The sequence below is a fragment of the Lactuca serriola genome, chromosome 3 (genome assembly GCF_051521515.1).
Source record: "Lactuca serriola cultivar US96UC23 chromosome 3, Lser_US96UC23_V15, whole genome shotgun sequence".
Lineage (NCBI taxonomy): Eukaryota > Viridiplantae > Streptophyta > Magnoliopsida > Asterales > Asteraceae > Lactuca > Lactuca serriola.
In genome coordinates this window covers 266,975,032-267,047,120 of record NC_136410.1, presented here as the reverse complement: position 1 = coordinate 267,047,120, position 72,089 = coordinate 266,975,032, and the positions used below count along the sequence as shown (strand labels likewise).

Genomic DNA, 72,089 nt, shown 5'->3' with positions numbered 1-72,089 from the left:
TGATTCGAGACCGAATCAATTTGATTTGTACCGATATTTATTGTTGAAGGTGTAATTGTTTTCTATTTTGTCGATAGTTGCAGGTTTGTATTTTGTATTATTGATTTACTTTGTTCGAAAATGTAGTTTGGCCCTTTTCATTTCCTTCCTTTTTTAAAAATAACGCCTTTGGTCCTTTTATATAAAAGTATTTCATTTTTGGTCCTTAAAACACCTTTATTGACACTTTGGTATACTTTATTTGGTGAACACACATTTTTAACCCAAAGTTTTTTTAGTGGCAGCTTCAGCCCCTCTAGAGTAGTGTTTCTCGGTTTAGGACTCATTTTTCACAACTTTTACAGTTTTAGCCCAAAATCTAAAAAGTTTGCATTTTTAGTCCTTTTTGATAATGAAAAACACTTTTGAACCTTAAAAACATTTTATTATGCTGATTACCCCCTGTTTTACAGAAAGTTGCAATTTCAGCCCCTCAAACTTATAAAATTCGCATTTTGAGGCTTATTGGGTCGAAAAGCCCAAATCTAGCCCATTAGGTTCAAAATTTACATTTTAAGTCCCTTAAAAATGTTGTTGTCCGGAAAAAATACTATAGAAACTGTTTGGAACCTTTTGACCCTCCAGAAACTATAAATTTGTCGGTTTGTACCCTAAGTTTTGCATTTTTGACATTTTAAGCCCTAAAATGTATTTTATGTTAGGATATGTTCATCCTAACTTCATAAACTATTTTTGTTGACTTGATTAGTGTATAATCACTTAAGTTATGTTTATTTACTTTCTCATGCCTTAGATCTCAGTTTTTTACACACTTTTTGATAACAAAATCATCACAAAACACATGATATCACACACATACATGCATCAAATCACACATAGCATACATTTACATATAGATCTACACATTTTCTTGTATTCTCCCCCATAAAACTCTTAAAAACCGAAAAGGAAGGGGTATGAAACTCACCTTGAGTTGTGATTTCGGTTTTGAAGAAGATTGGGAGAAGTTTGATGTTACTTTCGGCCCTAGCAAGCGTTCCTTTGTTGATTTCAAACTTAGAGGGTTTCTGAGAGAGTGATCATGATTTTGCATGGGTTAGGAAGAGATTTTTGATAAAACAAAGAATCTAGATCATAGATCCAAGCATGATCTTACCTTAGATGAAGAATTTGTGGGATAATTTCCTTGAAAAGCTTCCTAATCTCGAAAACTTGGTGAAGAAATGAGAGAGTTTCTTGAGAGGATTTTTGAGTGAAGTGAGGGTGTGTGTGTTTGGGTTCGGCCGAGAGGAAGAAGGAGAGGAGAGAAGAGAGAGTGTGTAAGGTGATGGTTGTATAGAAGCATGAGATATTGCATGGAAGACCTCCATGTAAAAATGAGGTGGCAAATCTTAAAAGTCAACTCTCCCTTTTATTTGGGCTTGGGCTGAGAATGGAGAGGGAAGAAAGAGTATTTGGGATTAAATGCTTAAGCCCAAATCTTATAGTTATGTTGAGTGATTTTTTTGGCCCAAATAAATATGACTACAATTTTTATGACCTATTAGGGCTAAATCAGGTTAGTTATGGCCCAATAAGGTCCATTTAAATATTTTGTTTCATTCTAGACCCAATATGGCCCAAAATATTAAAATAAATGAAAGTGGGTCCAATTAGAGCCCATTCAAGAGTTCTAAGCCCAAGATAGTCCAATTGGAAGCTTATTGGTCCATTGGGCCCAATAAGGAAATCCTAACCCAAAATGGACTTAAACAAGGATTTCTAAGGTTTCCAATTGTTTGTTGACTATTTGCAGTGCTTGTATGAAGTGTTTGATTGAAATTATGTTGTCATAGAGTAAGCATCATGCATGCTTTCATGTTTTTGATTCATTGTTGTCATAAGTGTTGTAGTTACAAGGCACCAAAATTTCTAGTTGTGACATCATCCCCCCGTTAGAGGGAATTTCGTCCCGAAATTCTTTTGAAAGCTAGATTTGAGAATGCTAGAATAGATGAGGGTACTTTTGCTTCATTTGATCTTCGCGTTCCCACGTGAATTCTGGTCCACGCTTTGCGTTCCACCGTACCTTCACAATCGGGATGCGACTTTGCTTGGTACGCTTCACCTCCCTGTCCATGATTTCGACTGGTTCTTCGACGAACAGGAGATTCTCGTTGATTTCAATTTCATCAAGGGGAATGACGAGAGTTTCATCGGATAAACACTTCTTTAGGTTGGATACATGGAACACGGGATGTACGTTGTTGAGCTCAGCGGGTAGCTGCAGTCTGTACGCCATTGGACCTATTCGGGCAAGGATCTCGAAAGGTCCAATGTATCGTGGGTTCATTTTTCCCCGTTTTCCAAAATGAATGACCCCTTTCCAGGGTGAAACTTTTAACAGTACTCGATCCCCGACCTGAAACTCCAATGGATTTCGCCGTCTATTAGCATAGCTCTTTTGTCGGTCGCGCGATGCTTGTAGTCGAGCTCTGATTTGAACTATCTTTTTCGTGGTTTCACGTATGATCTCCGGTCCCGTTAATGTCTTGTCTGATGCTAGTTCCTTTGCTAGCTGGGTGTCGCCCACCTCAGCCCAACACAACGGTGATCTACACTTACGTCCATATAGCGCTTCGAAAGGAGCGACTTTGATGCTCGAATGGTAGCTGTTGTTATACGAGAATTCAACTAAGGGTAAGTGGGTATCCCAGGACTTCCCAAAGTCTATCACACATGATCGAAGCATGTCTTCGAGCTTCTGGATGGTTCGTTCGCTTTGACCATCCGTTTGTGGGTGATAAGCAGTGCTCATGTCGAGATGGGTTCCCAGTGCTTTTTGAAGTGACTTCCAAAAACATGAAGTGAATCTACTATCTCTATCTGAGATGATAGATACTGGCACTCCGTGAAGCCTCACGATTTCTCGAATGTATATTCTTGTCAGTCTCTCCATCTTGTAGGATTCTTTTATTGCCAAGAAATGGGCGGATTTCGTCAGTCGGTCAACTATTACCCATATAGCGTCTAATCCATCTGACGTCTTGGGTAGCTTGGTCACAAAGTCCTTAGAAATCCCTTCCCATTTCCACTCGGGGATTACTGGTTGCTGTAATAACCCCGAGGGCTTCTGGTATTCCACCTTTACTTTGGCGTAAGTAAGGCATTTGCTGACATAGGTGGCAATTCCTGCCTTCATGTTAGGCCACCAATAATGTTGTTTAATATCCAAGTACATTTTGTCCGAACCTGGATGGATGGAGTATCGCGTCTTGTGAGCTTCATTCATGACTACCTTCCTAAATCCTCCAAGTTTAGGGACCCAAATACGGTTCATGAAATAGTATACTCCGTCCTCTTTCACCTCGAGATTCTTCTCCATTCCGCGTAATGCTTCGCTTGCTCTGTTTTCTGCCTTCATGGCATCTGACTGGGCTGCCCTGATCTGAGTGGTTAGGTGAGATTGGATGGTTATTGAGAGAGTTTTCACGCGACGGTTAGAGTACTTGATGCCTAAACCCTGGTGACTATGCAGACTTAGTGCCTAAACCCTGGCGATCATGCAGACTTGATGCCTAAACCCTGGTGACCATGCAAACTTGGTGCGTAAGCCCTGGCGACTATGCAGACTTAGTGCCTATTGTGTAAACCGTGGCAACGATGGACTTTGTGCCAATTCATTAGGATGATCCTTAGGAATAAATGAACGAGGAATAGCTGATTCTTAGGGTAGATCCTTAAGAGTAAAGAAGGTAATGGGGATGGGTAATTGGGTTGATTAATTGTTTGAAGATTAAACATAATAATTATATTACTGTGGGTTGAAAACCCTATGTACTCACCAGGTTTCCCAACCTGACCCACTCAGTTGATTTATATCACAGGTGTTGATATGAAGTCACATTACACTGAGTGATTAAGGAGATATAAATCACTAGTGATGATGAATGTAAGTTCTGTTTATGCTTATGTTTCTATACTGACGATGACATCCCAAATGTTTTAAAATGAATAAAAATACTTTTCTTCGGAAATTCCTTGATAACGTATTTATCATGTTTTATTGGGAACAAATTCTGCAACAATTTTATTAAAAGAGGTATTCTGATTTTTATAAAGCATAAACAAAAATCGGTCTTTTTTGGCCGTGAAAATGGGGATGTCACAAATATGTTCTAGCATTAGATTGATATAGTGTGCAACACAAGGTGTCTAGTATAAATGTGGTCTTGCTGGCTCTAGCATCATTCCTAAAAGAGTTTTGACAAAAAAAAGTAAAGATATTGGAAAACATATTCAAAGCTCAAAACAGGTGAGGTAACCATATAATATTAAGACTTACCCGCTTTAACATAATTAGAAGCATTGTATGTCACAACTTGCACTACATTCTCTTCTCCTATATCTTCCACCATATCATCAAGAATTTTAAGCAATGTGTTTGCGTCTTTTTTGATTTCCAAAACATCCAAAGACTTTAAAAAGAATGAACCTATAGGAGAGTTCACTAAAAAGTTCACAATATCTTTCTGATTAGTTGAATCACACCATCCATCTGATAAAATCAAGCAACCTTTTACTATCCATTCTTTTTTGTATTCTTTCAATGCATTTTGGGTGGATTCCACTTCTTTTTTAAGCAAAGTAACTCTAAGCTCATGTATTCTTAGTGGTTTGAATCCCGAGCCAAATTATGCAACAGATTCCATTGCAATGTGAAAGTTATCATAACAAGATGCGTTAAAAGCTAGCCCCATATCGTAAAATCGCCGAGCTATATCCTTACATGCTTAGTGGTTTGAATCTCGAGCCAAATTTTGCAATAGATTCCATTGCAATATTAAATATAGCGTAAATAGTTGCGTTAAAAGCTAGCCTTAAATCGTAAAACCAACAAGCTATATCCATATAAGCCTTGTCCCTTAACTCTTTTCGACACACTTTGTTTATTGTTTGTTGTTTTCCACCCTTTACACCTTTGAGTATGTCTTCTGGTTTATTGGCGTAAAACTTGTCTTAAGGACCCTTTTTTCATGGTTTCTTAGGTGCGGGCAAGCTATTTCCTTGTGTTGTGCCATCATTATCTTCATCGTAGTCATCAAGTTCCACTACATTCAAATAGTCGGTAATTCTTGCACTTTTTCCACTTCTTTTTTGGATCATGTACTTTTTTACTTCTCACACATACTCGGGACACTTAGGGTACTTTTTAATACTCGAGACACTTGGGTTACTTTTTACAAATTTTGAAACCTCTGACTAAATGTTGTTTTAGTCGATATACTCCTCTAGAAGTTTTTTAGTGTCTTTGCATAAAATTTGCAAATAAATTTGTGCCTAATTGTTAGGCCAGGTCTACCATATTTCCTGCCAGGATTAGTTGCATCATCATGGAGCCAACAATAGCATTGTTGGTGTCCATAGTATCAGTGGAGTTAGGAGGGAAAAAATAAAGACTTTAGAAGAATGGAAGCATAAGAAAATAAAAGGAGGGAAACCCCATTAACTATAGAGAATAAGGGAAGAAACTGCCTGGATTTATAGTAATTATCCAAAACTCTTGGAATACTAGAAGACATACATACACATACAGAGCCGATCTTGGGTATCTTAGAAGAAATATAGAGTTGAAATTGATGCATGTGAAGCATGAATTGAGTAAAATGGTGCATATAATTACAGTTGAAAAGTAATAAAATAATTAATACGGTGGAATTAAATGCAAAACCCAAATCCAAACACCGGTACATGAATCCCTAAAGGTGAAGGCTTGGCGCCTAACAAAATCAGCGAATCAAAGAAAATGCAACATCCGTTCCAGGTATGAATCAAATTTTTTATGTATTAACTTTAAATTTGGTGGCCACGACATGGTGGAGCGTCACCATGACGTGACAAAATGTTCTAGACTACGAGTGTAACGACGTGAATTTTTAAAACGATTTTTCATTTTTCAACATAACATATTTCATAAAATATTCTCAAAACCCAATGTAACAAATAGTATCTCAAATACAACATCTCCCAGAATCTCAAATACTCAATACTCTCTCAGTGTGTACAGATCACGTCGGTGCCTTCCTGCGATCCTCGCTAGTACCTGAAACACATAACGCACAACACGGTAAGCATAAATGCTTAATGAGTTCCTCAAAATACCACATACAGCGCATAAGCCACTTGAGGCTATAACTCGGTATGACCCTCCGGTCAATGTGTCTCAGTGGGAACCTCCAGTCCCATAACTCGTTGGACCCTCCGGTCTGCTCTAGCTTGTTGGACCCTCCGGTCTGGACTAGCTTATTGGACCCTCCGGTCCGGTCTGATCGAGGACCCTCTGGCCTCATGAGTCGTTGGACCCTCTGGTCCGGTATATATATCACATAGCATACATATAACACATTGCACATAATCACAAACATACACATACACATAAGACCCTCCGGTCTGCACATAGATACCACTCTAGGTAATGTAGAGTGAGAAGACTCACCTCGTAAGATGTCTAGTAACTCTCATGCCCGATAACCTCGGTCTAGCCTCCGCCTATCAAATGATAACATCTCAAATCCATACTCTCTTTATGTTCTCATCTCTAAAGGATGGGTAGAAGACCATTCTACCCCTCCATGGCCTCTCTTGAATCAGTTGACCAAAACCCTAAGGTCCTCGGAAGTCAACCCCAGTCAATGATCAAATTTGACCAGACTCGTTGAGTGCACTCGCTGACTCGGCTAGTTCGTGCATATACTTAGAATCCTCCTAAGGCCTCACTCGACTCGTTGGACTAACCTCCCAACTCGACGGGTTACCACTGGTCACGAATCGCGGGGCAACCTGATCCGACTCATCGAGTTCTCTCATGGACTCGGCGAGTTTCCTCCATGGAATTACTCATTTGACCTTCTGAGGTCAGATATGTTCCTCTAATCCATAGATCTGGACTTTTAGCACTCAAAAGTCACGTAAAGGTGCGAACTTGAAGTCCATGAATGGCACATAAAGCTCTATTTGATGAAATAACCACCTTAATGGTGTTTTAGGCTGAACACACTCATGGAACTACATAAAGCTAAGCTCAAGGGACTCTCTGGACCTATCAAGGTCCATATCTAATGTCTAAATCAAAAGGGACCTCTCATCTTCATAACCTAGCTCCAAAAGAAGGTAAAGAACCTAAAATCCATGAGATCCACCCAATACAAGAGATTAGATGCAGATCTGTACCTAATACAGAAGTCTGGAGTGAAATAGCAGCCAATCCCACGACCTCCTTGCTTCCAAACCTTGAAACTCTTCTCCTTCCTTTCAAAGAACACACCAAGAAGCTCACAAAGATGCTACTTCTCACTCTAAGATCTCAAGGGCGATTAGGGTTTCACAGGGGTTTGTGTGCCCGCAAATGAAGGCCATAAGGGCCTTTAAATAGGTGCCAAACCCGGGCAATTAGTGTTTTTCCTCATCAGCACCGACTCGCTGAGTTCATTTATTAAACTCCTCATTTAATCGCGACCCTACTCAACGGGTTGAGGCACCAACTCGTTGAGTCCCTCCAATTAATTCAAAATGAATAATTAAAATTGCGTACCCGAAAATTCGGATGCTACAATTCTCCCCCACTAGAATCAGACTTCGCCCTCGAAGTCTTCGACCGTAAATAACTCCGGATGCTGCTTCCGTATCTCTGACTCCGGCTCCCAGGTCGAATCGGACCCTCTTCGATGTTGCCACTGGACCTAAACTAGAGGCACCTCCTTGCTTCTTAGAACATTGTCCTTCCGATCCAAGATAACGATCAGTCTCTCAATATAGTTTAGGCTTGCATCCACCTGAATATCCTCTAGTGGCACTACAGCCGTTTTATCAGCGATACACTTCCTCAACAGAGATACGTGAAAAGTATCATGGATCTGGCTCAACTCTGCGGGTAGCTCTAAACGGTAAGCTACCTTGCCTACCCTGGCGATCACCCATAAAGGACCAATATATCGAGGATCCAACTTGCCCCGTTTCCTAAACCGGATTAATCCTTTCCATGGGGAAACTTTCAGAAGTACAAAATCTCCAACCTGGAACTTGAGCTCGGATCGTTGCCTGTCCGCAAAACTCTTCTGGCAGCTCTGGGCTGTCAGCAAGCTTTGCCTGACCTGTTGTATCTGCTCAGTCGTTGTCACACCCCGAACCGGACGGCGGAAACGTCTGAGGGCTCTTGTGACTCAAATTGAATACCATTACAATGAATATACATGAATCATAACATAATTCATCACCATGCATTGAAATATTACAACTAATATCATTTACATTCAGTACATTGTTTTAGACATTACAATTTCATAACATAAACCATTTGATAGGAAATCTAAGAAAAACACCATGACATAACTTGGTACTTATTCTTTGGCTTACCTGTTACCTGAGAATACAAGTTATTTTGAAAAACGTCAACATATGAAATGTTGGTGAGTTCATAAGTAATGTTATGGAAAAATGATTTTTGTGGAGTTTGAAAACCCAGAAAATCCGATATTTTCTGAAAAGAGTATTTGTTTATAAAAAGTGTGAAGATCCGTAAATATGCTTGTCGATTTTGTAAACATGTATAGTTGTTGAACTTGTATGCATCACATAGGTAAAATGTTGAACTCCCCGGGAAAACCCGATGTTTTCCCAATACGTAAATTACATGACTTGTTTATTGTTATACCGATACGACGATTGTTTTTTATTACCCAGGCGACATTGGATTAATTTAAGGTTTGTGAGTTGTTACAATCACGCATTACTGAAAATGACTAGTTTATAACTACAAATTACGAACGATCCTTAAGGCGTCGTCCGTACTAATCACTTAATCCAACCACCCTGACTTCTCTTGATTTACGCCACGAATCTATTTACTCGATTTCTCATAAGCCCAACAACCGAGGATAAAGGAGGGTACGAAGCCCCCTTTATTTCCATAAGTTATTCAAGGCTATCGGGAATGCGAAAGGCACTTGGCCCGACTCGCATTTGACTTCTCGACTTCACTAGCAGTACTAATGGACCATTGGGGCCCAATAGCACAATAGAGCTATTGAAAGTCCTTTTACATGAAATTGGGTCATAGAAGGCCCATTAACATGTAAGTGCGTTCCCTTCGGGCCCAAAGATCATGTTATTGGGCTAGCAAGGCCCAACAAGCACGATTTGAAACTTCCAAGCCCAAAGTTTGTATATTGACTTATCATAGTTAGCACGTGTTTAACGAATTGTTTTGGTTTGACGATTTTGTTTTGTTGTTGATTCGAGACCGAATCAATTTGATTTGTACCGATATTTATTGTTGAAGGTGTAATTGTTTTCTATTTTGTCGATAGTTGCAGGTTTGTATTTTGTATTATTGATTTACTTTGTTCGAAAATGTAGTTTGGCCCTTTTCATTTCCTTCCTTTTTTAAAAATAACGCCTTTGGTCCTTTTATATAAAAGTATTTCATTTTTGGTCCTTAAAACACCTTTATTGACACTTTGGTATACTTTATTTGGTGAACACACATTTTTAACCCAAAGTTTTTTTAGTGGCAGCTTCAGCCCCTCTAGAGTAGTGTTTCTCGGTTTAGGACTCATTTTTCACAACTTTTACAGTTTTAGCCCAAAATCTAAAAAGTTTGCATTTTTAGTCCTTTTTGATAATGAAAAACACTTTTGAACCTTAAAAACATTTTATTATGCTGATTACCCCCTGTTTTACAGAAAGTTGCAATTTCAGCCCCTCAAACTTATAAAATTCGCATTTTGAGGCTTATTGGGTCGAAAAGCCCAAATCTAGCCCATTAGGTTCAAAATTTACATTTTAAGTCCCTTAAAAATGTTGTTGTCCGGAAAAAATACTATAGAAACTGTTTGGAACCTTTTGACCCTCCAGAAACTATAAATTTGTCGGTTTGTACCCTAAGTTTTGCATTTTTGACATTTTAAGCCCTAAAATGTATTTTATGTTAGGATATGTTCATCCTAACTTCATAAACTATTTTTGTTGACTTGATTAGTGTATAATCACTTAAGTTATGTTTATTTACTTTCTCATGCCTTAGATCTCAGTTTTTTACACACTTTTTGATAACAAAATCATCACAAAACACATGATATCACACACATACATGCATCAAATCACACATAGCATACATTTACATATAGATCTACACATTTTCTTGTATTCTCCCCCATAAAACTCTTAAAAACCGAAAAGGAAGGGGTATGAAACTCACCTTGAGTTGTGATTTCGGTTTTGAAGAAGATTGGGAGAAGTTTGATGTTACTTTCGGCCCTAGCAAGCGTTCCTTTGTTGATTTCAAACTTAGAGGGTTTCTGAGAGAGTGATCATGATTTTGCATGGGTTAGGAAGAGATTTTTGATAAAACAAAGAATCTAGATCATAGATCCAAGCATGATCTTACCTTAGATGAAGAATTTGTGGGATAATTTCCTTGAAAAGCTTCCTAATCTCGAAAACTTGGTGAAGAAATGAGAGAGTTTCTTGAGAGGATTTTTGAGTGAAGTGAGGGTGTGTGTGTTTGGGTTCGGCCGAGAGGAAGAAGGAGAGGAGAGAAGAGAGAGTGTGTAAGGTGATGGTTGTATAGAAGCATGAGATATTGCATGGAAGACCTCCATGTAAAAATGAGGTGGCAAATCTTAAAAGTCAACTCTCCCTTTTATTTGGGCTTGGGCTGAGAATGGAGAGGGAAGAAAGAGTATTTGGGATTAAATGCTTAAGCCCAAATCTTATAGTTATGTTGAGTGATTTTTTTGGCCCAAATAAATATGACTACAATTTTTATGACCTATTAGGGCTAAATCAGGTTAGTTATGGCCCAATAAGGTCCATTTAAATATTTTGTTTCATTCTAGACCCAATATGGCCCAAAATATTAAAATAAATGAAAGTGGGTCCAATTAGAGCCCATTCAAGAGTTCTAAGCCCAAGATAGTCCAATTGGAAGCTTATTGGTCCATTGGGCCCAATAAGGAAATCCTAACCCAAAATGGACTTAAACAAGGATTTCTAAGGTTTCCAATTGTTTGTTGACTATTTGCAGTGCTTGTATGAAGTGTTTGATTGAAATTATGTTGTCATAGAGTAAGCATCATGCATGCTTTCATGTTTTTGATTCATTGTTGTCATAAGTGTTGTAGTTACAAGGCACCAAAATTTCTAGTTGTGACATCATCCCCCCGTTAGAGGGAATTTCGTCCCGAAATTCTTTTGAAAGCTAGATTTGAGAATGCTAGAATAGATGAGGGTACTTTTGCTTCATTTGATCTTCGCGTTCCCACGTGAATTCTGGTCCACGCTTTGCGTTCCACCGTACCTTCACAATCGGGATGCGACTTTGCTTGGTACGCTTCACCTCCCTGTCCATGATTTCGACTGGTTCTTCGACGAACAGGAGATTCTCGTTGATTTCAATTTCATCAAGGGGAATGACGAGAGTTTCATCGGATAAACACTTCTTTAGGTTGGATACATGGAACACGGGATGTACGTTGTTGAGCTCAGCGGGTAGCTGCAGTCTGTACGCCATTGGACCTATTCGGGCAAGGATCTCGAAAGGTCCAATGTATCGTGGGTTCATTTTTCCCCGTTTTCCAAAATGAATGACCCCTTTCCAGGGTGAAACTTTTAACAGTACTCGATCCCCGACCTGAAACTCCAATGGATTTCGCCGTCTATTAGCATAGCTCTTTTGTCGGTCGCGCGATGCTTGTAGTCGAGCTCTGATTTGAACTATCTTTTTCGTGGTTTCACGTATGATCTCCGGTCCCGTTAATGTCTTGTCTGATGCTAGTTCCTTTGCTAGCTGGGTGTCGCCCACCTCAGCCCAACACAACGGTGATCTACACTTACGTCCATATAGCGCTTCGAAAGGAGCGACTTTGATGCTCGAATGGTAGCTGTTGTTATACGAGAATTCAACTAAGGGTAAGTGGGTATCCCAGGACTTCCCAAAGTCTATCACACATGATCGAAGCATGTCTTCGAGCTTCTGGATGGTTCGTTCGCTTTGACCATCCGTTTGTGGGTGATAAGCAGTGCTCATGTCGAGATGGGTTCCCAGTGCTTTTTGAAGTGACTTCCAAAAACATGAAGTGAATCTACTATCTCTATCTGAGATGATAGATACTGGCACTCCGTGAAGCCTCACGATTTCTCGAATGTATATTCTTGTCAGTCTCTCCATCTTGTAGGATTCTTTTATTGCCAAGAAATGGGCGGATTTCGTCAGTCGGTCAACTATTACCCATATAGCGTCTAATCCATCTGACGTCTTGGGTAGCTTGGTCACAAAGTCCTTAGAAATCCCTTCCCATTTCCACTCGGGGATTACTGGTTGCTGTAATAACCCCGAGGGCTTCTGGTATTCCACCTTTACTTTGGCGTAAGTAAGGCATTTGCTGACATAGGTGGCAATTCCTGCCTTCATGTTAGGCCACCAATAATGTTGTTTAATATCCAAGTACATTTTGTCCGAACCTGGATGGATGGAGTATCGCGTCTTGTGAGCTTCATTCATGACTACCTTCCTAAATCCTCCAAGTTTAGGGACCCAAATACGGTTCATGAAATAGTATACTCCGTCCTCTTTCACCTCGAGATTCTTCTCCATTCCGCGTAATGCTTCGCTTGCTCTGTTTTCTGCCTTCATGGCATCTGACTGGGCTGCCCTGATCTGAGTGGTTAGGTGAGATTGGATGGTTATTGAGAGAGTTTTCACGCGACGGTTAGAGTACTTTTTACGGCTCAAGGCATCAGCTACCACGTTGGCCTTGCCTGGGTGATACTTGATTTCACACCCGTAATCGTTTAATAGTTCAACCCATCTTCGTTGCCTCATATTCAGCTCTTTTTGATTCAAGATGTGCTAGAGACTCTTGTGGTCCGTGAAGATGGTGCACTTCGTACCATAGAGGTAATGCCTCCAAATCTTCAGAGCGAAGACCACTGCTCCCAATTCCAGATCATGGGTTGTATAATTCACTTCGTGTGTCTTTAGTTGGCGGGATGCGTAAGCTATCACTTTTCCACGCTCCATGAGAACACAACCTAAACCATGATTTGACGCGTCAAAGTAGACCACGAAATCTTCCGTTCCCTCTGGTAGAGATAGTATCGGGGCACTGGAGAGTGCTTGCTTTAGAGTTCGGAATGCAACTTCTTGTTTGTCCGTCCATTTGAATGGTATGCCATTTTGTGTAAGCAAGGTAAGTGGCTTGGCGATCTTAGAGAAATTCTGAATGAACCTCCTGTATTAACCTGCTAGGCCTAAGAATTGGCGAATTTTTGTGGCTGTTGTCGGAACTGCCCATCCTTCGATGGCTTTGACCTTAGAAGGATCCACATGTATTCCTTCCTGACTAACAATATGACCCAAAAAGTTCACGCTACGGAGCCAGAATTCACACTTGGAGAGTTTTGCGTATAGCTTCTCCGTTCACAGGGTTTCCAGGATTTGTCGGAGATGTTGCCATGCTCTTCTTCACTTCGGGAATAGACTAGAATGTCGTCAATGAAAACAATAACAAAGTTGTCGAGGAATGGTCGGCATATTCGATTCATTAGGTCCATGAATGCGGCAGGGGCATTCGTTAGACCGAAAGGCATTACGAAAAATTCATAATGTTCGTAACGAGTTCGGAAAGCGGTTTTGGAATATCCTCTTCCCGGACCTTGAGTTGATGGTACCCAGATCGTAGATCTATCTTAGAAAAGTAACTGGCTCCTTGGAGCTGGTCAAATAGATCATCGATTCGTGGGAGCGGATAACGATTTTTGACAGTGAGCTTGTTTAGCTCCCTGTAATCGATGCACATCCTAAAAGATCCGTCCTTCTTTTTGACAAAAAGAACCGGAGCTCCCCATGGCGAGTAGCTGGGTCGGATGAATCCTTTGCCCAGGAGTTCGTTGAGTTGGCTGGACAATTCCTGCATCTCAGCAGGAGCTAGTCGGTAAGGCGATTTAGCGAGTGGAGTTGCTCCTGGAACAAGATCAATTCGAAACTCAACTTGTCTCTCTGGGGGTACTCCAGGAAGATCTTCAGGAAATACGTCTGGGAATTCACGCGCTACTGGAATGTCTCGAATGTTAACCTATTCCTTGGTTTTATCCACTATATGCGTCAGGAACGTCAAATCGTTCTTTCGCAGATGCTTTTGTGTCTGGACGCATGAGATGAGGCGAAGGTTCGTGCTAGGTTTGTCTCCGTAAATAACTAGGGTTTTGTGATCGGGAAGGTGAAGGCGAACGGCCTTCTCGTGACACATAATTTCAGCATGGTGGGGGCTTAACCAGTCCATGCCAACAATCACATCGAAACTCCTGATGGAAACGGGCATTAAGTCTATTGTAAAGATGTGTTGATTTAGAGTAAGGGTACATCCAATGTAGATTTCCCCAGTGGATTCGGTTTTCCCATTGGCCATTTCCACCGTAAAGGTTTCATTGAGCTTCTGGGGTTGTTGTTTTAATATATGTTTAAACTTATTGCTCACAAAACTTCGTTCTGCTCCGGTATCAAATAGGATGCATGCATAAGTGTGGTTTAGGAGGAATGTACCGGTAACAACAGCGGGATCCTGAACCGCTTCTCCCTGACCCATGGTCAGCATCCTTCCTGTTCCTCCATTTCCAGGATTGTTGTTGTTGGGGCAATTTCGACAGAAATGCCCAATCCATCCACATCCATAGCAAGTGTGAGTTGGTCCTGCATTGTTGCCTCCATTGTCGGTGTTGTTGTTGTTGCGGTTATTGTTGTTGTTGTTTCCCTGTTGTTGGTTCTGAGGAGGGTAAGTCCTGCAGTACTTTGTCGTGTGCCCCTTCCGATTGCAACTGGTGCACTGCATCTCTATGCATTCTCCATTGTGATGGAGACCGCACTTGTTGCACTTGCGAAGATTACCAGAATAAGGTCTAGGAGCACTTGGAGCAGCTGAGGCTGGAGCATGTGGTGTGGATGGAACTTGAGTGGTCGCAACATTAATTGCCACTGTTTGCTGCTTCTTGGACGATTCGGAGCCTTGACGCCCCTTTATCTTGTTGTTCTTCCCCTTCTTGCTATCATTTTCCTTCTTAACTTCAGTATCCACTGGCTTCTCACCCTTCTTGTTGTTGTGGTCATATAGCTTCTTGGCCAATCTCTTGGCACTGTCAAACGTTTCGGGATTTGCAGTTATCACGTTTCCTTGGATCGGGGAGGTTAGTCCCCAGATGAATCGCTCGATCTTCTTTCCTTCTGAGGTGATCATACCAGGGCATAGCAGAGACAGTTCACTGAACCTTGATATGTATGCATCTATGTCCGAGTTTCGGACGGTGAGGTTCCACAGCTCTTGTTCCATTTTCTGAATTTCACCACGAGGGCAGTATTCGGCCATCAACATTTCTTTCATTTCTGCCCATGGCATGGAATTGGCTATGGGGGGTGTCATGACTTCCACATGTCTGTTCCACCAAGTGAGCGCTTGGTCAACAAGAGTGCATGCGGCAAATTTGACTTTCATCTCCTCGGGGCATTCACATATCTCGAATACCGATTCCACCTTCTCGATCCATCGTTTCAGGGTAATTATTCCTCCAGTGCCGTTGAAGGTTCGTGGTTTGACGTTCGTGAAGTCCTTGTAGGAGCATGTTTTGGTAGGTCCTTGATTCACCCCGTTGTTTGAACTTCCAGCGCCTGGTCTGTTGACTCCTCCATTGTTCCCTTGGTGAATTTGGGCCATAGCCGCGGTGACCGCAGCCGACACCGCTGCCTGAAAAGCAACAGAGTTGAACTCGGGAGGGTTTGGCTCAGGGTTTCCGCGGGTTGGTCGTCGAGGCATCTTTCTGCCAAGGAACAGAAAGATGTTGAGTATCTGTGCTTTTTGTGAGAGTGTGATCCTATGAGTTAGGTGTGTTCCACGAACTTAGGTACTTTTGCAATTTGGCACACAATCATGAATTTGTACACATAGCAGATTACATCATCAAAGTAAAACATATAAATTTTTTACTAATATTATCCGCATTTGATACATGAAAATTTTGCTCGAAAGAGCATACATAAGTGATATTAGTTCGACAGCATAACGGCTCTATGAGTAGTGTAGTCACTTAAACATAAAGCCGGGGTACATAGCATAGATCCTAATGATATAGTACTAAAAATTGATACGGATATCCCTAGTCGCGGTGAGACGTGCTCGGGGGTGGTGCTGAGGAGGTGGATGCTCCCTGAAGGAGGGCCACCTGACGTTCTGCGTCCTGGAGTCGGGACTCCCACCTCACTTGTCTCATATGGAACTGCCGAAGGACGTCTCGTGTCTCCTGCTCTGCACGCTCGATCCTAGTCCTCAACTGACGTACCTCGTCGGCGGTACTCTGAGCTAGGTCGTCTGTGTTTCGCAACCGTCTCACCATGACCGGAAGGGCTCGATCGGCCGGTCCTCCATCCCTCAGGTAAAAGAATTTGCGTGACATGCCGAATGGGGGTCGCTGTCCCTGCTGCCTGCTCCATCTCCAAAGATCAATACCCCAGGGGGGTGTAGGACCAGTGGGGCCCACCCGGTAAGCGGGCACCCTGATCGGATAAGGGAGGGTTGATGACTTCGGACTCTGCCTCCGAATCTCCCCCTTCGTTATCATTGGGTTCCTCCTTGAGGCTTCCTTCATCTTCTTCCTCCTCCTGATCTTCTACTGGTTCGGCAGGTTTGCCTTCGGCTTCTGCCTCCGGTTCACCGTCAGATTCTTCCTCGGGGTCTTCCTCGGGCTCTTCTTCAGGCTCTTCGTCCAACCATCTGTTATTTCCATGGTCTGGGAAATAAGGATCCTCGGGGTGTTGGAAACCAACCATGTTGTCTGCGAGAGTGTATAATTATTCTAATATCATACCTATGCCGCTTTAGTTGTTAAATATACTAATTTGGTGTTCTCTTCTTGGAGATAATGGGGTATGCTTTTAGGTTCCCTAGCTATCACGATTTCCTCAGGACATGTGATAGTTGTACCTTGGAGGAAATGTAGTTGATAAGGCTACATCCACTCCTTGATACAACTAAGAACAGTCCTGGCTTGACCGAGATACTAGCATTATCTTGTTTGGTTCGATATTATGTTCTTTTTCCTAATACAAGCAAGGGTGTTTTTATTGTTATATTTTACTTGTTTTGTTCAGAGTTGTGTTAGTCCTTCTTTTGGTTTATAGTTGCATATCAATGTGTGCTTAGATATGCTAGTTCACTATAAACAGAGCTCTGATACCAACTTGTCACACCCCCGAACCGGACGACGGAAACGTCCGAGGGCTCTTGTGACTCAAATTGAATACCATCACAATGAATATACATGAATCATAACAAAATTCATCACCATGAATTGAAATATTACAACTGATATCGTTTACATTCAGTACATTGTTTTAGACATTACAATTTCATAACATAAACCATTCGATAGGAAATCTAAGCAAAACACCATGACATAACTTGGTACTGATTCTTCGGCTTACCTGTTACCTGAGAATACAAGTTATTTTGAAAAATGTCAACATATGAAATGTTGGTGAGTTCATAAGTAATGTTATGGAAAAATGATTTTTGTGGAGTTTGAAAACCCAGAAAATCCGATATTTTCTTAAAAAAGTATTTGTTTATAAAAAGTGTGAAGATCCGTAAATATGCTTGTCGATTTTGTAAACATGTATAGTTGTTGAACTTGTATACATCACATAGGTAAAATGTTGAACTCCCCGGGAAAACCCGATGTTTTCCCAATACGTAAATTACATGACTTGTTTATTGTTATACCGATACGACGATTGTTTTTGATTACCCAGGCGACATTGGATTAATTAAGGTTTGTGAGTTGTTACAATCACGCATTACTGAAAATGACTAGTTTATAACTACAAATTACGAACGATCCTTAAGGCGTCGTCCGTACTAATCACTTAATCCAACCACCCTGACTTCTCTTGATTTACGCCACGAATCTATTTACTCGATTTCTCATAAGCCCAACAACCGAGGATAAAGGAGGGTACGAAGCCCCCTTTATTTCCATAAGTTATTCAAGGCTATCGGGAATGCGAAAGGCACTTGGCCCGACTCGCATTTGACTTCTCGACTTCACTAGCAGTACTAATGGACCATTGGGGCCCAATAGCACAATAGAGCTATTGAAAGTCCTTTTACATGAAATTGGGTCATAGAAGGCCCATTAACATGTAAGTGCGTTCCCTTCGGGCCCAAAGATCATGTTATTGGGCTAGCAAGGCCCAACAAGCACGATTTGAAACTTCCAAGCCCAAAGTTTGTATATTGACTTATCATAGTTAGCACGTGTTTAACGAATTGTTTTGGTTTGACGATTTTGTTTTGTTGTTGATTCGAGACCGAATCAATTTGATTTGTACCGATATTTATTGTTGAAGGTGTAATTGTTTTCTATTTTGTCGATAGTTGCAGGTTTGTATTTTGTATTATTGATTTACTTTGTTCGAAAATGTAGTTTGGCCCTTTTCATTTCCTTCCTTTTTTAAAAATAACGCCTTTGGTCCTTTTATATAAAAGTATTTCATTTTTGGTCCTTAAAACACCTTTATTGACACTTTGGTATACTTTATTTGGTGAACACACATTTTTAACCCAAAGTTTTTTTAGTGGCAGCTTCAGCCCCTCTAGAGTAGTGTTTCTCGGTTTAGGACTCATTTTTCACAACTTTTACAGTTTTAGCCCAAAATCTAAAAAGTTTGCATTTTTAGTCCTTTTTGATAATGAAAAACACTTTTGAACCTTAAAAACATTTTATTATGCTGATTACCCCCTGTTTTACAGAAAGTTGCAATTTCAGCCCCTCAAACTTATAAAATTCGCATTTTGAGGCTTATTGGGTCGAAAAGCCCAAATCTAGCCCATTAGGTTCAAAATTTACATTTTAAGTCCCTTAAAAATGTTGTTGTCCGGAAAAAATACTATAGAAACTGTTTGGAACCTTTTGACCCTCCAGAAACTATAAATTTGTCGGTTTGTACCCTAAGTTTTGCATTTTTGACATTTTAAGCCCTAAAATGTATTTTATGTTAGGATATGTTCATCCTAACTTCATAAACTATTTTTGTTGACTTGATTAGTGTATAATCACTTAAGTTATGTTTATTTACTTTCTCATGCCTTAGATCTCAGTTTTTTACACACTTTTTGATAACAAAATCATCACAAAACACATGATATCACACACATACATGCATCAAATCACACATAGCATACATTTACATATAGATCTACACATTTTCTTGTATTCTCCCCCATAAAACTCTTAAAAACCGAAAAGGAAGGGGTATGAAACTCACCTTGAGTTGTTGATTTCGGTTTTGAAGAAGATTGGGAGAAGTTTGATGTTACTTTCGGCCCTAGCAAGCGTTCCTTTGTTGATTTCGAACTTAGAGGGTTTCTAAGAGAGTGATCATGATTTTGCATGGGTTAGGAAGAGATTTTTGATAAAACAAAGAATCTAGATCATAGATCCAAGCATGATCTTACCTTAGATGAAGAATTTGTGGGATAATTTCCTTGAAAAGCTTCCTAATCTCGAAAACTTGGTGAAGAAATGAGAGAGTTTCTTGAGAGGATTTTTGAGTGAAGTGAGGGTGTGTGTGTTTGGGTTCGGTCGAGAGGAAGAAGGAGAGGAGAGAAGAGAGAGTGTGTAAGGTGATGGTTGTATAGAAGCATGAGATATTGCATGGAAGACCTCCATGTAAAAATGAGGTGGCAAATCTTAAAAGTCAACTCTCCCTTTTATTTGGGCTTGGGCTGAGAATGGAGAGGGAAGAAAGAGTATTTGGGCTTAAATGCTTAAGCCCAAATCTTATAGTTATGTTGAGTGATTTTTTTGGCCCAAATAAATATGACTACGATTTTTATGACCTATTAGGGCTAAATCAGGTTAGTTATGGCCCAATAAGGTCCATTTAAATATTTTGTTTCATTCTAGACCCAATATGGCCCAAAATATTAAAATAAATGAAAGTGGGTCCAATTAGAGCCCATTCAAGAGTTCTAAGCCCAAGATAGTCCAATTGGAAGCTTATTGGTCCATTGGGCCCAATAAGGAAATCCTAACCCAAAATGGACTTAAACAAGGATTTCTAAGGTTTCCAATTGTTTGTTGACTATTTGCAGTGCTTGTATGAAGTGTTTGATTGAAATTATGTTGTCATAGAGTAAGCATCATGCATGCTTTCATGTTTTTGATTCATTGTTGTCATAAGTGTTGTAGTTACAAGGCACCAAAATTTCTAGTTGTGACAGTCGTCTTAAGCACTATCTCGGTGCTACCCATCACTCGCTGCCCCACCTCGCCCCAACAGATAGGGGTCCTACACCTCCTCTCATACAACAGCTCAAAGGGAGGCATACCAATACTCGAATGGTGGTTGTTGTTGTAGGAAAACTTAGCCAAAGGTAGGTATGCATTCCAACTTCCCCCGAAGTCCATAATGCATGCTCGAAGCATATCCTCGAGCGTCTGAATCGTCCGCTCACTTTGCCTGTCCGTCTGAGGGAGATAAGCAGTGTTGAAGTGCAATATCGTGCCCAACTCCTCATGAAACTTCTTCCAGAACCTGGAAGTAAAACGAACATCTCGTTCCGAAACGATCGAGATCGGCACTCCATGCCGAGATACCACCTCTCTCACATATATCTACGCCAACCTCTCTGCAGAAGAGCTCTCACTGATAGCAGGGAAGTGAACGATCTTCGTCAGACGATCCACAATCACCCAAATTGCATCAACACCCCTTGCGGTCCTCAACAATTTGGTGATGAAGTCCATAGAAATATGTTCCCACTTCCACTGGGGAACCTCTAGTGGCTACAACTTGCCATGCGGATGCTAGTGCTCGGCCTTAACCCGACGACAGGTCAAGCACCTCTCTACAACCCACACAACATCCCTCTTCATACAGGGCCACCAATAGTCTCTCTTCAGATCCAGGATGGATCAAAAATATCGATCTGTGTGCTTCCTCCATCAATATGCTACGTGCCCCGCCCATAAACGGAACCCAAATCCGACCATGGAAGTTCATAAGCCTACGACCATCGGTAAAAAACTTGGATGCCTGTACAATCACCTGCTATCTCTTGCGGTTCTCCGGTCTCACAGCCTCTACATGGGCCTCTTGAATGGTATCCAACACCGGAGTCATCACCGTCATCCTCATACATATGTACCAAATCGGGGCACTCTCCGACCTGCGGCTCAGAGCATCGACTACCATGTTAGCCTTGCCCGGGTGGTACAGGGTCTCACAATCATAATCCTTTACCACATCTAACCATCTCCTCTGGCGCATATTCAGGTTAGGTTGATCCATCAGATACTTCATACTCTTGTGGTTCGTGTATATGTTACACCAAACCTCATACAAATAATGGTGCCATATCTTGAAGGCGAACACCACTGCCCCCAATTCCAAATTTTGGGTGGGGTATCTCGTCTCATGAGGCTTCAGCTGCCTCGATGTGTATGCTATCACATGTCCTCTCTGCATAAGCACCGCACCCAGCCCTGATATAGACGCATCACAATACACTATAAAATCATCCATTCCCTCCGGAAGAGCTAACACCGAGGCTTCACATAACTTCTGGTGAAGAGTCTAAAACGAGGTCTGTTGTTCTGGACCCCAAGTAAAAGCTACAACCTTCCGGGTTAATCTGATGAGGGGAACGACAATCTTGGAGAAATCCCTGATAAATCTCCGATAGTAGCCGGCCAATCCTAGAAAACTCCTAATCTCGGTGGGGGATCTCGGCACCTTCCAACGCATAACAGCCTCAATCTTGGCCGGATCGACCAATATCCCATTCTGGTTAACGAGGTGCCCCAAGAACTGGACCTCTCGTAACCAGAAATCACACTTGGAGAATTTGGCATAAAGCCTCTCCGATCTCAATACTCCGAGGATCTCTCTCAGATGCTCCTCATGCTGCTCTCTGGACTTTGAATACACTAGAATGTCGTCAAGGAACACTATCACTGATCGATCCAACATCGGCCTGCATACTCGGTTCATGAGATCCATGAACGCTGCTGGTGCATTGGTGAGCCCAAAAGGCATCACCACGAACTCGTAATGCCCATAACGAGTCCTAAACGCTGTCTTCAAGATATTCTCATCACGCAACCTCATTTGATGATATCCCGACCTCAATTCTATCTTTGAAAACCAAGACGCTCCCTGCAATTGATCGAACAGATCGTCGATCCTCTATAGTGGGTAACAGTTCTTGACCGCTAACTTGTTCAACTCCAGCTGGTAATCAATACACATCCGATGTGTTCCGTCCTTTTTCTTTACAAAAAGGATCGGCGCTCCCTACGGCGATCTACTCGGTTGAATGAATCCTGAAGCTACGAGGATAACTCCTGCATCTCTGGTGGCGCAAAGCGATAGGGTGCCTTGGAAATAGGCGCTGATATCGGAACCAAATCATTGTGAAACTCCACCTGCCTCTCCGGAGGCACACCTGACAACTCTTCGGGGAAAACATCCGGGAACTCACGCACTATCGAGACCTCATCGACTGAACTCGACCTCTCGGTGGCAATTCGTGTATCCATCACGTAGGATACAAACCCTCTGCAGCCCTGCTGTAGACTCTGCCTCACTCTGGCAGCCAAGCAAAATGCTAACCCAGATCGGGTACCCTCGCCATACACCGTAAGTACTCCCCCACTAGGGTCTCGAATGTTCACCAGCTGATGCTCGCAGTCGATAACAGCTCCAAATCGGCTCAGCCAGTCCTTGCCCAGGATGACACATACATCCCCATCGCAATCGGTACCAAATCGATCCGGAACTCAACACTGAAAATCTCGAATACACATCCTCGAATCACATCCGTATCATACACCGCTCACTCGTCGGCTATAGAAACTCACAAAGGTCAACACAACGCCTCTCGGCGGATACTGATGTGCCAACTAAATGTTAAAGATACGAAAGATTGACTCGCACCCGAGTCAAATAACACCAAAGTAGGTACAAAATTCACAAGAAAAGTACCTAAGCATACCACAATATAAGAACAACATATCAAACTCAGCATAAATAAATAAAAGAATACATACCAGCTACGATATCGGGCGCTGCGCGGACCTCCTCCGCTGTCAACTGGAAGGCTCTCCTGCAAGCTTTCGGTGCCTCGGCCTTCGCTGGCCAGAAAAGACCAATTTTGTTTATGCTTTATAAAAATCAGAGTACCTCTTTTAATAACAATGTTGCGGAATTTGTTCCCAGTAAAACATGATAAATATGTTATCAAAGCATTTATGAAGAAAGTACTTTTATTCATTTTAAAACATTTGGGATGTCATCGTCAATACAGAAACATAAGCATAAATAGAACTTACATTCATTATCACTAGTGATTTATATCTCCTTAATCTCTCAGTGTAATGTGACTTCATATCAACACCTGTGATATAAATAAACTGAGTGGGTCAGGTTGGGAAATCTGGTGAGTACATAGGGTTTTCAACCAACAATAAATAAGTTTATTAACTTTATCAAACCAAACAAACCCGATTACCCGTTCCCGTTATCCTCACTTTACGTCCCTAAAACATCTAACACAAGGGACCTAGTCTAAGGACTTCCATCGGGGCGACAACACATGCTTCGGGGGTTCCTCAACAATTCATGTCAAATAAGGCAATCATGTGGGGGATGGAGTACTACTGGTGAGCACACAGTTTAAATAAACACCTACAGGTTGCGAGCCTACTAGCGTTCCAATGGACTGTCTAGAATAGTCCGTGGTTGTCATCTATACTCCGCTAGATGATTGGATCATCAATAACATCTATATCGAGGTCTCTCATTATTTTATTTGGTCACACAACAACTATTACATCTACCCATGTTTTACCCAACACGTTTTGTAGATATAAAATACATATACAATTTAAATCATTTAAAACGTGTATAAAAATATTCCATCCATCATAGACAGCAAGTATTCAGACAATATGCACACATAGCATGTAATTTATATTAAATACTTCATATCTATGTGTAAGATAAAAGGGACCATGCACTTACCTGAAAAGGTGGTGATTCCGAACTCAGACAGCGCTTTGCTCCTTAAAAATAATTTCCTTCGACGAAACCTAGTATTATTACCACTAGAGATTAGTATATTATTCGCCGAGGCTAATTAATAGTCTAGCTATTATTACTATTATATAAGCGTTAAACAATACTTATATAACCCATAATAATAGCCCAAGTACTTATTATAAGTTCATAATAATGTTACTATAATTAAATAAAAACTATATTAAAAAATAGCGTACGCGTAGCTCACTTACAGCGGGTTTTATAGAAAATCGGGATTTGCGTGGAGCGGTGTTACCGAGCCGAAAATCTCTTCTTCTCGGATCCATCGAGCACTCCAGGCCTTCCGCCTCGTGCTAGGGAGGTTCCCTAGGTTTTTCGGGGGGTTTCGGGGCTACATAGAGGTTCTAGAGAGAGAGAGAGTAAAGAAAAGAAATAATGGGAAAGGTGTGAAGAAAATGAGGTTGAGAGAGGTTCTATTTATAGGGTGAAAAATTGTTGAACTTGGTACCACATGTCACCATCTAGTGGCAAGACTTGGGGAGAAAGCAATGACCATGATTGTGCCACATCACCCATTTTCGCACAACACACTTTCGACTTCTAAAATCCGTAACTTTCACATACGAACTCCGTTTTTTACTTTCTTTATATCTACACATAGGTAAAAATAAGATCTACAAATTCATTTTGACTCCGTCGGCTAATTCTCGACCGATCTTAAATTTCACAGAACGAGGAGATTATACTGTTAAATGTCTGCGAAAAATTCATAACTTCTACATACAGACTCCGTTTTCGTCTGTCTTTTTACCGCTGAGTTCCTATTAATGAGATCTTCAACTTTCATTTAGGTCGTGTAGGCCAAAAACTGCTCGAACTAAAATTCGAGTTTCGGGCCGTGCACTACTATGCCAAATGTTAGAAAATTGATAAATTCCTCATACGAAGTTAGATTTGGGCGTTCTTTTTATGGACGCTCTCAGTTTAACATATTCTATGAATTTTGTTTAGATTACTAAGGCTAAAAAGTCCTCTATCGTAAATTCACTATTTACGTCTTCCGGTGTCGTGCCGATTTTGCCGAAAAACTTCGACGGACCATAACTTCATCGTTATAACTCGGATTTCAACGTTCTTTATATGCACGGAACCCTTGAGACGTATTCTACAATTTAGTTAAGATTATTTAATCTAAATAATCTTTCATCAAAAAGTCGTTTTCGACCCCTATTATCTCTAAATTGACTAGCCCGGATTTGCGGGCGTTACAGCAACAGTTGCTGTGGCTACAGCAGCAGGCGCCTCGGTATCAACAACGTACCTATCATCAAACTTCTCAATCAGCATGGTCTTGATAGACCCAAACATCTCCGGAATGGCCTCCCGGATTGCCGCGGATACCTCGTCATGTATCATCTGACGAATCTCCTCATCGCTAACGTCGCTGCCCCTGGTGTGTGGCGTGTCCCAACCATGATGTCTCTGAAACACAACACAAAAGATATCAGAGACTCGCTCGAGTGTACTCGCACTCGATACTCAACCCTACTTGTTCCTTGGTACCCTAAGGATTCTTACTTGGACTGTTCACCGACCCGGTGCCTCCAGTAGTACGGGTCCTATACTACCTTCCACACCGCATCAGTATTCACCCCAAGTCCTCCTCCTCGGATCCCATATCGCAAGTACTCTATATCTCTCTAAGCACAGGCTACTCTCTAATAGACCACTTGTAAGCTCCTCGCTGCTACCCACTCACTCTCGAAGCATCTCATAGTAGCAGTAATCCCCTAGGCTAAGGCATCACAAATCAGGCCACTCTAGTCCTAGATATGAATACCTAGCCTACTCTAGCATGCATAACATATCACATAATATCACATAATGTAAGGGTATTTGGGGAAATCACCGTTTGGGCGCTGGCTGATCGTACACACTGTTCCGTTCTGCTTGTCTTAAAATCTTTTACTTATCGGAAAAATCGTTTATTTTATGAAAATTTCTCTCAATTCCTCAGTTTGAGTTCAGATGCGGCCGAAGGTGCATCCTAATGCCTTAAACCAAGGCTCTGATACCAACTTGTAACGACGTGAATTTTTAAAACAATTTTTCATTTTTCAACATAACATATTTCATAAAATATTCTCAAAACCTAATGTATCAAATAGTATCTTAAATACAACATCTCCCAGAATCTCAAATACTCAATACTCTCTCAGTGTGTACAGATCATGCCGGCGCCTTCCCGCGATCCTCGCTAGTACCTGAAACACATAACACACAACACGGTAAGTATAAATACTTAGTGAGTTCCCCAAAATACCACATACAGTGCATAAGCCACTCGAGGCTACAACTATGTATGACCCTCCGGTCCATGTATCTAAGCGGGACCCTCCAGTCCCGTAACTCGTTGGACCCTCTGGTCCGGTCTAGCTCGTTGGACCCTCCGGTCCGATTTGATCGAGGACCCTCTGGCCTCATGAGTCGTTGGACCCTCTGGTCCGGTCTATATATATATCACATAACATACATATAACACATTACACATAATCACAAACATACACATACACATAAGACCCTCCGGTCTACACATAGATATCACTCTAGGTAATGTATAGTGAGAAGACTCACCTCGTAAGATGTCTAGTAAATCTCGTGCCCAATAACCTCGGTCTAGCCTCCGCATATCAAATGATAACATCTCAAATCAGTAGTCTCTTTATGTTCTCATCTCTAAAGTATGGGTAGAAGACCATTTTGCCCCTTCATGGCCTCTCTTGAATCAGTTGACCAAAACCCTAAGGTCCTCGAAACTCAACCCCAGTCAATGGTCAAATTTGACCAGACTCGCCGAGTGCACTCGCTGACTCGGCGAGTTCGTGCGTATAACCTGAATCCTCCTAAGGCCTCACTCGACTCATTGGACTAACCTCCCAACTCGACGGGTTACCACTGGTCACGAATCGGGGGGCAACCCGATCCGACTCGTCGAGTTCTCTCATAGACTCGGCGAATTTCTTCCATGGCGTTACTCATTTGAAATTTTGAGGTCAGATCTATTCCTCTAATCCATAGATCTGGCCTTTTAGCACTCAAAAGTCATGTAAAGGTCTGAAATTGATGTCCGTGCATGGTACATCAAGCTCTATTTGATGAAATAACCACCTTAATGGTGTTTTAGGCTCAACACACTCATGGAACTACATAAAGCTAAGCTCAAGGGATTCTCTGGACCTATCAAGGTCCAGATCTAATGTCTAAATCAAAAAGGGACCTCTCATCTTCATAACCTAGCTCCAAAAGAAGGTAAAGAACCTAAAATCCATGAGATCCACCCAATACAAGAGATTAGATGCAGATCTGTACCTAATACAGAAGTCTGGAGTGAAATAGCAGCCAATCCCACGACCTCCTTGCTTCCAAACCTTGAAACTCTTCTCCTTCCTTTCAAAGAACACACCAAGAAGCTCGCAAAGATGCTATTTCTCACTCTAAGCTCTCAAGGGCGATTAGGGTTTCACAGGGGTTTGTGTGGCCATAAATGAAGGCCATAAGGGCCTTTAAATAGGTCCCAAACCCGGGCAATTAGGGTTTTTTCTCATCAGCACCGACTCATCGAGTCGGATTCCCGACTCGTCGAGTCCATTCATTAAACTCCTCATCTAATCGCGACCCTACTCGACGAGTTGAGGCACCAACTCGTCGAGTCCCTCCAATTAATTCAAAATAAATAATTAAAATAGCGTACCCAAAAATCCGGATGTTAAAACGGGACTTAAATGACACGCCACGACGTGGCCATAGGTGTCACGACGTGGCAGGTGTTTTTAGTGAAAACCCCTAATTTCAGGCTTTGGGCCCTATATAAAGAACATTAAGGCTAAGGTTTCATGATCATTCAACCTCAATCCCCCTCTTAAACTTAGAAACCCTAACCCTAGCCTCCATTGAAGTTGTAAGCTCATTCTTGGTGTTTTTTTGGTGATTTTAGAAGGAGAATGAATCCCTTGGTGTAGTAGTTACTTGGCAAACATCTTTTTCTTCAGCTAGCACATCTCTTGGACCTTGGTGAGTGTCCAAGATCCAATCTTTTCCTTACCATTTTTCTACATCTCTTCATTTTGTCCCTTTTCTTCATGTATTGATGGATTTGAGTGGTGGGATCTCATAAAGTTTGAAACTCTATGGATATACAGGTTAAATAGAGTATTTGGTGTCTTGGATATGAATTATGAATGAGTTTTGGTGTCATGCATGGAGTTTTGGTCATTAAACCCTAGTTTTTGACCTAAAATAGAAAGGACATACGTTGGACATGCATGTCCATAAAGCGACGATCTTTAGGGTTTATTAGGAGTATGAAGTCATTATGGAAACTTTGGAGGTGCAACTCTAAGGATTGGATGCTTAATGAGTGTCTTGATGCATTAAGTTGTCTTTAGGAGTTAGGGTTTGGGATCTTGACTTAGTGAGGGGTATTGAGGAATAAAGTAGGAAACTTTATCCATCAAAACCATGAGAAGGACCATATATGAGCTTTCGAGTTCTTGAGGTTGGGGAAAAATTACTTAATGGTTTAAGCTGTCCAGACCAGTCCCCATGGTGTGGCTTAGGTTGCCAAGAATTGGCTACTAGGTCGAGACCCGTCTGTTCTGTCGACTAGCAGCCACAGCGTGACGGCTAGCTGGAGTTGACTTTGACCAAGTTTGACTAATGTGTATTTTGGGTATTTTGAGTTGAAATTTGAGTATAGGTCACTTTTTGTTGTATAGGTGACCTCTAGAGTTGGCATTTGGAGCAGCGTTCTTTTCTGCTATATTTTCAGACTATGAGGCGAGTTTTCCTCATTATACTTATGGGTTGAAGGCACCAATGTCGGCTCATTGGATTATGAATCCTGGTATATTGGGTTGATATTATGTTGAGTATGCATTAGATCGGTAGATTTATATAATTACCTCTGCCCACTGAGTATGGGTTAGATCGGTAGATCTGTATGATTACCTGTGTTGCTGGTTATTATTGTATATGTCGACATGTTATGGTTGTTGGATTGAGACGGTCCTACTTTGTACTGAAGGACAAGATACCCAGGACAATCCAGATAGGCTGAAGGCCTGCAAGGCAGTCCAATTAGACCGAAGGCCCGGAGAGTGGTCCATATAAGTTCTAGGCCCTGCGAGGCGGTCCAGTCAGGCTGAAGGCTTATTTATGCATGCTGTTATTTATACTGGTTTTGTGTGGTACTTTGAGGGAACTCACTAAGCTTTACTTACAGTTTAAGTTTTATGTTTCAGATACTTCAGGTGATTCGGGGAAAAACAAAGGCATGATCGTACACATCATTTGGTGATATGTTTTGTAGATGTTATGATACATTGATTTTGAAAGATTCGTACTTGATCTTGGATTTTTATGACTTGGATTGATGGAAAACAAGGATTTCTCTTTAATTAAAAATAAAAATTTTATTGTTGTTTTGGGATGTTACAGAAGAAATCGATGCCTCCTTTACATGACATCACCTTTTCGCCTTGGTGGGTGAAAACGCTTCTATTCTTGCCTTGAGTCACCAAGCGCCTTAGGCACACTTTTTAAAACAGATATTGTGACCCTCAAAAAGAACATCATAATGAAACCCCAAAAAAAACCACCACAATGATAGCTTCCAAAACAATTCTGTTCGTTTGATAAAGCCGTAACATATCAATCCACATCACCACCTCTTGCACATCAATACAATCTGGTATGAACAACTCACATATACCACAAACAATGGACGGAAAATCCACAAACAATAAATTGGCATAAATATAAGAAATGAAAATATGCCACAAATCTGGTATGAACAACTCATAAATAATGGACGGATTATCCACATCAATAAAATCTGGTATGAGCAACTCACAAATACTAACAAATTGGCATAAAAGAAATGAAAATATGCCACAAAGCTTCCCTGTCTGAGTTACACATACCACAAACAATGGACGGAATATCCATGCCATTTGCATCTAAATTGATCGACACGAGTAGCAATTCTATTTAAAAGAAAACGCCACTAAAAGATATTGATCTTCCGAGGGATAAACTTATTCCATCTTGTGGAAATAATGCCTTCCGGGAGAGTAACCTCATCTATGTCTCGAAGTCAACCAAAAAAATCACATCCATTCAAATTTCAAATCCATCTTGCCTCTAGAATTCAACAACTAAGAATGATGTCAAAATATTTTGTTTCTATGCAATTAGTCTTCATCATTTCTACACTGTTTTTGATAATGAAATCCAACAATATTAACCCATAACAAGTTTGACACTTCAAGACTTCCTACACACATGTCTACTTAAGATAGCAATGATTTTTTAAAAATGCTGCACCACATCACGAGGTTCAAAATGTTGAGATACCTATTTACGGCCACTTGGCTAGTCTAAATTTATAACAGCAGCCACATCCTCTCTTACTTTGGTTCATATTCATTTTTTTTTGGCAAAAGTATATGTTTATATCAAAAAAACATGTCTTATAAGTTTCAGACATATACATGCATGTTAGGTTAGGTTATAAACATACAAGAGAAACCTTACCACCTTGCAAAATACTTCTTAACTGGTGGAAGCATAAACTCTACCATCTACAAGAAGCATTCCTGGATTGTGCTTCGCCCCACCCTCCCCTCGCCTGGTTTCTGTTTGAACTGGAGTCTGACCTAACTGACCGAGACTGACCATACACATTGTTTGTCCGAGAACCTCTCCCATATGTATTCCACCAAGAAGCGCAGCTTTTTTGTTCTTTTGGTGTCCTTGTGGCATCAACAAACCTATTGCCTTGGTTAGGGTTTATTTTAGCTTCTTTTACTTGTCCATGTGATCTGTGAGCAAAAAAATTGCAAAAATGTTAAGGCCAGAGTCGAAAGCCACCAAGGGAGCATTAGCTAGACAAAAGTTGAACCAATTAACAAACCTATTGCTTCGTACAGGGTAACCATGGCTCTCATGCCACAAGCATCCTTCCTCGATATCGGATTCGCTCACAGTCTATCAATCAAAATTTCAGAAGTTCCATCAATTAATTACTTGGAAATTAATAGCACTAGAACAAGACTCAACTTTAAAGCATATTTATGGACTTCAGAAGTGTATAAAAGCAAATCTTTCATCCATTTTTTGATGAAAAAGACGAGCAAAAATACCCTACAATACCGTATTGTCCACAACAAAACCTTTAAAGGAGGAAGGGATGAACTAGAAGCCTGTCAAAGCAACAGAACCTGATCATAAGGATCCAAAATGGCATACCGGTTCTGGAATGGATGTGCCTTCAAGGACACGAGGGATATGAAGAGAGAAGCATGGTGAATCATAGTATACACATCTGTAGCATAGAAATATACACTATTTAATACAGTAGAACAATATATTCTAGATTATAAATCCTGAGTGATGATTGAAAAAAGCATTTTCTTACAGAACATCAAGACCGTTTCCACAGCCATTAGAATCACGAACATACTCGGGCTCTAAGTTAGGATGGACAAAACCATTTATGTCTCCACTGAAATGGAAACAAGAGAAGAAAATATACACATTAGGAAAAAGAATAATCACCTCATTTTAATAATGGACAGCACAACCTTAAGCCTGTCTTTTGCTCGATGGAGCCTTCATTAAGATTTTCTGAAATGTGTAGGAACAACTTGTCAGGATTCTCAGCATTTCTTTTAGCTTCCTCCTCCTGAAGATAAAAGACGATATTAATTAGAGTCCTTGTCAAACATGTGAAGGTTCTAATTTCTAAATACCATTCAGCCATACATAGATCAGTTCCTTCTCAATCATCTTTGTTGAAGCAAGAAGGCGCTCCTCATCAATAGAAGGAAGCTTGCAGATACCCTACAAAAGAGAGATTTTTGAAACATAAGAAAGTTATGGTCATATAAAACATGAATGTTGAAGGGAGGAATAGGTGCTTTGAACAATAATCATCCCCTAACCTGCCAAAGAAATCTTTTCCCATCCGTGTCAACATCAAAATCTGAGTATAAATGACAACATATAGATACAATATTACAATCAATAGAGTTCATAAAGATATTAAGCAACAAAATTTATCTGTCTGACAACTTAGAATGGGACATACTATTAGGATAGAAATCAAGAATACTCGAATCATCAGTTGTCATGAGTGACCCATATGAAGGTGGAAGTGCATGGGCACTACAAATTAGATAAGATCATGAACAAAACCAGATAAACCAATGTAATCATGTTTCTAAAAAAGAAATTTAAGAACATACCTAGTAGGGGGAGAACAGACATAAGTTGATCAAATGGTTTCAAGGGGCCGGATCCTCTTTGAAACGTAACTTTAGTACTTGAAAGACCTTTAAAATCTGATGCGAATGGCCCATAATGGATTAATGGGTAAAACCTGTTGATGGAATAATCACACTCGTTATTCTATGTTATCAACCAGTCAACAGTATGATGATGAACCTATAAATATTGATCTTATTCACAGATTCCCCTAATTACCATGTCCATGACGCAACACCCGAGAAGTAATATAGAAGAACCCAACATATTCCTTCGGTGTATTTTTCGACCTACAAAGAATAAAACGCACATGTATGAAATAAAGTGGATCCAATATTTGAGAAAAAATGCATTTAGTAAGATATAGTTGATGTAGCATATATACATAGTTACATACCGCTTCTTTCCTCGTATTTTCCATATCCACTTCGGTTTCAGCAGAAAATTTGTATTTGTAATAACGTTTTCTCCATCCAGGAGTACCCAGTTTCACCTGACAAGATTTAGTCTAAACACTGACTAGTTCTTGTAATCTACATCCTGAAAAAAAAGGAAAACACACAACAAAGATCTTCCATACCATGTCTGAAAGAAGACCGTTTCTGAAATTATCCGATATCTCACGCATCTAAGATTTTAGTTGCTCCTTCAATGCTTTTGTATTCTCGGCCATCTGAGAAAACAAGAACAAGACATTTCATATTGAGTAAATATATGATTTGAAAAGATACAGATCAATGATAGCGAAAGATAGTATTTCTCAACAATACATCGTACTTGTACATCATGATCGGTTGATTTTTCACTGTGATTGTGACCACTTCTTGTCACAGAAAACAAATTGTCTTCTCCCTTACCACTCTATACGAAAGATTACTTGTAAAAATATGTTTGTGACAGCTATTATAAAACTTTATATGAATTTGTAAGAAATTAAAAGAAAAAGAACCTTATCCTTGACTTCTGACAACATGTATCGGAGTTTGCTCTTGTGGAATATTGCTGATCTTTTCTCGAAAATCTGATCTTCATATGCGCCAACTGCAAGGATGAACTTTTCGACCCTTTTTTGCTTGATATACCCTCCTTTCTCATCACCAACCTGTTTCCATTTTTCAAAAATTCGAATTTCAAAATCATAGAAACAAATAATATTATATACATCGCCAAGAATGAGTTGTATATATCAAAAAATAGACTCTTCTAGGGCCATGAAAGAGACTAAATTTATTTACATTACATCATTAGCTACCTTTTCCGTATTCACAAGATACCCTCCAAGGTTCTTGAACTCTTGCTTGTATACATGAATCAATAGATCAATAGCACCCTGATCAAGAATGATAAAAATTAAGAATTTGTACTTTCTACCACAAAAGCGGCAAGATTTAGTTGTCTCATGAACATTTCCAATACACCTTTTTGGTAAACTATAGCAATTTTTCATCTTTGTACTTTTGTCACCATTGAAATTTTCTTCAAACGATATAGCTAAAATGTAAAAGAATTCAAACCTCATGAATTTCCAAGGTTGGCATAGGCGGAAGAAAATCATTTCCACCGAAAAAGCTTAAGAAGATGAAATCATCAATCAGTCGTTCAATATCATATTCAAAATTTTCAGGAACATTTTTCGTTCTTAAATCAAGGTTAATATATTCTCTCAGTATCCAAACATGAACAAACTGCAGTAAGAAAAAACAATAAAACTATCATTACAATGGCACTACAACATAAATACGAATTTTTAACTCATGTTTAATCCATCATACGTTTCATGGAAACATGTAAAGACGATAAATTTAAATTCACATAAATTTACATAAACCGTTCATTATGGATAATTAAATTAACAACTTGTTGTAGGGACATGCACATTTGACTACTTACCTGGTGAGGCTTCTTCACCAACGACTTTGGCTTTCCAGCTGGCAACGACACAGAGGAGTGACTTGTTCTTGAGTTACCTTCTGCAAAGACATTCTGACAAAACAAGAACTTAGAATTAGAATGGATTACAAAAAACTGTATTAATTATAGAATTTAACAAATAAGCACAATTTTACAAGAAGAAAAGCAAGAACCTCTCGCAAAATGGAGAAATGGACTTCGTGTGTAGCCAGAGCGAGCATAATAAGGTCTGTATCCTGACCATAAAAGACATGGCGTGTATTCGGATTATAACCAGGGCAAGTACGTTGAAGCCGTATGAATGACATTATCTTGTGTTCTCCTTCACCAGGGGCATTCGCATCAGAAAGAATTACCTAAATGATCGAATATTAACAAATTAACGCCATGAAAATGGATACAGTTTGGATTACGTATTAATCAATTAAATTATTAAATCTTTCAAGATGCACATGACGATCGAACCTTCAAGTGTTTCCATGCATCATTTTTTGATATGCGCAGATGAATGTAAGCCTGGAGTTGCTTTGATAATTCAAACATGAACGTTGTGCCAGGAGTGATTATGCTCGAATCTGACATTTCTGATTCCTGTTGCGGAAGAACATCTCTACCTTCAATTTCGTATTGTGTTCTCAATCTATCTTCTTCTTTCCACTATATATAGACATTACTTTCAAACTTAATTATGAAGTGGTCGAAAAAGACGTGGAACTCTAGCATTCAGAAATAGTTCGTATCCCGATTATGATTATGTATTAGTTTCTACTTTCTACTAGAGTGTTTCGATGAAATGTGTATGAAAAAGCATGTACTGTAGGAGAAAAACGTACAAGTGTCTCATGGTCTTTGGAATTTCTAAATCTTCTTGTTCTTTGCTGGTTCATTTTGGCTCTTGGTGCAACCCCATCTGCATCTGCATAATGTTTTTAAATTTGTAATCTTTGAATATGGAAGTGGATTTCAGTCTGAAACAATATCGCTTACCTATGGCCAAATATAGAAGCTTTCGTGGTCTTACTATCATCATAACACTGTCTATATACTCAAACATGTTGCTGAAAACATCTTCGTAAGATGCAGGAGTATTTAACTGTGAAAAGAACAAGCATTGTAAAAAATAGAGATTTTTACTATAGTAAATTCCCATAAAAGTTATTTCCATTTTGGAATACGGAAGATGAAGAGACGTACATGTTTTGAAAGAACATCGGTATTTAACTGTAAAAAGAACAAACAACGTAAATAATACAGATTTTTACAACGGTAAATTCCCAGAAAAAATATTTCCATTTTCGAATACAAAAGATTGAAAAAGAAAGAAGATTAAGAGACGTACATGCTTTGAAAGAACATCTTCGTGCTCCCGTTGAAAACATGTATGTATGATTCCGTTCATGTCGAGGTAAAGATTATCAAATTCAAGGCCGTTGGGGTTGGCCAGAGTTCCGTCTTGTTCATCCGTCTTCTCCACCGTATTCACCACTATTTTTGGGTACTTGTTCGCCAGCCACCTGTAAAATGACTTTACACCCATTTCTTCTTGCTTCATACAGCTTCTTCTTTCTCTGTAAATCTACAGGAATTGGAAGTGATGGATTGCAACTACTGGTACGTAGTATGTTTGGTTTCCATTTAGTATGGCGGCAGCACAGAGATCGGAAAGACTAAATGACTATGATTACACTGTATCACAATCAATGGCGCTTCGAAAACCCAACTCCCATCATCATTGTTTTTGTATCATGCCAATTTTTTTAAGGCATAGGCTAACCATACCCCTTTACCTTCTACTAATACCCCTAATCATTATATTAACTTTTTCTTTAATCAATTAAAATAATTATGTAATAATTTATCTTTTTTTTTACTATAATGATTAACTGATTATTTGACTTTTAATACTAATAAAGAGTTTTTCTTAGGGGTAATTTTAAATTCACAAAATAAGCTTGAGATATTGATTGATGTAATAATTTATCATTTTTACTCGTTATTGTTTATTTTAATATTAAATAATGTCCATGTCCGATTAAAAGCTATAAGATTAATAGAATTTTCAATTACGCCCCTTTAATTTCTAATGAAGTTTCACTTGACAGATTTTACTTATTAAGTTTTTAATATCGAGTGAATATATTTTATTATAGTTTTAGATAATTTATATAAGATAATGTTCAATGTTAATGAAAATTAAATATAACTATATCGTTTTTTGGTATATGAAAAATAATACCAATTCCTTGCATATGTCAATAAAAACTTAAATCAATAAAATATTTTTATATTTTAAATTTATAAAACAAGAAACGTTTGTTATATATTATTTACACGCATTTAATAAAATTATTTTATATAAAAAAAATTATATTTAACACACGGCAATAATAAAATAATATTTCAACCCAACAGATAATAAAAAAGTTCAAATACATTCCCACTTAATCGATATGTATCCAAGGTGCTACAGAACTACGAGGCCTAAGTTGATTGTAAAGTTGATTGTATAATTCAAAACGAGACCAATACATAGTTTCCCATGTAGATGCTGATGGGCTTCTATGGGCATTCCAATACATTGTGGTAGGAGGCATTGGGTAGTTTTCTTTCATAAACACCGACATATAATGGTTGCCATTTACAAATGTCAACGTAATGGCTCGGTGGGGTTGAAACTCTTCGGGACCTCTCCAAAGAGGGAAGCATGTCGTAGATTGTTCGTGGCTTAAACAATGAACGATCACACCAAATTTGTTGGAAATCAGGTAACCAGTCAAAGGCATATGCAACCAATATTGAGAAGGTGCAGGTGTTTCAAACCAACGCAATGAATTGTATACCTCGTTGAACCCGTCAGTAAAAACTCTATGGTATGCGTAATATTGACTCTCTAACTCTTCAAGCAATTGTTTTTGAATATAAAGCCACTGGTCTTCATTGTACCCTAGACAAACAGCTATCGCTCGAAACCCACAATTTCCATCACCTTCTACATCATGTATATCGTCAATGTAATCATGAAATATATCTGGAATACGTCTCAGTAGGAATGGATCATGGCTCGGTGGTTCATCATTTAAGTCAGGTTCTTTATTTAAATCGAACCCAACAAACTCTGATGTGGTTGAGAAGTTGTATCCATTAGGAGCTTGATTTGGAGGATTGACTTTCTTTTTCTGGTGTTTCTTCACACTTGGTCGTCCACGAGTGTGTTTTTGAACTGTAGGCTCTCCAATGTCAGTTTTTTGCGGATCATATATCTCTTGTAGCTTTCTCATATAAGCTTGTTTCCCGGCTTTTGATTGCTTCTTGAAGCTTTCTTTAATTTTATCGACTATATCATCACACAAAATATTGTCGTCTACTACAGGTGTCGTATCTGAAATATCAAGCTTCCTCCAAAAGATATCTATTGAATCCAAGGGTATATCTTTACCTGAATTGAAATATAAAATAATTATTTATATAACATTTTAGAAATTATATGTATGTGGTAGTTGAACGTACGAACCTGAATTCGAGTAGACAGAAAGTATGCAAGCACATGGTAACCCACAACTGTTACGAAGTCTGCAACCACAATTCGAGGAGTCTGAATTTAGATCATTCAACCTTTGAAACTCTCCTAATATTATATCTAAAGCTTCGTTTGAAACAAAACCACGCAGTAACCGAAAGCACTTCAAATTGTGGTGATTGTAGCGATAACATCTGCTATTTTCAAAACTTTCGTTGATCGAAGTTACCTGTGATTGCACAATTTCAGTAATATGTTGCACAAATATATCCAGATTACAATTTAGGGAGTCCAGAAAATTCTTTAACTTGGAATGTGCACTCTCAACTCTGTTGGATGTGCGGTTTCCAAAATTTTGATGTTGATCAACCCAAACCGACACAAACATTTCTTTGTACTTATTTAACCATGTATCCTCTACGTATCTCAAAGCACCTGCGAAATAAAATAAGTTAACAAATAAGTACATAAATAGTAATATGAAGGTTTTGATTTAAAACATAGTCAACAAACAAGCTTACCTGGATAATCTGTGAACATTGACTGAAGTCGTTTATAGTTTTCCATGTATGTCATCCATGTTGGAGACTCAACTAGTAACATCCATTGTATTCTAAAGGACTCCCGATCATTTTTCAACTTGATAATTTTGTTGCAATGTTTCAAAATGTTTTGCTCAATATGCCATCTACATAGTAATCGGGCAGCATCCGGAAAAACTGTTTCACATGCATTGATGAGTGCCAACTCTCTATCTGTGATTATTACACGTGGGAGCATGCAATTCTCAAGAGTTGACCTTAGACAATTTAACACCCAAGTATAGTTGGCCTGATTTTCTCTATGTATGAAGGCAAAACCTATAGAGAATGTCTTTTGAGTTGAGGTCACACCAACTATTTGAACAAGCGGCTTATTATATTTGTTCGTTTTGTATGTGGCATCTATTATTAACACATGTGGAAATGCACGCCATATCTTCCAAGATGTTGGATGAACAAAAAATAAATTCTCCAACTCATTTGAAGCACTTGTAGTAAGCTCATAGATATAATTATTGTTGTGCAAAATGGACATAAGAACCTGCATTGGAGTTTTTCCTGCTTTCTCGTGCATGCGAATCTTTTGTTGTGCATTATATATTGTTTTAATTACCGACACATTGTTTTCATTTTGCTCCTTCAATGTTGACAAGATATGGCGTGGCGCTACATGCTTTCTTGTTAAATTTGCCACCAAACGATTCTCATCAACAGATAACCGTCGTGCAAACGGATGACCCTCCATATGTTGTGCAGGTGCATGATTATGTTCATCACATTTTACCCTTAGTGTCCATCGATCAAATACTTTTGAATACTTTCCTTGCAATTCAAATTTACAATTAGTCTTTCTGCTTCCAGATACTCTACTTGTGTTAGTAGCTTTATACTCTCCACTACGATCACATGCAAGTATGACTTTATACACGAATCCGTTCACATATGCTTTTGATCTTTTAGTGATAATGACATATCCTAAAGAGCGTGCTGTGTTTTGTATCCATTCAAACAATTCCTCACGAGACCTGAACATCTGAAATTAAATTTCAAGTGTTTTAGTATATATGTTTTACTTCAAAGCATCACAATTTAGTATAAGTATATAACCTGATCGGTGGAAAATGCTGATTCTTTTGTAGGAACATCTTCGTTGCGAGCCGACAAATTGATTCCAAACAACTTAAACATATCTATATAAAAATTCACAAAAAAACATATTATTATAATATTATAAATACAAAAACCACATACTAATCATGATATGTTCAATAAATAGAGTATAATATATTAATATTAATATATCTTTACGCCTTGCCTTTTTCTCCATCGTAGACAAACATACCATAATTAAGACTTTGAACAATAAACTTTATTTATATAATACGAACAATATATATAATGGTTTTATTACAACTTTTGCATTTGTTTACATGTATAATATTTTACCATAAAATCCATATTTATTTATATCATCGTTACAACAAAATATATTTATAAATAACTTATCTAATATGATTTTTTATGTACGTAACTAGAAAATAATCATTAAAATAAATAAGTAAATGCAAAAAATATAAAAGATATAATTCAGGGGTTTAAAATAGAATATCTTCTTAAAACGATGGACTCTTAATATAAATATATAGGATATAAGAATGCTTACTTTCATTAAACCCTACAAACAAAAATCAGCCGTCAAGAGTGGAGTGATGCAAGATGTAATTTCCAGCGACCAAGTGATTTCCAGCGGCTGTTTCAAGCGGTCTCTTCTCCGATTTTTTCAGGTCCGTTGACGATGTTCATAGCTATTGGTCCGACGTTTCAACGACGGTCTTTTTCACGATGGTCTTTATCACGATCTCTTCTCCGGCGAACTAGGTGTTCCGATGGTCTTTCCCACGTTTTCTCTTTCTCTCTTTCTATCTTTCCGGCGATGATTGTCAACGGTGGTTAACGATGATTTGCAATGGTAAAAGGTGTTTTATGATGGTAATTGGTGGTTCCGGTGGTCTTTTTATGATCTCTATTTCTCTCGTTTTGTCTCCGGCTTGGTTTGGCCACCACCGGTTAGTTGACAGTCGTTGGTTAAATCTGGTTCCACTGTTGAACAATTTTTTATGATTATTGTTCATACAGTGCTTGAATGGTTTTTTAATGTTTATATAAATTGACGGTTGTTTATTGGTTGTTTAAATGAATTAATGGTGATTATAGTTCAATGTAACTATATTTTGTAAATTGTTCAAAATTTGATTATTTAGTGTTTTTAGAAACAAAACACGGTCTTCAAAACATAAATATTATCAATATACGGGAAAAAGTTGAATTCTCTTTAAAAACCTGAATTTATTGTGTTCTATGTAAACAATTGTTTTTGATTGGATAAAAAACTGTAAAGCAGAAAAAGCGGAAAAAGCTGCAAAACAAAAAGTTACATAAAAGTCAATTTACCAAAAAATTAATTATTAAGGGGGTAGGGCAAGAAAATAAGGGGTATTAATAGTAGCACCCTTTTTTGAAAAGATAAGTTCGACTTCTATTTTAAAAAGACAATCAGAAGTAACTAAATTACGATAAAAGGTTATGTTTAAGTTGCCTTTTTATGGTCAGATTTTCAATGTGAATGGGTTAAAAAATGCTTAAATTGTATTTAATTTGATTTCTTTTGAAACCATATTATAGTTTGTTGAGGAATTAAATTCAAAATACTGTAATTCGTTTTTATTCAGGCGTAGGTCTACATGGATCCTACGTGGAGGGGATATCCACCGGTGAACACCACCATAGTGGGTGTGTTGTGGAGTGGTCATCATCACGGACGTCTAGGCAATCTTTGTGTCTATCTCTCTCTATCTCTCCGGTTTTTCTCTATCTCTCTCTTCTTCACTAGTTGGTCACTGGTGAACAACACCCCACATGTATAGTAGGTGGGCTGTGAAAGAAGAAGATGATGATGTGGAATTACTTTCTCACGTACGAATACCGGAAGGCCTTAGGTAAATAGCAAAAAATATTTAATTTTAACTTTTTTTAATTTTTTTTACATTTATTTATTTTTCCATAAATTAAAAATCATGTTTCTCGATTTTGTTTAATATTAATTACATACTTGGTTGTCGCCTCGTATCCTGACTAAGAAATAATGCTATGATGAATTGTTTGTTGGGGATTTATAGACAAGGTGTGTGGTAATGTATTTGTTTCTAGATAAAGAATCAGTGCTATTAATAGTCTGTCAGAATTATTGTTTGTGCATCTGTAAGGGATTCTTGATATTAGAGTCGGTTATTGTTAAGAAGTTTTTGAGGTATCCATATGAGATTCGGAGTCTCTTTGAGTATGCTTGGTCTTTATCTGGAAGAACATCTTGCGTTGTGTTATACATTGCGGAGCCCGATTCTGTTTGTGAAGAAGAAGGATGAGTCACATCGGATGTGTATTGACTACCAGGGGTTGAATAAGGTAATAATAGTGAATAATCGTTATCCCCTCCCGAGGATTGATGATCTTTTCGACTAGCTTCAGGGTGCATCTTGGTTCTCCAATATTGATTCGTGATCGGGTTATTATCAGATGCAGATTCGCGATGAGGTTGTGTAGAAGACGACTTTCCGGACTCGATATGGTCATTATGTGTTCGTCGTGGTGTCATTTGGGCTCACCAATGCTCCGGCCGCGTTCACAGATCTCATGAACCGCGTGTGCAGACCTATGTTGGATAGGTCTGTGATAGTATTCATTGATGATATCCTTGTTTATTCTAATACTCAGGATCAGCATGAGGAGCATTTGAGAGAGGTGTTGGAGACTTTGAGGAGGGATAGACTTTTTGCAAAGTTCTCCAAGTGTGAGTTCTAATTACGCGATGTGCAGTTTCTAGGGCACCTTGTTAACCAGAAGGGTATTCGTCAATCCGGTTAAGGTTGAGGTCGTGATGCAGTGGGAGGTTCCGAGGTCTCCATCTGAGATTAGGAGCTTTCTTTGTTTGGTTGGTTATTATCGAAGATTCATTCAAGATTTCTCCAAGATTGTTGTTCCCTTGACCCGACTGACCAAGAAGTCGGTGACTTTTCACTGGAGGCCTGAGCAGTAGGCAGCTTTTGAGACTCTTAGGCAGCCGTTGTGTGAGGCGCCGATTCTGACCCTGCCGGGGGGAGTTGATAACTTCGTGGTTTATTGTGATGCATCAATCAAGGGCTTGGGGCAGTGTTGATGTAGCAGGGTGGCGTGATCGCTTATGCTTCGATGCAACTGAAGCCTCATAAGGCGAATTATCCGACACATGATTTGGAACTCGGGGCTATGGTTTTCGCCCTCAAGATTTGGTGGCATTACCTCTATGGGGTCTGTTGTACCATTTACACGGATCGCAAAAGCCTGAGGTACTTGATGGATCAGTCGAATCTGAATATGTGTAACGCCCGGGTTTTCAGGGCTAAGCATTTTTGTCAATGTAATAGTCTAGGTCAACTATTGTAACTCTTTTTGAAGTAATAAATATAAAATATTTGAGTATTATGTGAATTATGTGTGTTTATGTGTTTATTATTTAATTATAAATGTATAATTAATAAAGAATAAAAATGAGCGTCAAAATTAAAGTGTGAGATAATCCTGATATCTCTACATAAAGTTGTAGAATACGTCTCAAGGTTTCCGTACATATAAAGAATGCCGAAATCCGAGCTATAACGAAGAAGTTATGGCCCGCCGAAGTTTTACGGCAAAACCGGCACGACACCGGGAGACGTAAATAGTGAATTTACGATAGAAGACTTTTTAGCCTTATCAATCTAAACAAAAGTCGTAGAATATGTTAAACTAAGAACATCGATAAAAAGAACGCCCAAATCTGACTTCGTATGAAGAAGTTATGATTTTTCTAAGGTTCGGCTTAGCAGTGCACGGCCTGAAACTCGAATTTTAGTTCGAGCGGTTTTTGGCTTACGCAACGTAAATGAGAGTTGAAGATCTCATTAATAGGAAATCAACGGTAAAAAGACATACAAAAACAGAGTCCGTATGTAGAAGTTATTAATTTTACGCAGACGTTTAACAGTATAATCTCCTTGTACTGTTAAATTTAAGATCGATCGAGAATTGGCTGACGGTGTCAAAATGAAAGTTGTAGATCTTATTATTACCTACGCGTGGATATAAAGAACGTCAAAAACGAAGGTCGTATGTGAAAGTTACGGATTTTAGAAGTCGGAAGTGTGCTGTGCGAAAATGGGTGATGTGGCACAATCTTGGCCATTGCTTTCTCCCCAAGGCTTGCCACCAGATGGTGACATGTGGCACCAAGTTCAGCCACATTTCACCCTATAAATACCACCTCTCCCACCCTCATTTTCTTCACACCTTTCCCATTCTTTCTTCTCTTTACTCTCTCTCTCTCTCTAGAACCTCTCTCTAGCCCCGAAATCCCCCGAAAAGCCTAGGGAACCTCCCTAGCACGAGGCGGAAGCCCCGGAGTGCTCGAAGGCTCCGAGAAGAAGAGCTTTTCGGCTCGGGAACGCTGCTCCAAGCAAAGCCCGGTTTTCTATAAAACCCGCTGTAAGTGAGCTACGCCTACGCTATTTTTAATATAGCTTTTATTTAATTATAGTAACGTTATTAGGAACTTATAATAAATACTTGGGCTATTATTATGGGTTATATAAGTATTTTTTTTACGCTTATATAATAATAATAATAATAGCTAGACTATTAATTAGTCTCGACGAATAATAAACTAAACTCTAGTGGTAATAATACTAGGTTTCGTCGAAGAAAATTCTTTTTAAGAAGCGAAGCGCTGTCTGAGTTCGGAATCACCACCTTTTCAGGTGAGTGCATATTTACTTTCAACTTACACATAGATATGAAGTATTTAATATAAATTACGTGCTATTTGTGCATATTATCTGAATACTTGCTATCTATGCTGGATGAACGTTTTATACATGTTTTCAAAGATTTAAACTGTATATGTATTTTATATCTACAAAATGTGTTGGGTAAAACATGGGTAGATGTAATAGTTGCTGTGTGACAAAATAAAATAATGAGAGGCCTCGTTATAGATGTTATTGATGATCCAGTCATCTAGCGGAGTATAGATGACGACCACGGACTATTCTAGACAGTCCAGTGGAACACTAGCAGGCTCGCAACCTGTAGGTGTTTATTTGAACTGTGTGTTTATTTGAACTGTGTGCTCACCAGATGTACTCCATCCCCCCACATGGTTGCCTATTAGGACATTTATTGCTGAGGAATCCCCTTAGTAGTAGTGTCCGTCCCGATGATGATCCTTAGGCTAGGTCCCTTATGATAGGTGTTTAGGGACGTAAAGTGAGGATAACGGGAACGGGTAATCGGGTTATTGTTGATTGATGAAATTAATAAACTATTTATTGTGGGTTGAAAACCCTATGTGCTCACCAGGCTCCCAAGCCTGACCCACTCAGTTTTATGTATTACAGGTAGTGGCGCTTGAGCATATATATGATGTTTGGACGAGGGATTACGGATATAGGCCTGTAGATATGAAATAATGTAGTAAGGCTTGTATTGTACTGTTTATGCTTTTGATATGTACGAACATGACATCCCGAGTCTTTTAATGAAATACATTTCTATGGAAATGCTTTTGATAAATCTTTATCATATTATTGTTTTGGGACAAATTCCGCAACACTTTTATTTAAAATGTTACTCTGATTTTTAAACAAAGCATAAACAAACCGGTCTTTTCTGGTCGTGATTTTGGGGATGTCACAGTTGGTATCAGAGCATTAGTTTAAGCGAACTAGGAATTTGTAGGATTTCTAGACTTAAACTTAGAATGCTAAGTGATGATTGTGAGGTGTGAGCACTAGCCTATTTTAGGAATTGTGCGTAAAATGCTTTTATGTGCTAAATGCTTTGTGCATAATATGTTGTTAATTGTTCGGATCTATGGTCTGTTGCCGACCGGATCTGGAAACTTTATGTGTTTAGGATTCTAAACGTACGACTACGCTATTAGAACTAGCATGTAAATGTTTCGGAGTGATAAGGACGATTTAAAACGTCTCTCCTAAATAAAGATCTAAATTCACCTTATTCGGTGTATAGATCAAGATGGCAAGGACCCGTAGCGGAAACGTAAACGCAAATGGGAACAGACACCAACCCCCCGTGATCGAGCAAATACCAGTTGTGGAAGCCGCTGCCGGACCAATAACGATGGCCGGAGTGCAAGCGATGATCCAGGCAATGTTGGATCGTCAAATGGAGGAAACCAGGCGTTTGCTCCAGCAAAATCGAGAGGAAGCGACTATTCAAATCGAACAGCCCGAGTTGAATGAAGGGCAGACTGAGGAAGGAGACTACAGTGGAACCGTTGGTCAAGCCAACCCACCAATAGTTCAACAAAACAACCAAGGTGACGAAGTCGAGAGGAATGGATGCAAGTACAAGGATTTTCTGACTTGCAAGCCATCAACTTTCACGGGAAAAGAAGATCCAATCGGGGTCATGGATTGGATCTCGGAGATGGAGTTAGCTTTCATGACGTGCGGTTGCAGAGGAAAGCTACAGACCACATTTGCAGTACGTCAGTTTCGAGGAGGCGCTGTACGTTGGTGGAATACCTTGGGGAAGACTTTAAGCCCCAACAAGCCCCTGCAACTGACATGGGCAGAATTTCTGGTGCAATTCAAACGAAAATACTGCTCGGCTCAAAACCTGCTAGAGTTAGAGAACCAGTTTCTAACCTTGAAGAAGGGAAGCATGTCAATCGATGAATACACGAACAACTTCACAGAAAAGATGGAGTTTGCCTTGCGTCTTGTTCCGGATGAGCTGACGAAAATTGATAAGTACGCAAAGGGACTTCCATGGGAGTACGCGGTGCCAGTACGTCAGGCACCTACTTTGGAGGCAGCTATCTGGGCTGCCAAGTCTGTGGAGGACATGATTAAGGGAAGAGCTGCCAGCAAAATCGAGGTTGGCGAGAAGAGGAAATTTGAAGGGTCTGCTAAACCCAACAAAAAGAAGAGCAAGTTCGGTTCAAAAAAATTCGGGGGAGGAAACGAATTTAAATGGTGCGAGAAGTGCAAGAAGAAGCACTCGGGAAAATGTGGCGATGAAGTAACCTGCTACAAGTGTGGGAAAACAGGGCACTATGCCAATGAGTGCACCACCAACAAGAAGGTGTGCTACGAGTGTCGTGAAGAAGGGCATATTGCTAAGGATTGCCCAAGGAAGAAAGATGCGGGAAGGCCCAACATACCACCAAAGCCAAAGGCGAGAGCCTTTCAGATGACGCTCGAGGCTGCGAAGGAGGCAGCAGACGTCGCTTCAGGTACCTTTCTTGTAAATGGTTTGCCTGCAAATATACTATTTGATTCCGGAGCCAATTACTCCTTTGTGTCGCATAAATTTGGTGGAAGATTAGCATTGCCTGTAGAAAAACTAGATAATGCTCTGATTGTAGAAGTTGCCAGTGGCAAACTCGTACCTGTTAGTAATCGTATTAGGAACATCGTCATTGACCTAAACGGAAACGAATTCCATGAGGAACTATTACCCATAGAGTTAAACGGTTTCGACATCGTTTTGGGTATGGATTGGCTTAGCGCCAACGATGCCGAGATATTATGCCAAAAGAAGATAGTTAGGATAAACCCACCCGGAAAGGAATCATTTATGGTGTACGGGGACAAACGCAGAGTAACTTCTGGAATCATCTCCCTGATGAAAGCCAGGAAATGTTTGTCCAAAGGATGTGCATCATACTTGGCATTCGTAATCGATGCTAAGAAAGAAAAGAAAGAGGTGCAGAATATACCGGTTGTGTGCGATTATCCGGAAGTCTTTCCCGAAGATCTTCCCGGATTACCACCTGATAGACAAGTGGAGTTTCGTATAGACTTGTTACCAGGAACAACACCGATAGCAAAGCCACCTTACCGATTAGCACCAACGGAGATGAAGGAGCTCATGACACAACTTCAGGAGTTGTTGGACAGCGGATTCATTCGACCTAGTTCATCACCCTGGGGAGCTCCGGTGTTATTCGTGAAGAAGAAGGACGGAAGCATGAGGATGTGCATAGACTACCGAGAGCTGAATAAGGCAACGGTGAAGAACAAGTATCCATTGCCGAGGATTGATGACCTATTCGATCAGCTGCAAGGTTCGAGCTACTTCTCAAAGATCGATCTTAGGTCAGGATATCATCAGCTGAAGGTAAGAGAGCAGGATATTGAGAAGACTGCATTCAGAACAAGATATGGACACTACGAGTTCTTGGTTATGTCATTCGGACTAACCAATGCTCCCGCAGCATTCATGGATTTGATGAATAGGGTCTGTAAACCATTCCTCGATAAATCTGTGATAGTGTTCATCGACGACATTCTTATTTACTCGAAAAGCCAGGAGGAGCATGGCAAGCATCTACGAGAAGTGTTGGAGGTGTTAAAGAAGGAGAAGCTTTTTGCGAAGTTCTCCAAATGCGACTTCTGGATACGGGAAGTCCAATTCTTGGGTCATGTTGTTAACCAAGAAGGAATAATGGTTGACCCCGCCAAGATCGAGGCTGTAATGAAGTGGGAACGTCCGAAGAGTCCCACGGAGGTTCGAAGCTTTCTAGGATTAGCCGGATATTACCGACGATTTATCCAAGGCTTTTCTTCGATAGCTGCTCCATTAACAGCTTTGACCCATAAAGGAGCTACGTATACATGGAGTGAGAAACACGATGAGGCGTTCGAGAAGCTAAAGAAGAAGTTATGTGAAGCACCGATACTTTCTCTACCCGATGGAGTTGAAGATTTCGCGGTTTATAGTGATGCATCTGGAGTCGGGTTGGGTTGTGTTCTGACCCAAAGAGAAAAGGTGATAGCATACGCATCTCGACAATTGAAAGAGCACGAAAAGAACTACCCCACTCATGATCTGGAGTTGGCAGCGGTAGTATTTGCCTTAAAGATATGGAGGCATTACCTCTATGGCACGAAGTGTAAGCTCTTCACTGATCATAAGAGTCTCCAGTATCTCTTTAATCAGAAGGAGTTGAACATGAGGCAACGACGCTGGCTAGAGCTTCTCAAGGACTACGACTGTGAGATACTTTACCACCCAGGTAAAGCAAATATTGTTGCTGATGCTCTCAGTCGGAAAGTCAATCTTGAAAGAAAAAGGCCAAGAGCGTTAAGAATTGAAGTCGTCTCGACGATTGTGGAAAGTATCAGGAAAGCTCAAGAAGAAGCCTTAGAAAAGAATGACCGAAAAGAAGAACGTCTGGGAAAAACGTTAGTGTTCGGTACAAACAGTCGAGGACTGAAGGTATTCCAAGATCGAATCTGGGTACCTAAGATGGGAGGAATAAGAGATCTTCTAATGGAAGAAGCACACAAGACCATGTACTCGATTCATCCCGGTAGCACTAAAATGTATAGGGACCTAAAACCCTACTACTGGTGGCCGACGATGAAGCTCGATGTTGCGAAGTATGTGGCCGAGTGCGTAACATGCGCGAGGGTTAAGGCACAACATCAGAAACCGTATGGGAGTTTAGAACCTTTACCTGTACCCATGGGTAAATGGGAAGACATCACCATGGATTTTGTGACTAAACTGCCCAGAACGAAGAACGGACACGACATGATTTGGGTAGTCGTGGATCGTTTCACCAAGAGTGCACACTTCATAGCCGCCAACGAGAAGTGGTCTATGGATAAGCTCGCAAACGCTTACGTGAAGGAAATTGTAAGACTTCACGGTGTCCCTCTTACGATTGTGTCAGATCGTGATAGTCGTTTCACGTCAAGGTTTTGGAGGAGTCTACAAGAGGAGTTGGGTACAAAGTTGTGTTTGAGTACTCCTTACCATCCGCAAACTGATGGTCAGAGCGAAAGAACAATTCAGACGCTGGAAGATATGTTGAGAGCATGTACCCTCGAATTCCAAGGGAATTGGGACGAGCACTTACCTCTGGTAGAATTTTCCTACAACAATAGTTTTCACTCGAGCATCAAGATGGCTCCTTATCAAGCCTTGTATGGGCAGAAGTGTCGTACGCCGTCTTGTTGGCTTGAAGCCGGAGAGAAGCAGTTTATGGGCCCCGAGATAGTCCATGAGACTGCTGAGAAGTTGAAGGTGATTAGGGAAAGGATGTTAGCAGCCCAGGATCGTCAGAAGAGCTATGCTGACAAGAAAAGACGACCGATAACTTTCGAAGTTGGGGATTCCGTTTTGCTTAAAGTCTCACCGTGGAAGGGACTTATACGATTTGGGAAACGAGGAAAGTTGAGTCCAAGGTTTATTGGACCGTTCAAAGTTCTTCAGAAGATAGGGAACCAAGCTTACAAGCTGGAATTGCCCGAAGAACTCAATGGTATTCATAACACCTTCCATGTGTGTTATTTGAGGAAATTCACAGGAGATGTTCCCGACATAATTCCAATCTCAGAGTTAAGGATGGATGAAAATAAAAGGTTGATCGAAGAGCCTGAGGCAATTGTTGACCGTAAGACTAAGAAGTTACGACGCAAGATGGTCAACTTGGTGCTAGTCCGATGGAAACATTCGAATGGGCCGAATCTCACTTGGGAAACAGAGGATGACATGATGAGTCGCTATCCACATCTGTTTGCTGATGCATGATTCCGGGACGGAATCATCCTAAGGGGGAGAGAATTGTAACGCCCGGGTTTTCAGGGCTAAGCATTTTTGTCAATGTAATAGTCTAGGTCAACTATTGTAACTCTTTTTGAAGTAATAAATATAAAATATTTGAGTATTATGTGAATTATGTGTGTTTATGTGTTTATTATTTAATTATAAATGTATAATTAATAAAGAATAAAAATGAGCGTCAAAATTAAAGTGTGAGATAATCCTGATATCTCTACATAAAGTTGTAGAATACGTCTCAAGGTTTCCGTACATATAAAGAATGCCGAAATCCGAGCTATAACGAAGAAGTTATGGCCCGCCGAAGTTTTACGGCAAAACCGGCACGACACCGGGAGACGTAAATAGTGAATTTACGATAGAAGACTTTTTAGCCTTATCAATCTAAACAAAAGTCGTAGAATATGTTAAACTAAGAACATCGATAAAAAGAACGCCCAAATCTGACTTCGTATGAAGAAGTTATGATTTTTCTAAGGTTCGGCTTAGCAGTGCACGGCCTGAAACTCGAATTTTAGTTCGAGCGGTTTTTGGCTTACGCAACGTAAATGAGAGTTGAAGATCTCATTAATAGGAAATCAACGGTAAAAAGACATACAAAAACAGAGTCCGTATGTAGAAGTTATTAATTTTACGCAGACGTTTAACAGTATAATCTCCTTGTACTGTTAAATTTAAGATCGATCGAGAATTGGCTGACGGTGTCAAAATGAAAGTTGTAGATCTTATTATTACCTACGCGTGGATATAAAGAACGTCAAAAACGAAGGTCGTATGTGAAAGTTACGGATTTTAGAAGTCGGAAGTGTGCTGTGCGAAAATGGGTGATGTGGCACAATCTTGGCCATTGCTTTCTCCCCAAGGCTTGCCACCAGATGGTGACATGTGGCACCAAGTTCAGCCACATTTCACCCTATAAATACCACCTCTCCCACCCTCATTTTCTTCACACCTTTCCCATTCTTTCTTCTCTTTACTCTCTCTCTCTCTCTAGAACCTCTCTCTAGCCCCGAAATCCCCCGAAAAGCCTAGGGAACCTCCCTAGCACGAGGCGGAAGCCCCGGAGTGCTCGAAGGCTCCGAGAAGAAGAGCTTTTCGGCTCGGGAACGCTGCTCCAAGCAAAGCCCGGTTTTCTATAAAACCCGCTGTAAGTGAGCTACGCCTACGCTATTTTTAATATAGCTTTTATTTAATTATAGTAACGTTATTAGGAACTTATAATAAATACTTGGGCTATTATTATGGGTTATATAAGTATTTTTTTTACGCTTATATAATAATAATAATAATAGCTAGACTATTAATTAGTCTCGACGAATAATAAACTAAACTCTAGTGGTAATAATACTAGGTTTCGTCGAAGAAAATTCTTTTTAAGAAGCGAAGCGCTGTCTGAGTTCGGAATCACCACCTTTTCAGGTGAGTGCATATTTACTTTCAACTTACACATAGATATGAAGTATTTAATATAAATTACGTGCTATTTGTGCATATTATCTGAATACTTGCTATCTATGCTGGATGAACGTTTTATACATGTTTTCAAAGATTTAAACTGTATATGTATTTTATATCTACAAAATGTGTTGGGTAAAACATGGGTAGATGTAATAGTTGCTGTGTGACAAAATAAAATAATGAGAGGCCTCGTTATAGATGTTATTGATGATCCAGTCATCTAGCGGAGTATAGATGACGACCACGGACTATTCTAGACAGTCCAGTGGAACACTAGCAGGCTCGCAACCTGTAGGTGTTTATTTGAACTGTGTGTTTATTTGAACTGTGTGCTCACCAGATGTACTCCATCCCCCCACATGGTTGCCTATTAGGACATTTATTGCTGAGGAATCCCCTTAGTAGTAGTGTCCGTCCCGATGATGATCCTTAGGCTAGGTCCCTTATGATAGGTGTTTAGGGACGTAAAGTGAGGATAACGGGAACGGGTAATCGGGTTATTGTTGATTGATGAAATTAATAAACTATTTATTGTGGGTTGAAAACCCTATGTGCTCACCAGGCTCCCAAGCCTGACCCACTCAGTTTTATGTATTACAGGTAGTGGCGCTTGAGCATATATATGATGTTTGGACGAGGGATTACGGATATAGGCCTGTAGATATGAAATAATGTAGTAAGGCTTGTATTGTACTGTTTATGCTTTTGATATGTACGAACATGACATCCCGAGTCTTTTAATGAAATACATTTCTATGGAAATGCTTTTGATAAATCTTTATCATATTATTGTTTTGGGACAAATTCCGCAACACTTTTATTTAAAATGTTACTCTGATTTTTAAACAAAGCATAAACAAACCGGTCTTTTCTGGCCGTGATTTTGGGGATGTCACAATATGAGGCAGCGTTGATGGATGAATGTGGTGAAGGATTATGATTGTGATATCCTGTACCACCCAGGGAAGGCCAATGTGGTGGTCGATGCTTTCAGCCACAAGGAGGTCGTAGCTTCGATCCGAGGTATATGCTTGAGGATAATAATGATTACTTTGTTATTGGAGCGAATTCGTGAGGCATAGGTTGAGGCTATGCATGAACAGCACCACAAGAGCTATCGGATTGTAGGTCAAGTGGCTTCCTTCGATTATGATAGTCGCGGATTGTTAACTCTACATCGGAGAGTCTGGGTTTCGTATTGGGGCGGTGTGTGCCAAATTCTTATGGAGGAGGCTCATAAGCCAAGATTCTCTATTCATCCAGGGGCGACGAAGATGTATATGGATCTTTGTCCTGATTATTGGTGGCCCTACATGAAACAGGATGTAGCATGGTTCGTGGAGTAGTGTTTGACTTGCAAGAAAGTCAAGGATGAGCATCAGCAACCTCATGGCAAGATGTAGCCGTTGGAGATTCCCGTATGGAAATGGGAAGACTACACCATGGATTTTATCACGAAGCTTCCTGTTGAGGATTATTGGATTGCGTCTTTGGGCCTTTTGTTTAAGTCCATTGTATACACGGTTTTGGGCCTGTCCAGCTGTTATTATTAGGGTTATTATATATATTGTGCATGCATGCACCGTATTAGGTTAACTGTTAATTTTATCATTCAAAACGTATTGTAACCCTACCACACCTCTATAGTAGCAATTCTTAATAGAGTTCTTCTGAGGTTGTGGCTTTTAATCATTTGACAACAGTTTGATTCATTTTGTCTTCTTGTTTGATTTACATTCTTGGTTTGCTTGTTAAGAATCTAATCGATCTTAAAGACTTTTTAGTATCATCAATTGGTATTAGAACAAGAGGCTGTGTAATTCATACGCATCTCTTCTGTTTGAAGAAAATCTTTAGGGTTTTCGCTTTTATCGAATCTGTTGGAGCCGTCATCACTTCATTGACGCTACTCCTTGATTTCGACTCTACCCTAACTCAATCTTTACAAGTCTGATTCTTGACAGTTAAGTAGATCAAGTCATCATTTCTCATGACAAGTCTCAAACCAATCCCATCAACATCTGCAACAGCATTGGCTCGACCACAAGGATTCCGATTCTATACACTCATGAATATGAAGTTTGGGCTCTTCATTTTGAAGACTATGTTCTCGGATCAGAGGATAACGAATATTTGATCTGGGAAGCTATTACTTTGGGTCCTTTCATCCATTCCGGAACCAATAGAACCATTAAGACACAGAAAGAGTACAATTAGCTGACGATAGAAGTAAAAGAAGTCCCTCAGGATGAGAAGGACAAACTGATGAGCAACGTAAAAGCAATAAGGATGATCAGATTTGTTTTAAAATCTGATAACTTTAGTGAGTTCTTGTACTACTGTAAATGAGATATGGGAAAGGCTTAAGGAGTTATATTCCACTAATGCAGATCTAGACCATTCCATCCAAACTCTTCTACTCTCAGAGTTTGCTGACTTCAAGAAAAAGCCACAGGAAAGTCTTATTCAAACATTCAATCATTACAACCACCTTCTAAGAAAGATGATTAAGCACAAAATTGGCAGAGAAGTGATCGAGCAAAAGGTTACTTTTATGAATGGTCTAAGAACCGAATGGATGATGGTGGTTTCAACTTTTAAAGCTCATGAATAGTTCAATGCTTACTCATTGGCAAAGCTTGTGGGGATTCTCAAGTCACATGAAAATGTTGTGACAAAAGAAACAAAAGTAGTCTTGAGCATAGGATCCTTTGCCCTTATCTCAAAGAGTAAGAATGTGGTTGAAGAAGAAGCAGAGTCAGATCTTTCTGAATGTGATTTGACTAGTAAAGAGTATGCGATGATGGTGTCTAACTCCAAACGTTTCGCAAGGAAGAAATTTCCATTTGCCAAAAACCGAAACTGGTAAGGGAGTTACAGCTCTGAGAAGGCGAAGGAGGAGAATAAAATTACTCCTCAGAAGGAAGAAGAGAATAAGGAATGGAAGTTAGTTGGTAACTCTGGGTATAATTGCCACTACTGTCACGGGCAGAATCACCTGGTGCAGGATTGCATGTTACGAAAGATGAATGAAAAGAAAGATGGAGAGGATGAGGAGGCTTACCACATGCGTAAGCTGGAAGAGATCAAGAAGAAGAAAACTAATGACAAATATATGTCTACTTTAATTGTGCAGGAAAATGTAGCTAATGATGAGTTCGGTGGTGTAGAGGTTTGGTCTATTGACTCGGAAGATGAAGAAATTCGCAACCCACACATGGCAGGGCATTCGTTGCGAAGGAAGAAAGTTCTGAGTATGCTGGCAAATGTTTAATGGTGACAGCTGGTGTGTCACAAATGAGAGACTACATAACAGATGGCGAGGGTGAAGAAGCGATGGAAAGGGAAGACAAATGCTTTACCATGAAACCGGTCGGAGAGCAGATCAACGAATGTGATCGGTTGATCAAGAAGGTAAATTCCATCCTTGAATCGCTTAAAATACTTGTATCTAACTATGAAAAAGAACTAAATGATTTAAAATTTACCTTCTCTAGTTTAAGTGGTAGTCTACAACAAACTCGCCTCACAAACTCTAACCTAACTGATCAAATTAGCAGGGTGTCTTCCAAGAGTGAGGAGCGAAGAATGTGGATAGAGAAGAAGGAATTAGAGTTGGTTAGGGCAAGAGAAGAATTGATTTATTTGCGACGTGATAACTTAAAGTTTTTGAAACAAAGGAATATTTTTTGTTTGATTGCTAAACATCTTTATACCAATATTACTCAGTTGCATTTAGATTGTGAGATTGGCAAAAAGATTCACAAAATGAATTTTCCTTTCCTTGAAATAAAGGAAGACAAAATAGATGTTCATTGCTATAACTGTGAATCAATTATCTCATCTGAAGAAACCTCTGAAGCATAAAAAATTGGACTGGACAAAATTGAGTCATTGATTAAGTCCAAAGTCCACAAGGACATGCTCATAAATTTACTGGATGAAAATGACAGATTGAAAATAAAGACTGAAATAGTATAGAAATTTGATTCATCAAGTTATAAGTTGAGTTCAGATAACAAGCTTAATGCTGAAAATACATCTGAATTTGATGAGGACAGTGACATGAGTGAAATATCTGTAGAAAATGAGGTTGACTGTTTTGAATTTGTTAAAACCGAACCAACGAAAGTCCTTATACACGAAAACTCTATTGAGTTCGCTCGATTGTCAAAAGACAAGATCAAGGTTCTGAAAGAGAAGGTTGATGTATACCAAAAGGTAAAAAAACATACCAAATAAAGTGTATACTACCACTGGAGTTACCAAGGGTCAAACAGTTGAACTAACAACCTTGGTCGAAGAAGATAATGCTAATGGCTGTGACGACCATGTCTGGTCTGCCCCAATCGATAATGCCGATGAAATAGTAGGACTATTAGAACGTACCTCTTGGAGAGTAAAAGGCCGTTATGTCACAGTACCAATAAATAAGCCATCAAGCTTCGAGAAAGGCAGTATAAGTGGTACTAAGGTAGTTTAAAGCGAAACCAAAAGTACAAGCGAATCTCAGTCAAGAAGCAAAACTAAAGCAAGAAAAATGAAACCAAATGTGAATATTTACAAATCATCCAAGAAATTTGCAAAGCAAAAAAGTCAGTGAAATAGGAGATATCAGAAAAATCTCAATGAAAGGAAGTAGTTTTGGCAATCCCAAAACTCCAACTATGTACACAACGAAAAGGTTTTCAGTCAAAAAGCGAAAGCACATTCACAGGCAAAACCCAAACAGTGTTCAAACTGTCATTCCTGTGCGTCACAAAAACAAAAGGGAAGTTTGCTCATATGTCATTAGTTCCTAAAAGGGTCCCTTAGAAACCCAACCATTCTCAATCAAAGAAAACTCCTGTCAAGGATGTTAAAGGAAAGGGAAAAGTAGTCTCAGATCCTGAAGGTCATGCAAAGAAGACGACCAATAACTCTAGGAAGGATAAGAGAGAAAGTGTTAAGAATCAATATAAAGAAAAACAAACCGATGCAAACAAAAAATAACAAAATCAAGGTTTTTACCTTTAAAAGGAAAGATGAAACCAATTTAATAAAATGAATATATTTGGCTGATCCTTCCATCACTTTTCCTTGTTCTATAAAAGGCTCACAAGGACCCCAAGCAACTTTGGGTTTCGAAATCTGTTTGATTTTTGCATGTCATACGTGACGAGTAGTTTGACAATGAATGGTATATTGATAGTGGCTGCTCGCGTCACATGACAGGAAGAAAGGAAGAGTTGAGAGAGTTTCAGGCTCTTAAAGATGGTGGATGCGTCAAATATGGAAATAATTCCTTTGGAACGATAAAGGGTTATGGGATGATCACAAATGGAGATTTTTCGATCCGAAAGGTGGCTTATTTGAAAGGACTGCAACATAATTTGATCAGTGTTTCACAATTAGTTGTGGGAACTGGACTGAAAGTATCCTTTGACGACGAAGGATCTGAGATAATAGAGAAGAAAACAAAAGCAGTTCTACTGAAGTCGTGGCGAAAAGGAGAAATGTATCCCTTAAAATTAAACCCGATAAGAGGGAAGCCTACTAACAAAAGCTCATCCTGATGATAGCTGGCTATGGCACAAAAAATTTCGCATCTTAATTTAAAAGACATCAACAAGCTTGTTCTTGGTGATCATGTGCGAGGGCTTCCTCTCTTAAAGTTTGACAAAGATCATCTTTGTGCTGCATGTGAAATGGGAAAACAAAGCAGAAAAATTCATCCAAGTCGTGTAAACACGAAGATCATTAAACCTCTTGAACTTCTACACATCGACCTTTGTGGACCATCTGCAATCGAAAGCGTTGGTGGTAGTAGGTTCATACTAGTAATTGTTGATGATTTTTCACATTTTACTTGGGTGTATTTTCTTAAACAGAAATCAGAGGCTACTCCAAAGCTAAAGATCTTTATAAATCAAGTGGAAGTCCGGTTGTGAAAGCTGGTGCACAACATCAGAAGCGATAATGGGCTGGAATTCCAAAACAATGAGTTTGAAGAATTCTTATCTGAAAAGGGAGTAACTTACAACTTTTGTGCCCCTTATACTCCACAGCAGGATGGCATAGTTGAAAGACAAAATCATTCCTTGTGTGAAGCAGCTCAAACCATGCTCAATTTCGTGTGCTTACCTCTGTACTTCAAGGCTGATGCTATCGCCACTACATGCTAGACTCAAAATGGATCCCTCTTTAATAAGCGATTTACTCTTACTCGATATGAAATATTAAATAATCTCAAACCTAAAGTTAAGTTTCTCCATGTCTTCGGTTCCAGGTGTTTCATCTTCAATTCTAAAGAAAACTGAATCAAGTTCGATGTTAAAGCAGACGAAGATATCTTTCTGGGTTATTCCCTAACCTCCAAGGCGTATAGGGTTCTCAACAAATGATCCAAGAAAATAGAAGAAACTTATTATGTCATGTTTGACGATAATTATCTGAAGAAGAATCAATCAAGCGAAAGTCAAATGGGAGACATCTTTCCAATGTCTAGTCAAGCCACAAACCCAATAACTGATTTATATGAGGAATATATGTTACTTTTTGATGAGCCATAGAAGGCTATCAATTTTGAAGCAAAAGCAGCAGATAATAAAGTCGATGAAATAAAGAAGATAATTGACGATGCCATAAAAGAAATGGAAAGCGAACCTCTATCCTCAAGCGAACCACCAAAAGAAAGCACTCCATTGCAGGGGGAGGGTTCGTCTATGGCAAATTATTTAGATTCTCCTTTCCAGGGGAAGAACCCATCTCTAACCATAACCCACAAAAGTCCACTCGAGGGGGAGAATTTTGAACCATATGTTGAAAATGTCTCATCATTCGAGGAGGAGAATCATGATACAAATGATGAATCAGATGATCAATCTGAATTCGAAGAGGAAGTCAATGTTGAACTAGATCCTGCCTATGATCCAAACTACCCTCCACTCACAAAATTGACAAAAGATCATCCAAAAACTCAAGTCATTGGTGAATCATCTGAGGGAGTTCTTAGATGATCTCAACTGAAAGTGAAGCAAACTGCTTTATTCTCTCAAGTGGAATATTGCATATTTAATTCGTTCGTCTCCTAAATAGAACCAAAAATGGTTAATACTGCACTTGATCACTTTGTTTGTGTTTAGGCCATGCAAGACGAACTCAATGAGTTCAAACAAAACAAGTTTTGGAGATTGATTCCCACACCACCTGGTGTATCTGTGGTCGGTCTAAAATGGGTGTTTCACAACAAGATGGATAAAGAAGGCAACGTCATAAGGAACAAAGCGAGACTTGTGGTGAAAGGATATTGTCCGGAAGAAGGAATCGACTATGAAGAAACTTTCGATCCAGTAGCAATGTTATAATTAGTTCGAATTTTCTTGGCATATGCAGCACACAAAAACTCTGAGCTCTTTCAGATGGATGTCAAGTGTGCTTTCCTGAATGGAGAATTAGAAGAAACTGTATATGTTGAGCAACCACCGGGTTTTGTGAACGAAAAGTATCCCAACCATTGCTATATTTTGGACAAAGCCGTATTTGGTCTAAAGCAAGCTCCTGGAGGCTAGTATGAAACTTTAACTCGTTTTCTTAAGATGTCCAAGTTTAAACAAGGTTCGGTTGACCCAACCTTCTTTCGCAAGAAAGAGGGTGACCATCTAATGATCGTCCAAATTTATGTCAATGACATCATCTTTGGTTCTATGAATCCTAGCCTAACAGCTAAATTTCGCAATTTGATGGAGACTAAATTTGAGATGAGCTTAATGGGTCCAATTAACTTTTTCCTTGGATTAAATATTAGACAGAGACCAGAAGGTATTTTTATTAATCAGGAGGCTTACACAAAGACTTTACTGGCGAAGTTCGGAATGATGGGAGATTCTAGAGTAAAGGTTCCATTGGTGTTCAGAACGAAGCTAACACCATCTTTGGATAAACCGGCTGCTGATATGACGCTTTATCGCCAAATGATAAGGTCTCTAATCTATCATACAAATATTAGACTAGATATTATGTTCTATGTTTGTTACTGTGCTAGGTTTCAATCCAATCCATGCGGATCTCATATGGTGGCAATCAAGAACATCTTCTGATACTTGAAGCGAACCTCATCTCTCGGCATATGATACCCAATGAAGTCAGGATTTTTCGTTTAAGCTTTCTCAGATGCCGATCTTGGAGGATGTGGTCCAGATAGGAAAAGTACCACAGGCGGTTGTCAATTTCTAGATGGCAAACTCGTCAGCTGGCAGTCCAAGAAACAAACGTGTGTATCCTTGTCCACAGCCGAAGCTGAATATATAGTCGTAGCATCTTGTGCTTCGTAGGTCATTTGGATTCAAAATTAGTTAAGAGACTATGGCCTAAACATGAAGCAAATTCCACTATATTGTAACTTTGAAAGTGCAATCCGAATACGTCACAACCCAGTGCAACATTCAAAGACGAAACACATAGCACTGAGGTACCACTTTATCAAGGATCATGTGGAAGATCGTAACATAGAAATTCATTTTGTACGTTCTGCTGATCAATTGGCCGACATATTCACAAAAGCCTTACCTAAAGCAACCTTCAATAAAATACTTCAAGGCTTAAGAATGATGGAAGCTGAATCTATACCGAAACCATCTTTGCTTCCATGAGTTTAAACAAGCAAAATAGAGCGAACGCTCGGTCTATTTTGTTTCCGATTTATTCGGGCACTGAATGGTACCGAACACTCAATATATTTCGCTTCATCCATCAAAAGGCGAACGTTTGGTTGGAACTTGATGTTTATCTTTTTGTACACTTTAGTTTTCCTTTCTGTTTTTATCTCTTTTCAGAAAAACTTCAAAAATTACAAAAATATTTTTTTTTTATCTCTTTTCAAAAAATTCAAAATTACAAAAATATTTTTTTTCCTTCTGTTTTTTTTTTGTTTTCTTTTCAGAAATATCAAAAATGAAAAAAGTGTTTTCTTTTATTTGTGTAAACTAACTTTTTTTAACACTTGCTGCTTGTCTCAACAGTGCATCAATGGAAACGTATAAACTCTCAATCTATATATTAGTTAAGTGTCCCTAGAAGCATGTTGTTGTATGTTGTCTGAAGCATCACTAAACTCTATGTGAAGCCTTAATGAATCGACTCTACCATTTGTTTCTACCTGATAAGGCTGCTAAATTCACTTAAGTCATGAGCTACCTTACTCTTCTCACATTGAGTTAAGAGTTATCTGTTTGGTCACTTTCATATAGCAAATGTACTTTCGGTTCTTTAACCACCTCACTATTTTCTCCATTAATTTCGATTCCATGAACGTAACCCTTGAGACTCTCATCATGTACCACTGAGGTTTATGGTTATACAACATCTCTGTTGATGATCTTATTTTTGTTTAACCACATACTAAGTGAGACCCACAATCCAACACCTTTAATGAATTGATGGTGAACAATTGAATGTTCTAGTTTTTCACCAATATATTAACGAAATCATTCATGTGGTATGTGCCAAGAAATCTCTTTTATTTTTGTGAGATCTTTATGAAATTGTCTAAAACTAAGGCATTTCTTCCCAAAAAGATCCAATTTTATTTTGTTTTTGAGATTTTTGAAAATTTACCAAGTCACTGAAAAAGATTCCAACCTACTTGATGTTATAGGCTACACCGGCCACACAAGTTCTTCACCCAACCATCGAACTTATGTTAAGTTTCGTAGTTTTGTCAAAGACAGAACCACCCATAAAATCGAAATAAAAAGATGCCTTTCAATGTTTCTTAAAAAACAATTGATCGTATTTCAACGGGAAACCACACAAGCATTTCTCAGTCTCTCTTGACTTTGAAGGAAGCGATTTGTGCCTGGGATCCACAGTTTTGTGTCTCTAATGATATCACTTAAATCCCACAAATATAACTTGCTTTATTTCTTTTTCTTTGGCACACTCTTGCATGAGAATCTCTTGATATTCCAAAAGTCTTGTTCGTGGTACTTATGGCATTTTCAGTTTCGCAGATATTTTATTGTTCACTTCCAAAAGTTAATTAAAATCGAAAGGGTATATGGTGTCATATTGTGAAGATTTTGAATTAAAACGTTAGGAACAAGTTAATGATGACACGACACGTTTTAAGGATAAGAATTCAAACCAAAAAGGCGCGTGAAATTTGAAACGTACCTATCATCACGCCGTCTGACAACTTTTCGGAGGAACAATTGTCATTTACACTTTTTAGGCACCGTTTTAGATTTGGTCACGCAATCGTCATGAATATTTTCTCTCTCCTAGTAATCGTATAAAAGGATTTACCAATAGGCTTTTTATTCTTCACCACTTACAAAAACCATCGAGCATTTAAAAGGAAAAAACTCTCTACTGTTCATCTTTCTCACCAAGCTTCAGCAATGGCAGAATCCTCTTCAGTTCAAGAACACACTGCCCAATCCACTCTCCTCACGATCAAACCCAACCAGAACCTAATCATCGACTTGATGCCTTTCAAGTATGATGCATTCATGCTCCGGATCGTTGAATGTATAAAATACTCACCACTGGTAATCTCTTTAACCAAGGTCGATATTGTTCCTATGTCACTCCTATCTCAGGTCTACTCTTCAGAGAAGTATGTTAAGGATGAAGAACGTATTATGTTCGAGATTTTCGATAAGGAAACTTTTGTCTCCAAAATTAGCTTTTGCTCTCTGGTAGGGCTATCCTTTACAGACTCTATGGTGAATCCTGACTCGATTACTACAGCTCGGCTCTTCGAAATGTTCTACAACATGGAGTACATTGATCTTCTCTCTACTATCACAAAGGTCAAGAAATCTTGCCTCCCTACTCAATGGAATGGGTTGCTTACCCTTCTCTTTAAGAGTTTTTCTGAACGAGTAGCTGGATCCAATGGTGCTAGCAAAGCTTTCATGACCATTCTCTATGGTCAATACCATGGAATAAATCTTGATTATGGGTGTATTCTATGGAATCAATTCGTTCAAAGTTTGAATTCTTCTTCTCGTCACATGAAGATTTCATGTGGGAGATTATGGACCATCATTACCCAAAGAGCTATGGAGAAATTTAGAGTTCTTGTCAAATCGGATTCTTTAATGTCTGCCATTGCTACTTTCCACACCACAAAGATCATCGTATCAGACTCTTCAAAGTTCGCTTTCATCGGGTTGATTCCTGAGTCAATGTATAGATGTATTTCGGATACAAGCAAAATAATACCCAAATACAAGAAACTTCCAGCTTCGGGTCCAAGGCCCCTTACTTTGGAAATGAAATGCTCCATTGATGAAGCTGACAAGTCAAAGAAAGGAGGTAAGAAAGGGGAAAAAAGGAAGGAAATTCAAGAGGGGCACCCTTCTAAACCAGTCACGCCTAAGAAACGAAAGGGTCAAGTGGCAGAACCTTCGGCTCTTAAGAAGCAAAAGCTGCGAAAGATGACTCTCAAGCTGAAGGCTCCGTCATCAATCGATAGTGACTATGTTCCCTCGGATTAGGATGATTGTAACACCCCGAGTTCAGAAGTGAAAGTTCAGGGTTCTTGGTGTAATTAAGGAAGATCGACTCGACGATTCGAGTCGTGATTTGGTCACGTACTAAGTGACTGACTCGGCGAGTCGGTGGCTAGACTCGGCGAGTCGGTTCTAGAATGAGAAACCCTATTTTCAGGGTTTGCACCCTATTTAAAGAACCTTATGTTTCCCCTCAGCCTCTTTGCTGCTCATTTGAGATCCAGAAACCCTAATTCGTGAGGAAACCCCATTGTTGAATGAATTAGAGCTTGGAGGAGGATCTTTGGTATTTGAAACTTGAAGGTTTGGAGGCTTGTATCAGGAAGCTTGGGGAGATCAGAAATCTACAGTTGGTTGGGCTCATTTCGGGGTAAGGAACCATTTCCTTAAGCTATTTCTTCATGGATTCATGTACGGTGATTGATATGAGAACTAATTCGAGATAGAAGCTTGGATCTGAGGATGCTACTTCAGATCTAAGCTTGTGATGGTCCTATATGTCATAAAGCTCTGTTTAAGAGTTATTGGTGAAGCCCTTTTGTCTTTAGCCTTAGCCCTAGAGTGTATTGAGCTTATATTACGTTGGTTTCACGTAAAGTTTGCAACTTTATGTGAGGGCTAGGCTGTAGAATAGTGGATCTATAGATTTGAGTCCCTACATGCTTGAAAAGCCTCTGTATGGAATGAGATCTGAAGAGACTCGGTGAGTCACATGGGTGCACTCGATGAGTTGTATCAATATGTGCATGGAATTGGCGAGTTAGAAGAACAACTCGGCGAGTCTGTTGAAGATTGCCTTGGACTTGGCGAGTCTGTTCTTGGACTCAGCGAGTCTGGTCGTGGAACCCTAACCTTTTCTGCTTGAGCTGTGAATTGGTGAGTCGAGGGATGACTCAGTGAGTTGAGCAGGAAGGGACTCATAGCTTATTGGACTCGACGTGTTGGGGCGACTTGGCGAGTTGAGTCGTGGCATGGGAGTTTCTGAGCATAGGAACTCGACGAGTCAACGGGTTGACTCGGCGAGTAGGGTCAACCATGAAGGTTGACTTTGACTGAGGACATTAACTTTGACCAAGGGTTGACCAGTTGTCTTCCAGGGTATTTTGGTAATTATTGGATTGGTTATTTGGTAATGATCAGTGGTGGAGTTCGTGTTGGTGGTCGAAGCAGCGTGGTCTTATTTCCTCAAGTCGGCACTTGCAGGTGAGTTATCCTCACTATATCGACAGGGTCTAAGGCACCAAGGCCGACCCTTTATCGGATGGGAATTCGTGTAGTTGTTTTTTATGTTATTTCTTTGCTATGTCTACATCCTGGTAGTTAGGATGGTATATGTTAGAGACCTGGTTAAGGTCGGTATCCTGGTATATAGGATGATGCTATGTTAGAGACCTGGTTAAGGTCTGTATCCTGGAAAATAGGATGATGCTATGTTAAAGATCTAGTTAAGGTCGGTATCCTAGTATATAGGATGATGCTATGTTAGTGACCGGTTAGGTCGGTATCCTGGTTAGGATGTTGCTATGTTATGTGATCTGCTAAATCAGTTGATTAGTTGTGAATTGCTATATGATTATATGTTTATGTGCACATGGTTGTTGGACTGGGGTTGGGTTGAGGCGGGTCCTGCTTTGTGCTGTAGGCCAACAGACCCAAGGCGGACCGGTTAGACCGAAGGCCCGGCGAGCGGTCCAAATAGACTGAAGGCCCCAAGAGGGCGGACCAGATGTGCCGAGGCTCAGAGAGTGGACCGAATAGACTGAAGGCCCAGTGCGGGCGGACCAGTCATACTGTAGACTCAGAGAGTGGTCCAGGTGGACTGAATTCCCGTTGCGGGCGGACCAGTCACACTGTAGACTCGGTGAGAGAGTGAACCGGGTGGACTGAAGGCCTGGTACAGGCGGACCAGTCACATTGTAGAATCGATACGCATGGCTGTTTTGTTTATGATATGATATGTTATGTGTATGGTATTGTGGTTGGTATTTTGGGGGTAACTCACTAAGCTTTTGGGCTTACAGTTTCAGTGTATTGTTTCAGGTACTTCAGGAGACCATGGAAAGGCGAAGGCGTGATCGTACCGCTCCTCATGTTTTATGTTTTTATGATATGGTTCTGGGAAATACTCTGATGTTTAAACTATTTTTAAAACAAGTTGTATTAATTTAATGGTGTTTGAATGAAATGAAATGTTTTAAATTGGTTGAAATTCTATGGTCGTTACAATGATCGGGTTGAACACGAAAAGGAGACAACGAGTCTGAGGATTTTGATCGTGAAGACTCACCTAAGTTAATCTTTACTGAAACTATTCCATCTCCACCTCCTTCTCCTAAACAAACTATTGCTCCTATTTCTATCGCTCCTTTCCCACCTCCTATTTCATCTCAACCACGCACTTCTACACCTTTACCACCACCACTTTTCACCGAAACAACTACTACCACCATTACCAATACCTCAGTCGGACCTTCTGTTAATGTTAACGTATCTGATGCAGGGGAAAAGACATCAAGTTTCACCACTTCCACTATATCTCCAGTTTCTCCTCAACAACATGGTTCTGAAGATGTTCTTGGGGGCGAAGGCTTTGATTTTGACTCATTTCATTACAGTCATTTCTCCATTCAAGAAGATAGTGATGAAGATGCTCCCGTTACCCAGAAGGATTTAAAGGCTCTGAACGAAAAACTAGATTCTATCCTTGCTTCTATCACTATTTCTTCCAGCACAACTTATTTTGAAGAAGTTGTAAAGGGTATGCTTAACACCCTTGTTAAGGAACATGCCGCGACTCTTGACAAAGCCAACAAAGCAGCTGACAGCTCCACTCAGTCATGTCTACAAGCGACTGCAAAAGTCGATAAACTAATCTCTGACACAAAAGCATTTATTACGGAGATCACCACAGATACAACAAACAATGCTACTAATGCAAATGATGCCATCTACAATCTCAACGCTTCGCTACGCAAAGAACGACAGTCCATTGCCAAGCTTTAGGCTGATATTTCTGCTGACAACTCTGCGTTTCAAGTGCCTATCTCTTCAAGGCTTTCTGAATTTCAAGAAGACTTGGCAGTTGAAAGCAAAATTATGGACCAACTTGCCATTCGTACAAATCAACTCAAGACTCAATCCGTTAAGCTCAAGCATGCAAAACAGGAGATAGACGAGCTCAAATCTGAGCGAACTAGTAAAAAAGCCTTATGAGTGATGTTAACTCACCGTTATCCAACCTCCTCGAAGCTCATGACCCAATCCTGACAATCACCATCAGACGACATCTAGTTGAGAAGCTTCGCTCTATAATTGCTATGTTGAACAAAATAGAGGGTGTTACGGAGGTCCCTGTCCTTCTAGAACAAGGGGGAGAGAAAACAAAGATAAATCAAAGGCTGATAAAGGGAAGAAGCCGATAGGAGATTCTGATGAAGATGATGAATCTAAGGAAGAACAATTAAAAAGAAAGGCCCATGATCTTGAAATCAATGAAAATGCTCGCATAGAGAGGGAAGCTGAAGAGAAAGAGCGAAAGGAAAAAGAAGCTCACGATGCATTAGAACGCAGAAAACTTATGTTTTCTCTATGGACGTTGGAGAGAATGTTGCACGAAGTTGTTGATCTGCCAAGTGTACACTGGTTGGAACCAATTGCTTCTTTTTATTTGGTTAACACGAAGGACTCCTAGTTTGATATGCCAATTACAAGAAGAGCCTTCGTGTTCCACTACTTTGATAAAATAGCTGAAGTTCCTTCTCCGGATGCCAAAGAAGACAGAGCCCTTGTTAATTTTTATCTTACCTTTTCCAAACCTCAATATTTGACATGGAGTGCCCAGAAGATCACAACAATCAAAGTCATCAGATCCAATCCATCTGGCGGTTTTGTGAACGTCAAATTCAAGGTAACAAGGGGATCGGACAATTCTCAACATGAATTTTCCCTTGCTGATCTGCCGAACATTAACCCTCATGATTGGATTGTGTTACTCAATCTTCTACTGACTGGAGAATAGAAATACGAACCAATCATTGCTCATCTGAAGAGAATGTTGGTTTCGTACATTTATGAAGCAGCGAAACTCGACATCGAGATTGCCAAGGTTATGAAGAAAAAGCCTACTATTAATCTAATCGGCAAAGCCAGCGACATAAGCGAAATGACTCTGGGAAAATTGATATGGCTCATTTGATAGTGATGATTCCGCAAAGGACCAAAGTTGCTGGAACTTTTCAAAAATGTATTTTTGCTCTGCCTGACAAGCATTTGTTTTCTACATCCTGTCTATAACATATCTTGGAAATTATCAACAAGTGCAACCTGAATAATGATGCTGCAAAGACACACTCTAATGACATGATTCATTGGTACATCCTGTTTCGTAGGACTTTGCTTGATGTGTTTCCCAAACTCTTCAAGACTGTTAAGAAGACACATCAGTGAAGCTCTCTCTCCTAAATGACGCAAAGGGGGAGATTGTTGAGGATTATTGGATTGCGTCTTTGGGCCTTTCATTTAAGTCCATTTTATACACGGCTTTGGGCCTGTCCAATTGTTATTATTAGGGTTATTATATATATGGTGCATGCATGCACCGTATTAGGTTAACTGTTAATTTTATCATTCAAAACGTATTGTAACCCTACCACACCTCTACAGTAGGAATTCTTAAAAGGTTTCTTCTAAGGTTGTGGCCTTTTAATCATTCGACAACAGTTTGATTCATTTTGTCTTCTTTTTTGATTTACATTCTTGGTTTGCTTGTTAAGAATCTAATCGATCTTAAAGACTTTTTAGTCTCATCACTTCCCAGGACCACGTGTTAGATTTTATTTGGGTCATCGTGGATCGATTGACCAATAGCGTGCATTTCATCCCGATCTAGGAGAGTAGCTCTATATAGAAGTTAGTTGAGATTTATGTTCAGGAGGTGGTGACACGTCATAGGGTGCCAGTATCAGTGGTTTCAGACCATGATGTTCACTTTAATTCCATATTCTGGAAGCGGTTTCATGAAGATATGGGCACTCGTCTCCATTTCAGTACGACGTTTCATTAGAATACTGATGGTTAGAGTGAACGGACTATTCAGACTCTTAAGGACATGCTGCGAGCGTGCGTTTCGGATTTCGGTGGGAGTTAGGATACGTATCTTCTGTTGGTAGAAGTTTTGTATAATAACAGTTATCACGCCAACATTGGTCGACCTCCTTTTAAGATGCTTTACTGGAGGAAGTGCATGACCCCAATTTATTAGTGCGAGGTTGGTCAGTGAGTTATGGGGAGTATCGAGGTGGTCCTCGAGAGCACTAAGCTGATTCAGCAGGTTCGGAGTAGGCTCCAGACAGTTCAGAGTCGGTAGAAGAGCTATGCCGACAGGCAACGGTTAAACTTGGATTTCTAGGTGGGAGATATGGTTCTCTTGAAGGTTTCACCTTGGAAAGGTGTCATCCGGTTCAGGAAGCGGGGCAAGCTAGTCCCCAAGTATATTGGTCCCTTTAGGGTCTTGATGCGGGTGGGCCAGGTAGCTTATCATCTTGATCTTCCAGCCGAGCTCATTCATATTCATAGCACTTTTCATGTCTCTCAGTTGCGGAAATGTTGGATGATTTTTGCAGTTATACCTTTGGAGGATATTCAGTTGGATGACCACCTGTATTACATTGAGAGACCGATGGAAATTTTAATCGGAAGACGAAAACCTCAAGGAACAAGGTTGTGCATTGGCTGCACCGCAAGGGGTCTGAGTGGACGTGGGAGCCTAAGGAGGAGATGAGGGAGCATTATCCTAAGATGTTCGAGATAGCGGACTTCGAGGAAGAAGTCTGATTCAAGTGGGGAAGAATTGTAACCCCCGCTAGTTCCAAGGTATTATTTAATTATTTAATCATTTGTTTATTTGTCTAGTTTTGCAAGTTGTGTGGGCTTAGTGGATTTGGGATTTATATGAGTGGGCTTGTAGAGGCCGTACACTGGGCGTAAGTGTGGTGTACGCAAGGCGTAAGTGTTCCATTAGGGAATGCGGAGGCATGCACGTACGCTTAGCGTACGAAGAGGTATGCACAACGTACGTGGTCAGGACCAAAAAACCTAATTTTTAGGGTTCAAGCCTTATATAATGTCATTAAGTCTCATGGGTTAGCCTCCTTATCAGCCTCTATTCTCCAGAAACCCTAAAATTGAACCCTTTTTCATCTTGGTGTATTCTTGACCTTGTGAAATGCATTTTTGGTAGTTTGGTCCTTTGGAAAGTAGAAGAAGAAGTTTGTGAAGGAGAGTTGTTGGAGTTGAGCTTGAAGATCTAGATTATCTTCATCATTTGGCATTCATTTGAGGTATAAAGCTCAAAACTTGCCTTGTTAAGGCTTAGATCTACTTTGTTTGGGTTTTTGGGTCTTTTTGGTCTCATGGATGAGATCTTCTGGGTTATTGTCATTTCTGGAGCTTAGAATTGCTACACCTTGTGTTCATTTCGTCCTTGAGTTATAAAGTTTCCATCTTCGAGGCTTTGAATCATCCATGCATGAGTTTGGGTTCATTTTATGGAAGTATGTTTGATATTTCTAGATTTGATTCATTTGGGGCATGCAAAGCCACCGAGTTTACGACTTTATGGTTTAAGACACTACATGTGACTCAGATCTATGATTGGAACCCTAGGTCTTAAAGATTTAAGTGTTTTTTGAGTTTATGGCTTAATGGGTGAGTACGCTGAGCGTACAAGCTAGTACGCACAACGTACTTAACGGATTTTTGCTTTGCGTCTTTTGGGCCTTGAATGGGCTACTTTCATGGACTTTATGTATTAGGACTTTATCTACAAGGGCGACCCTTGTAGATAATGTTGATATACTCATTGTCTGTGTGATACTTGTATATGCTTGTATATGTATGCTTATTGGGCGGGGCCCATATTACGAGTGTGGGTGGGCCCCGTTATGACTTATGCGAGTGTGGGTGGGGCCCGTATCTCATTGGGCAGGGCCCGTTATGTGAGTGTGGGCGGGGACCATATCTCTTTGGTTGGGGACCGTTATGTGATATGTTTGGTATGCGGTATTTTGGGGAACTCACTAAGCTTTGTGCTTACGGATTTTAGTTTGTGTTCCAGGTACTTCCGGTTCCAAGGGGAAGGGCTCGAGCTGAATGCACCGCACATACCATGCGGATTCCACATTTGATATTTACTATAAGTTTGATACATTTGATACACTTATTTTGTTGTGATGTATGGATTATTTTTGAAAATTCTATTTCATCTATTATAAAAACGAAAATTTTGGGGCCATATTTTTGGATGTTACAAGCTGGTATTAGAGCCTTGGTTTGAGGGATCCGGGCACACTCTCGGGGGTGTTTGAACTTAAATCAAGGATTTTGTAGGTTTTCCAAAAAAAAGACATATTTAAGAAAAGGTTTTCTAAAATAAGAAAGGGTGTGGTGCATGCAATCAACCGAGCTTAAGTAAGTTATCCCAAAATACCCATACATGTTTATGATATGTTTGAATTATGAATTGTGATCGCATGTTAGTTTTAGGCTAAGGATCTAGGAGAGATGCCTTTATATGCATGTTGTATGAGCTTATAGATTTGCATGTGAATACTGATCAGTCCGTAATAGGATGGTCGTATTAGGCGATGTTTGGTTCCGATTACTTGATGCTCGAATGTTGCTTGCTTTGTGCTTTTAGGAGTTTTAGCTAGCTTCAGCTAACTAGTAAACGAATATGCTAAGTTACATATTATGGGAACTAAACAATTTTAGAGGGTTAGGTTTTAACTCTATTACACAACTCTTGTTTGAGTCCAACCGTTATAGAGTGAGACCTCTCATTCGAAGAATTATCTAGTTTTTGTAATATGTAATTGTATTCATGAGCTAGTTAGAGGAAGTTAGCAGGAGTTCCTTCTGCAGTTGATGGCGGATAGTGGTGTGGAGTTTTACCTAGGAAAACCGAGGATGAGATTTAGTGTTAGGAGCCTTATTTGTGAGGGAATTGTTGGATTTAAAGTAATTTAGTCGACTTAAGGAACTCCTTGAGGAATGTACGGATAGATGTGGAAGGTAGTATGACCCGTACTACTGGAACCAGAGGATCAGTAGTCGATTCAAGGAGGGTTGAAATGAAGGCAGGTAGCTTGCAGAATTGTGATTTCCCCGATGTGTATATTTGATGGTTTATATGGTCTATTTTCAGTAGGGTGGTATTGCCAGGCATGCCAGTGGGTAGTTCTAGTGCTAGGGAGGGTTCAGGCTCAGGATCTGGAGTCGGGAAGCTTGATGACCAAACGAAGGATTTCATCTCGTCTGAGATTACACACAGTATCCTTGATCAGACTCCTGTAATATTTGGAACGGTCAAGGAGGGCATTCTGGAGCTTCTTGATGAGCGGTTGAGCGCATTTCACGCTGAGATTGTGGCTTTGGTTGGGACACTCTCACTGACTTTCAAGGAGTTTTGGGCATGTAGAGTGCCATATTATCATGGGGCGAGGGACCCAATTGTAAGAAGTAGGTGGTTGGCCGATGTTGCTAATGCCTTCTGTACCAATCGTTGTCCCGAGGGGGACAAGCTTAGACTAGCTTTCTGACTCTTGAAGGACAGGGTGTATGATTGGTGGGAGGAAGTAGGGCGTGATATCGGAGATGATGTTGTTATTGTTTCGATGACCTGGAGTGATTTCTTGAACATGTTCCGATCCGAGTTTTCAACGGTGATTGAGGTGCAACAGCTGGTGTGAGAGTTCCAGGATCAATATCAGACTACTGAGACGGTGGATGAGATCACAGTTATGCTTAGGGAGAGAGCACGTATGGTTCCGCAATATATGGCAGAAGAGGAGATGAAGAAGGCCTGATACCATGAGATGTTGAGGAGTGATATTCAGCAGTTTGTTAGCCTCTCCAGCTACAAGATGTTGGAAGACATGATAGTGAGGGCTAGAGAGAGGGAGATCGATTTGGAGATGGAGAAGAAAAGGAAGCCAGATTTTGTGTCCAGTGTTGAGGGTTTGAGCAAGAGGCCCAAGGTAGTCGAT

The 72,089-nt window shown here is 39.8% G+C and overlaps 1 protein-coding gene and 1 pseudogene across 1 annotated transcript; both read right to left on the bottom strand.

Annotated features, from left to right (window-relative positions):
- Positions 1 to 30,758: 30,758 nt before the first annotated feature.
- On the bottom strand, positions 30,759 to 35,897 carry LOC145096235 (5'-3' exoribonuclease 3-like; annotated as a pseudogene).
- Positions 35,898 to 36,801: 904 nt separating this feature from the next.
- Positions 36,802 to 39,746, bottom strand: LOC145096234 (uncharacterized). The gene is made up of 6 exons (XM_079033992.1): positions 39,728 to 39,746; positions 39,527 to 39,609; positions 38,399 to 39,452; positions 38,248 to 38,312; positions 37,872 to 38,106; positions 36,802 to 37,796 (listed from the first exon to the last, which is right to left on the bottom strand). Exons 1-6 carry the CDS (start codon positions 39,744 to 39,746, stop codon positions 36,802 to 36,804), a joined length of 2,451 nt encoding a protein of 816 aa, XP_078890118.1.
- Between the last annotated feature and the right edge of the window lie 32,343 nt (positions 39,747 to 72,089).

Excerpts from the sequence above, each read along its gene's own strand:
- LOC145096234 (XM_079033992.1), bottom strand. Across the intron at positions 38,313-38,398 it reads AATGTTCACAGATTATCCAG|GTGCTTTGAGATACGTAGAG; the intron begins GTAAGCTTGTTT and ends TTTATTTCGCAG. Across the intron at positions 37,797-37,871 it reads TTCTGTCTACTCGAATTCAG|GTAAAGATATACCCTTGGAT; the intron begins GTTCGTACGTTC and ends ATTTCAATTCAG.